The 72,089-nt window shown below is 48.5% G+C and overlaps 1 protein-coding gene across 3 annotated transcripts; it reads left to right on the top strand.

Moving 5' to 3' along the window:
* Positions 1-33,855: 33,855 nt before the first annotated feature.
* On the top strand, positions 33,856-38,232 carry LOC125512601 (high mobility group B protein 3-like). 3 transcript variants are annotated; one of them, XM_087527656.1, is made up of 5 exons: positions 33,856-36,677; positions 36,808-37,039; positions 37,170-37,218; positions 37,695-37,799; positions 38,169-38,232. In XM_087527656.1, the coding sequence occupies exons 2-5, from the start codon at positions 36,965-36,967 to the stop codon at positions 38,183-38,185; spliced, it is 246 nt and encodes an 81-aa protein (XP_087383782.1). In that variant the 5' UTR covers positions 33,856-36,677; positions 36,808-36,964; the 3' UTR covers positions 38,186-38,232. The 3 variants fall into 3 exon arrangements, with proteins under 3 accessions (XP_087383782.1, XP_087383781.1, XP_087383780.1); XM_087527655.1 differs by having other exon boundaries at positions 37,692-37,799; XM_087527654.1 differs by having other exon boundaries at positions 37,170-37,221; positions 37,692-37,799.
* Positions 38,233-72,089: the final 33,857 nt, after the last annotated feature.

Below are 72,089 nucleotides of genomic sequence, written 5' to 3'. Positions count from 1 at the left end.
TAAGTTGGGACCCCCCTGCAGGGATTGAACTTTCGAAAGCCGTGCCCGCGGTTATGGGCAGATGGGAATTTATTAATGTCCGGTTGTAGATAACTTAAACCTTAATTAATTAAAACGAATCAACTGCGTGTGTTGCCGTGATGGCCTCTTCTCGGCGGAGTCCGAGAAGTGGACACGGTGTTGGAGTTATGCTTGCGCAGGTTGTTCCTTCTAGTTTCTCGCTCACGCTTTGCCTCCTCTTCTCGCTCTCCTTTGCGAATAAGTTAGCCACCACATATGCTAGTCGCTTGCTGCAGCTCCACATATATTTGCCTTATCCATTCCTATGAGCTTAAATAGTTTTGATCGTGAGGGTGCGAGATTGCTAAGTCCCTGTGGCTCACAGATACTACAATTCCAGATGCAGGTCCAGGTGATTCCGCTCCAGGTGACGAGTACGAGCTCAAGTGGGAGTTCGACGAGGACTCTCAGCGTTATTATGTTTCCTTTCCCGACGATCAGTAGTGGTGCCTAGTTGGGGTTAACGATTCAGGGCCTTGTCGCATGTTGGGGGTCTTTTCTATTTGGCACCGTAGTCGGGCCATGAGTGATTTGTATGATGGATGTTATTTATGTACTTTGATGTGACGTGGCGAGTGTAAGCCAACTATGTACCTCCCCTTTATATTATTTATGTACATGGGATGTGTGATGATTTCCTGACTTGCGACATTGCTTTCAATGCGGTTATGCCTCTAAGTCGTGCCTCGACACGTGGGAGATATAGCCGCATCGAGGGCGTTACAAAAGGGGGCGGGACCATCCCCGTAAGAACGCCGTGACCCCTGTTGTGGCTCCTCGGGAGCGCGGTTGCAATCCTTCGGGGACTGGTGTCGTCCTCGACGGCCACAACGGCGTCTCCTCCCATGACGAGGGCCACTCTAGGCGGAGTAGCCCCTGCTCCGAGGGGAAGCGTGTTGTGGTCGCCCGGCCTCCTCGTCCATGCTTCCATTCGGTGGAGGTGCTCCCGGAGTTCGTCGTGTGGTCGTCGAGTCCGGCTAGCGCCTGCCTCCAGCTTCCACGCTCCTTTGCCGACGAGCTGCCACCCCGGGGTCTTGACGGCCTCTGGCTGCAGTCCGACGTTTGCTGTAGCAAGGCCTCGTGGGTCACGGTGGAGGTCTCTGCCGCGGGCAACGTGTCCCTAGCCCGCGGCTGGCAGACGTTTGCCCGCGCACGTGGCCTGAGCGGGCGGTGCACCCACCACTTCAATTATGATGGCGCAGCGACCCTCTTCGTGAGGGTGTTCGGGGAAGATGGTCATCATGCAGGGTGTTGCCCCGAAGACAGCGACGGCGACGCTGAGCTTGGACTGGGCGATGGCCGTGACGAGGCTGAGGGAAAGCTTGCCCTTGGCGATGCTCGCGGTTCGCCCAACAGCGGTAGCTTCTCCGCCAGCGAGAGCACAAGCAGCGGCGGCTACGACCAGCCGCCTCGCCGCCGGACCCGCTTCAAAGACGGCGGTGAGTTAGCCCGCCGCCGCGCGGCGGTGAAGCACGAGGGGGACTCAGATTGAGCCGAGTCCGGGAGGCCTTTGGAGTTGCGCCTCGTCAGCTGCCGCGGTCATGCGAGCCTCTTTTGCTCGTCCTTTCCTTTTTCCCTGTATTCCAGAAAAAACAAGCATGGGCCCCTGCAAGGGTGTGTAATGAACCGCGGTTTAATGCCGCTATGCTACATTTATTATTTCTGTGTTGTGTTATGACATTCGTGCTCCATGTAGACGGGATAACTTAGCTTGATACGCCCGGGGTAGTTTCCTGTATTTGGAGGGCACGCCTCCTGGCATCTAGTGAGGCCACCTCCTTGTTGCCGACTCGGGATCCACTGACTTCGTGAGGGGTCGCAAAGCTATAGAGTTTGTCAGGACATCTGCCAGGTGCCTTACTCCTCCTTACGCGAGCCCTCAAGCATGGGATAATCATGGCTTAGCGCACCGCGTCGCGGTACCCATGAGGCACAAACTTAGGAGGGTGCGCGAATCACGAGCTCGATCGAGGGCGCCTCACGGAGATCAAGGGAACCAAGGTTCTGGGGCAACAGGGCTTTGGCGAGGTATGTCCGTGGTTTAGGCTAGCCCAGCGCACGCACACACCTACCCAGCACCCACGCGGGGCGCGCGAGGGAGAATGTCGGGCAACTACCGTCCTCCCTAACGCAAAGCAAAGAAGCGAGCGAAGAAGCAGAGGAAAAAGGGGGGCTTAACTAAGCAATCGAGAAATGCCAGAACTCCAAATTTCACAAAAAAGTTGCAACCAGCTACAGAAAGCAAATGAATAGCCGCGTCCGGCACCTAGTCTAGTCTTCTCACAAGCGTAGAGCTAAGTGCTGCCACTAGGACATGGGAGGGAGCCCCCGAGGCCCGAGGGAGGCACTCCGGAGACTCCGGGGCATCTACAGCCCCACTCATTATTACGTGAGAGTGTCACGAGCAGAGATCTTCACAGGCACTTGGCCTTGCTTCTTGGGTAGAACTTCCGGAGGTGCTGGATGATCCAGGCGTTCTGGATGGCGATCCCGTTCGGCGTCCCTAGGCGCACAGCGCCAGGCCTGGAGACGCGGGCAATCCTAAATGGGCCCTCCCACATGGGTGAGAGCTTATGTAGCCCTTCCCTAGAGAGCACCCGCCTCAGGACGAGATCGCCCACCTCGATCGTCCTCGAGCGGTGTCGGTGGAAACGACACCTATGGAATCACTGGGATCCCTTCTACGGTTGGCGGGCACGGGGTTGTGCAAAGAGCGGGTCTAGTAGCTAGCACAAAGATTGTTTACCCAGGTTCGGGCCGCAAGGATGTATATTTGAGTGTTCTTGAGCTTCTGAACTAGCTGCGGTGCGTGCGTAGTCCAAAAGATCCGAATCCTCCTCCAGTACGCCTCGGGCCTCCTTTTATAGTCAAAAAGGGGTCGCCACAGTGGCACACGGGAGGTGGAAAGGTAAATAGTGGCTTATCGCCTGTCATTACGGGACAAAGGCGCATTAAATGCGCTCCTTAGGTGTCCCGTTGTTTTATTGGGGATGGCAATGAGGCCCGTCCCATCCGTCGTCGTTCCCCTCGCTCCGACACGCGTCTAGGCCAACGAGGCATGCAGCACCACGTAAGCTGGGAGGCTGCTAAGATGGCGTGGTGGTAGGGTCTTCACGAATATCTGCACGCCACCACGCAGGTGCTTGACTAGCTGGATTAGCATCCACGTACTACCATGTGGGTACTAGCCTCAATTGGTGGGTTGGCCGCTGAGCTGGGGCGGTGACAGGGCGGCAAGTTCTCGTCACGGTCCCGCATATATTCCTGGCAAGGGTCTTGCCAGGGTCTTGTTATTGCCCTCGATAAGAGTCTTTCCGGGGCCGTGCGAGTGTTTTCGGCAAGGAGCCTTGTCGGGGCCTTGGGGGCATCCTCGGCCAGGGGGCTTGCGGTTGTCTTGTCTTCTAGTCATCGTCTAGTCTTGTGGGCTCTTTGTCTTCACAAAGATTTGTATGTCACCATGGAGGTGCCTCCCAAGCCTTGGTTCCAATGCGGTTGATGGTGTTGGAACCCTTAGGCTCAAGGGTGGCGCGCTCTGCTGGCGTTGGGCAAGTTGCCCCAACATGGCTCTTGCCGGGGCTGTGGAGGCCGCCCCAGCAAGGGTCTTGTCAGGGGAGTCCAAATTGCCCTCTTGCTCTTGTGGTTTCTCGTCTTGGCATTGTTCTGGTTGTCTTGTGCTTTTGCTTCCTCTGCCCCGTAGGTATGGCCGCAGGCGCGGCTCTAACCGTCCGCGCACAAGTAAAGGGGTACAAAAGAGAGCCCCTACTTTTGTGCACCGATAGGATCCCCCGGGCCTGGGCCATACATAAGCACGACGTGTTGTTGGGCTAGGCCCAAAATGGTGTGCGGGCATGCGGGGCCGAGTTTCACTGCTGTAATTTTCTTGCCAGCCGCACTTCCGCACTACCCGCGTCGAATGCGCAACACGGGGGTCGTGTGTGACATGGGGGTCATGAGTGGGACAGTTGCTTCCCTCACGCGTCACATCACGGTGAATGGTAAAGAGGCGGCCCACGCCTCCCCCATAAGAAAAAGAGGAAACTGCGGGCGCGCTGCTCATTTACCCTCCGCGTCTCTCCAATTTCGGAACCACCGTCCCCCTTCTTCTTCCTCAAGTGAAAAATCTGAAACCCCCGCCTCCATCCGCCACCGCCACACCCCCATTGCCACCAATATCCCACTGCTCCAGATTCTTCACCTCTTTCCCGGCCGCCATGGCACCCAAAACCAGTAAGGGCAAGGGAGTGTCCAAGGACGCCGAGGAGGAGGAGATGTCGGAGAGCGAGTCAGCGGCGCTTCGGACACAGCTTGCCTTATTCCCCTCGACGGTTGATGCGTTCCACCTTAGGGACTACTTCAAGCCTCTCTGGGGTGAAGACAATGGGGCATCCGGCTACGCACATCATCCCCGCCGATTTTGCCAAGGCCGGCCCAAATCAGTATCCTTTCTTTGTTGACTACTTCTCTTGTGGGCTTTGCCCCCTTTCTCCGACTTTTTCAACGATGTCATGCACACCTTCGTATTCTATCTTCTTGATTTTACGCTGAATGCCGTGGCATGTATGGCCCTCTTCGCCCACCTCTACGAGGGCTTTGTCGGAATGCTTCCCAGCACGACGCTTTTCCGCCACTATTTCTTTCCCCGTATCTAGGCAGGGGTGCCATCTCCGGCTGCGTCACCTGGATCCCATGGACCCAGGAGAAAGGCACGTATCCAGAGGGTTCCCAGAAGGAGAGGTGGGAGGAGTGGTGGGTCCGGTAGCTATGGATCGAGGAGGAGGATTCGCAGGAGTTCTACCAAGTTCGTCAGAGTCGGCCAGTCCGCCGCAAGGACTGGAGCGACGCCGATGCCGATGACAAGAAGCTCGGGATTTCTACCACTACGATCCATCGCCTCACTATGGCCGGGCTCACCCTTGAGATGATTGGGGCCGAATTCATCCGCCGCCGCATTGCCCCACTGCATAACAAGGGGTGGCCGTCCTGGCTCTTCAGGAACACAACCGATGTCACGAGGCTTCGCCCCGGCTTCGCCCCAGCTTGAAGCACAACTTCACGGTGATGGGGCACGCTCGTTTTTGTTAGCGGCTTTTCCTACTCGATGTGGGTGACGACGGCAGGGCTGAGAGAGCCGGCAAGGCTGCGAAGGCCGGCTAGGTCGTTAAGGGGCCTCTGTTCGGTTTGCTGGCAGGAGTGGTCCCGCTGAGCAACAACTCTCGCCAAGCCGACATCATCGCCATGATGCCGGACTTCAACGCGCACGGCCTTAACCAAAGGTGGGCCGAGCCAGAGGAGGAGCGGGTGCAGGAGTTCTTCGACAATTATCGGAGAGGTATGTCCGCGATGAGCCACTTCTTATCAAGGACACCACCAAGCAGGAGCTAGACTACATCGCCGCCAGGGTGGCGGAGGCGGCGCCAGGGAAGTTGGCAGCATCGGTCACATGGAGAACGAGGCCGAGGTGGCCGCGGAGGAGGAGGAGCTTGCCGGATGGGAAGAGCCTTCTAGGGAGGCCAGCAGCGCCGGCACCGGGGCCCCTCTCATCGAAGATGTGGTCGACTAGTCAATCGAGGGAGAGGCCGGTGCTGACGACCCTCCTGCAACGAGGAGAAAGTGTGTCCTGTGGCGGGCCAGCTCTGGTGAGCCGGTCCGGCCTGGCAGGACCGGGCAGCGGCAAGAGGCCCAAGGGGAGTCCATGCACCTCACGAGGGCTGCGGCAGCGAGGAAGGTGGTGAAGGCCATGGTGGGGAAGAAGAAAGCGACCACCTCTTCTTCATCCAAGCGTCGCCGGACACCATCCCCTTCCCCTCCTCCTACAAACATCGACACGGAGGTTGTCTTTAATGTTGGGTCTCTAATCCCAAGGAGGAAGAGGAAAGCAGCGGAAGAGGAGGTGGAGGATGAGTAAGCATCTTGCCTTTCATCATCTCCGTTGCTTCACACCGCGCTGATTTCCTTGACTTTTTTTACTCTTGCACGGATATGGAGACGCTAGCCCAGAGGGTGGCAAAGAGGGCCAGGGCCTCGACGGGCGGCGAGCCCCCGGCGGGCACCTCGAGTACGCCGCTGGTGGTGGAGAGCAGCCCCAGGCGCAGCCCCCAGCGTGCGTTCACCACTCGCTCCTCGTCAACGTGTGTTGGGGTACGATCTCTTGGCGCTGACCTTGTCGTGGTTGCAGTAGGGGGACGACAGCACGAGGAGCCGCTGAGGGCCACCCCCAACATGCCGCCCCCATCAACCACACCGCCCCAAGGGGCATTCTCAGCAAGGGTGCCAAGCGCCGAGCCCATGCGCACGAAGGAGGAGGAGGAGGCGAACCCGGGCGCCGGTGGCTCCGTCCCGGCACCAAAAATCGGTGAGGAGGGGGCCACTTCTTCCCAGCCCGGTGCGGGTGAGTTAATTTCCCTCTGTCCCTGTTCTTGCTTTTTCTTTTCAAACCTCTATCTTGGCTTCGCCTCATTCCCCTCCTCGGTATCCAGACCGTTCCTTGGCGGACCGAGAGGACATTAACACCCTCATTGAGGAGGTCGCCAGGGACGCTGAGGCCGAGGCCACCAAGATCGCCGCCGAGGAGGCCGCCATGGGTGCTGCTAAGGATGCCGCCAAGGGGCCGGCTAGGGAGACCGGCAAGGCCGCTGGCGAGGAGGCCGCTGCGGAGGAGGGGGTGGTTGACGACCAACCTTCCTCCTCCGCTGCCTCTGGCTCGGGCAAGTACCTAAAGGTGAGCGACGACCTATTCGTCCACCTCCTAGGGACAGCGAGCACCAGGGAGCCCACCGAGGGGGAGGTGTTTGATAACGAGGTGCTCGCCGCCGACGGGCTTGAGGTTGTTGACGAACCAAGCGCCGATGGTGGCGGTTCCCAGGAAGAGCGGCTCCCCCAGGCCATGAGCGTCAACTTCCAAAAGCTCCAGGGGCTTCACCATGCCCGCCTGGACAAGGCCAAGTCTAGGATGGCGGAAGTGGACAAGGCGGAGGTGGATCTTGCGGAGCGCGTTGCCGAGACGTAGGCTTGGTTCTGCCAGGCCTATGAGGAACTGAAGTCTGCCCAAGATCTGCTGGCCGAGCGCAAGTAGGAGCTTCTCCTGAAGAAAGTTGACATCGAGAAGGCCCAGGAGGCGGCGAAAGCTCAGGCCACCAAGGACGAGGCCGCTCGACACCATCATCAGGCCGTGCTGAACTCCCAAGAGGAGGACCTTGCCGCTCATGAGGAGAAGCTTCCCGCGACACTCCGCTGCAAGGATGGGGAGGTCGAGAAGGTTGTCGTGCAGCGGACCCGGGAGCTGAAGTAGAGGCACGAGGAGACACTCAATGCTCAGGCCCAGGTCCAGGCTGGCAAGGTGAATGAGCTGGAGGTGGAGCGGGACGGGCTGAAGAAGCAGGTCCTAGAGCTGACGTAGGAGAGGGATGCGGTCAAAGGTGCCTTGGCTGACGGGCAGGCCATAGTCCTCGACAAGGTCGAGCTGCTCTCTGAGGCCAATGAGGGGACGCTTTCGGAGGTCAGGGCCCGGGAGGAGACCCTGACCAAAGATCTGGAGGCCGAGAGGCAGCTGCGGAGGAATGACGGCGCCAACCACGCGGATTTTGTGAAAGGCGAAAACCTTTGGATCAGCCGCCTCGACAATAGGATCAACACGCAGCTGGCTACCATGGGGATGCCGAACGTGAGGTACGCCCCGGAGCCAAACATGAGTCCCAATGCCAAAATGACCCTGTTCTTCGAGGGCGTTCTTGGAGCTATGGAGCAATTCCGCTCCAACAGAGCGACCTCCCTGGCCAATGAGGCCCGGAAGCTTTGCCGGGATGTCCTGACCAAGGTCCTCACCAAGGTGGCGTACTGGAACCCCTACCTCGACTTCGACGCCGCACTAGAGAGCTTGCCGGAGGGTGTGGACCTCGCGGTGCTCGAAGAGCGTATTGAGCCCATCATCAGCCGCGTCGACGGAGTTTGGAGGATAGAGGGCCAGCGTCGGGACTAGGCACCCCTTTCTCATCACCGCTGCGGGTTCATAACCAAGACAATTTTTATCTTTAGTTTGAACCAAAGCAACAATTGATGTAATATAACTCTGAAGTACCTTGAAACAATGCATGTTATTTTCCTGTTCGATCGTTCTTTGTATGTACACCCCTACGCTCAACTGGATAGGCTTGCTGGCACGCGAACCTAGGCTGCGGCGTTTTGAGGACGGATCCTCGCAACCGGCCGGGTGTGCCTGCGGCCAAGTAAACCACCTTGTCATTCTCAGCACGGCCGCTTGAACTGTTGAGTGGACTCAAAACAGAACAAGGGCGTTGCCAATAGCAGGAAGGCCACCTTGCTGTTCTCGACTCGGCCGCTTGAACTGTTGAGCGGACTCGAAATAGAACAAGGGTGTTTCCAATAGCGGAAGGCCCCCATCGCGTGCAGGTTTTTCATACCAAGAGCAGGATCTCCGAGGAAAACAACCTTATACATAAAAGAATTACTCAAAGTTTCGAATCACTTAGCTTTCCTGTAAGTGATGCCGCTCATTCGGTCGTCTTCTTCCTTGGGGTGATGACCACGACGAAACCGATGTACCAACTAGACCATATTTCCACAACCGCGGCCCCTACCTAGCGCGCCAAAGATGTCAGTGGAAACGACACCTATGGAATCACTGGGATCCCTTCTATGGTTGGCGGGCGCGGGGTTGTGCAAAGAGCGGGTCTAGTAGCCAGCACAAAGATCGTTTACCCAGGTTCGGGCCGCAAGGATGCGTAATGCCCTAGTCCTGCTTTGGTGTATATTTGAGTGTTCTTGAGCTTCCGAACTAGCTGCGATGCGTGCGTAGTCCAAAAGATCCGAATCCTCCTCCAGTACGCCTCGGGCCTCCTTTTATAGTCAAAAAGGGGTCGCCACAGTGGCACACAGGAGGTGGAAAGGTAAATAGTGTACAAGCTTATCGCCTGTCATTATAGGACAAGTTGCATTAAATGCGCCCCTCAGGTGTCTCGTTGCTTTATTGGGGATGGCATTGAGGCTCGTCCCGTCCGTTGCCGTTCCGCCTTGCTCCGACACGCGTCCAGGCCAACGAGGCATGCAGCACCACATAAGCTGGCAGGCTGCTGAGATGGCGTGGTGGTAGGGTCTTCACGAAGATCTGCATGGCACCACGCAAGTGCTTGACTAGCTGGATCAGCATCCACATACTGCCATGTGGGTACTAGCCTCAGTTGGTGGTTTGGCCGCTGAGCTGGGGCGGTGACGGGGCGGTACGATCTTGTCGCGGTCCCGCGTATATTCCTGGCAAGGGTCTTGACGGTGTCTTTTTATTACCCTCGGCAAGAGTCTTGCCAGGGCCATGCGAGTGTTTTCGGCAAGGAGCCTTGTCGGGGCCTCGGGGGCATCCTCGACAAGGGGGCTTGCGATTGTCTTGTCTTTTGGTCATCATCTAGTCTTGTGGGCTCTTTGTCTTCACAAAGATTTGTATGTGACCATGGAGGTGCCTCCTGAGCCTTGGTTCCAATGTGGTTGATGGTGTTGGAACCCTTGGGCTCAAGGGTGGCGCGTCTGCTGGCGTTGGGTAAGTTGCCCCGGCAAGGCTCTTGTCGGGGCTGCGGAGGATGCCCCGACAAGGGTCTTATCGTGGGAGTCCACCTCGCCCTCTTGCTCTTTGTGTCTCTTGTCTTGGCATTGTTCCGGCTGTCTTGTGCTTTTGCTTCCTCTTCCCCGCTAGGTATGGCCACAGGCGCGGCTCTAACTGTCCGCGCACAAGTAAAGGGTACAAAAGAGAGACCCTACTTGTGTGTACCGACAGGCAGACGCTGCGGTTGTGGTACTGTCACAGTGCCTGCTGGTAGATTGCCGCTCGAAGTGAGGCTTGTCGATGGCGTTCCTCCCCCAGCACGAGGTCCACTCCCCGCATGGCGTCCTGACGTGCATCGACAAATGCCAAGACCCACACGGAGCGATGCTTGACCTTGTGAGGGAGAACCCCTTCGGCTCCGTAGACGAGGAAGAATGGGATCTCGCCTGTTGGCTTGGTGGAAGTGGTGCGGATGGACCACATCACGGACTGGAGCTTATCATGCCAGCCCCTACCACATGCCTCGAGCTTCTTCTTGAAGGTCCTTGTCTTAAGGCCTCTCAAGACCTCCACATTGGCGCGCTCAGGTTGCCGTTGCTCCTGGGGTGTGCCACTAAGGCATAGCCTATCTTCGTTCCAAGTTTAGCACAATACGTTTTGAAGAGATTGCTAGTGAACTGCGAGCCGTTGTCGGTGATTATGCGATTAGGGACTCTGAACCAGCTCAGGAGGCCCTTGATGAATTAACTGTCGAGCCGGCTGGGATGGTGCGGACGGCTGCCACCTCTGCCCACTTGGTGAACTTGTCGATGGCGATGTAGAGGTAGCGGTAGCCCCCAGGTGCTCGAGGGAATGGTCCTAGGATATCCAGCCCCCAGACCGCAAACAGCCACGAGAGTGGGATGGTCTGGATGCCCTGGGCAGGCTGGTGGATTTGTTTGGCATGGAATTGGCAGGCCTCGCAGGATTTCACCAGCTCGGCTGCGTCATTGAGTGTTGTGGGCCAATAGAATCCGTTGCGAAATCCCTTGCCCACGAAGGTGCGTGACGACGAGTGATGCTCGTAGTCTCCGACGTGTATGTCAGCTAACAGCTCATGCCCCTGCTCCCTGTAGCATCGCAAGGAAACATCATTCGGTCGTTTTCGGTACAGCTCACCGTCCTGGATGAAGTGGGTTGTAGCCTGCCAAGCTACGCGCTTCGCGTCCTCCTCCTTCTCTGGCAAAGCCCCTTGCAACAGGTACGCCTTGAATTCTTCAGTCTAGCACCCCTCCTGGGGTTCAAGCACGAGGAGCAGGCGCGCTCCTGAGATCAGGCCGCAGGCGGGAGCTCCTGAGGTTTGTGGCGAGGGGAGCTCTTCCTGAGGCGGCATAGGCTCCGCTGCCAGAAGGGCCGCTGAAGGCCTGATGTGCCACTCCTCGAAGATGCCGGGCTCCTGGGGATGATGCCTTGACGCCCTCTTGCCGATATCATCAGCTTCCTTGTTTGTGCCGCGGGGCAAATGTTGTTGTTCTAGGCCAAAAACGCGCTTCTCCATTTTTCATACCTCCGCGTGGGATGCCACCATGCGCTCGTCCTTTGGCTCGTACACCTTGTTGGAGAAGTTGACGAGGAGCTGAGAGTCGCCCTTGATGGTGAGGCACTTTACTCCCAAAGCCGCCGTAGCCTTGAGACCGACGATCAAACCTTCATACTCCGCGATGTTGTTGGAGACCTTCTCACCCCACTGGAAGCAGAGCTGCAAGGCATAGTAGAGCTTCTCTTGGGTGGGCAAGATGAGTACAGCTCCAGCCCCCGCGCCCTGGTGCGCGGGGGCACCATCGAAGTACATGACCCAGCCGTCTGGTGCTTTCTTCCCTGGTGAGAGGGACCGATCCTCGCATGCTTCAGGCCCTGGAGCGTTAGTCCATTCCACTATGAAGTCTGCGAGCTAGGCTCCCTTGATGACCCTGGTGGTTCTGAACTCCAGCTGGAAGGCCTGCAGCTTGATGTTCCACCCAGCGACCCTCCCCGCTGTGTTTAGGCTTCGGAGTACCCTCTCCAACGGGTAAGCTGAGACGACCTTGATGGGGTGGCCTGGAAAGTAGTGGTGTAACTTGCGCGAGGCCACGAGGAGCGCGAGTACAAGCTTTTGCTGCATGGGATAGCGGACCCACGCGTCTCGCAACACCGTGCTGACGAAGTACACCGGGTGCTCAATGAGGGTGGAAGCGTTGGCGGAGTCCGTGATTTCCTGAGGCTGGGGGACCTTAGGAGTTCGGTCGCCTATCGGGGTTACCGCGGCCACAGGAGCACTGTCATGTGGTGCTCGGTCGTCTGCTGGCTCTGTTGTGGCTTCAGGGGTGCTGTCTTGGTGTTGCACCATTCTGACCGGATGCGCGACATCGGGCAGCAGGCTCTTGGCCTGGCGCTCCTCCCGGACGGCCACCAGCGCTGCGCTAGCGGAATGAGTTGTGGCGGCCAGGTAAAGTACCGGGGGCTCGAGAGGACGAGGTGCCACCATCTCTGGTGGACTAGTTAGGTATCTCTTGAGGTCTTGAAACGCCACGTCAGCCTCCGGAGTCCACTCGAACGGGCCCTTCCTCTTCATCAACTTGAAGAACGGGAGGGCGCGCTCCCCCAGCTTGGAGATGAAGCTCCCAGTGAGGTTACGCAGCCCGCGAGTTTTTGCATTTCCTTGAGAGTCTGCGGCGGGCTCATGTCTTCTATTGCTTTGACCTTCTCCGAGTTCGACTCGATCCCCCTGTGCGATATGAGGAAACCCAGCAACTTGCCGGAGGGGATGCCAAACACACATTTCTCTGGGTTGAGCCGCAGATCTACCTTGCGCAGGATCGCAAAAGTCTCCTCCAAATCCTGAATGAGGGTCCTAGCCTACCGAGATTTTAACACAATGTCGTCGACATAGGCCTCAGCATTCCTCCCGAGTTGTTGGCCTAGGGCGTGTGCATCAGCCACTAGAAGGTCGCTCTAGCGTTACGCAGCCCGAACGGCATGCAGGTGTAGCAGTATACCCCGCACAGGGTTAAGAACGCCGTCTGCTCTATGTCCTCCACCGCCATTTTAATCTGGTGGTAACCTGAGAAGGCATCTAGGAAACATAGTAGGTCACAATCGGCGGTGGACTCGACAATCTGATCGATGCGCGGAAGCGGGAACGGGTCCTGAGGGCAGGCCTTGTTGAGGTTGGTGAAGTCGATGCACATGCGTTCCTTCCTGCCCTTCTTGGGCATGACGACAGGGTTTGCCACCCACTCCAGGTACCATACTTCGCCGATAACACCCGCCACCAGTAGCTTGCGGGTTTCCTGGATGACGAAGGACTGCTTCTCTATGGACTGTCGCCGCGCCTTCTGTTTCACCGGGCGCACATTGGGGCACAGCCTCAAGTGGTGCTCAATTACTCCCCTTGGGACCCCCTCCAACTTCTTGGGCTCCCAGGCGAATACCTCCTTGTTTGCACGCAGGAATTTCACCAGTGCCTCTTATTGGTCCGGGTCGAGGCTGGCGCCTATGGTGAAGGTGGCTCCTGAGGCCCCGTCCTCATCAACTGGCACCTACTTCATCTTGGCCCGATCTTGGGAGAACATTTTCTTCTTCTTTGCCGGCGTAGCCCCCTGGGTCTCAGGTGCTTCTTTGCTCGAAGGGCGCACCGCCGCCGCGGCCCTAAAGGCGGCCATCAGGTCCTCCTTGGTGTCTCCAGCCACGGTGAGGGCGCCATTGCTCCTCGGCATCTTCATGAACTTGTATGCGGGGTGAGTTGCAACCATGAAATAAACCAGGGATGGGTACCCGAGGATGGCGTTGTACAGAAGGTTGATGCCAGCGATGTCGAATTCGATGAGCTCGGTGCGATAGTTGTCGCGGGTGCCGAAGGTGACGGGGGGGGCGGATCTGCCCTAGGGGGGCTGGTGGTACCGCCAAAAATTCTGGAGAAGGGCTTGGTGCGATGGAGCTGACCACGCGACACGTGGAGCAAGCCGAAAGCTTCCATGGAGAGCACGTTGAGGCCAGCGTCGCCGTCAATGAGGGTCTTGGTTACCGCCACGTTGCAGACGGTGGGCGTGCAGAGCATCGGGAGCATGCTCGAGCCAACGATGGTCGCCAGATGGTCCTCTGAGTCGAAGGTGAGGCCGGCCTTGGGCGTCGTCCATCCCGGGGGAGGTCCCTGCTGCACAGAGGCGGCGCCAATTCGGCGAAAGAACTGCTTGACGTGGCGATCTGAGGGCGATGCCTGCGAGCCGCCGAGGATGGCAGCAACGGCAAGTGGCGCTGGTGCCGCTAAGCGTGTGGCGAAGAGACCGTGCACCTCTTCCCAGGAGGCTACCGAAGATCCTGGAAGGCTGAGCAGCTAGGCACGCTGCACGCCGGCTAGGGCCATGGGGAACCAGTTGGCCATGACCCTATCATCTTCTCCGGCTTCCCGAACGGCCTCCTCGTATACCAACAAGAAGGTTGCTGGGTCCACCGCGCCATCATAGCGAGGCGGCATATCTGGCTTGAACTTGCATGGCCACTGCACCTGTCGTAAGGTAGGGTGAAGGCCCAGAGGCCCATGGCGCCTTGTTGCGTGCCTGTCAACCCAGCCGGTGGGGCGGCGCCTGCCATGAGGGCCGGGCGGAGAGACGAAGTGAGTGGAGGGGCGGATCGAGCAAAGAGGCGGAGCTCCTGCGCACCCCTACCTGGCGCACCAAATGCCGGATTACGGGTTCCGGCAAACCTTGTGAGGTTCCAACTCCGGGGTGCGCACAAAGAACACTCTCTTCCTTGATCGCACGCTCAATTCCACAGCCTAGCTCGACAGACCCAAAGAACAAGAGACACGAGGGTTTCTACTAGTTCAGGCAAACTTGCAGTGTAATATCCTACTCCAGTTTGTGCGTGGATTGCCTCGGGGGGCTGAGGACGAACTAATACAATGGATGAACAGCCTCAGGAGGTGAGTTCTTGGGCTCAATGAACTGGTGAGCTCGCTAGGGTGGAATGAATCCGATTCCAGATGCCTTTCTCTCTCTCTTCTAGATGAGTCGATCCCCCACTACATTGCTGGCTAGGTCCTATTTATAGTGGCCTTGGTCCTCTTCCCAAATGTTAGGCAGGAAGGGATCCCACAACGGCCATGTTTGAAGGGGGACAACTAGTACAAGCCATCCTGACAAAAGGGGTCTTTGCCTGCTAAAGGTCCTGGTGGTGATGCTGTTGTGGGCTCCGTGATGACCTTCGTCCTGCCATCCTGGTGGTCTTGGTCTTGTTGCACCGATATGGAAACCTTTGCCTAATTCCTCGATACCCCGCGCCTGCACTTGCCTCCTTAGCACCAAAGAGGAAACTGGTACACTGCACCCGCTGGCGCTTGCCTGGCCTTGGTCATCATGGCGCGCGTCCCGTGAACCTCGCGAGGTGCTCCCTGCATAGATATCTCCGCTCCTCAGGAGCCAGCCTAGTGAGGCTATCACCAGGGAGGTCTTGGCATCGTCCACCTTGCCAGGCCTGGCCCCTCGCGAGGGTCTTGAGAAGTTGCTGGTAAAGGTGGGTCGTACCAGGCCGTTGGTGGAGCCACCCTCTGGGCCACAGGCAGGCAAGTCTGGGGACCCCGTTCCTAGGACGCCAACACCCCTTCAGTTCCCCTCTCTAATCGAGTGCATGACATGTCAACTCGGATGCTGGCTCTCGCACATGTCGGCGATGTAAGAAGGAGCAAAGAATCATGCAGTATATATAGTACTAGTATATACTGCTCACGTCGGAGTGCGAAACATGGCAACCTAGTGAACTAGCAGGCGATAGGCCATAGAAAACAATGTGGTTATATGGCCGTAAAACAATGTACTACAGTCTAGTCTCTAGCATGTGTAGTACTCCTCCTCTTCCTCCTCCTTTTGTTTCAACACCATCATACTTTCCCAATTCCTATGTTTTCAGTATCCTGCGAATCAAAGAGGCCCTTAGACTGGGCTAGGTCCGGTCATTATTTTTCAATGTGTTACGTCCGAAATTTAACGAACGTGATCCGGTTTCAATGAAAATAATATGGTTTGCATGTATTAATTCATTTATTTATTAATTATTCTCCTAGGGCTTGCATGTAATTTGTTAGGTTTGAAATGTAAATTATGTCGGCATGGTTGCATATGCTCTGAGTCGTGCATGCACTATGACCGAGATGCTCTATGTCCCACATGTCGGCGAAAGGAAGCACGAGGAAATAGCCTAGAAGTACATATAGGAGGTAAAATGCGTGAAAAAATACGTACTATGGAGCATAGCTGCGGTTTGAATAGGAGACCTAAAGTGATGATAGGTATAGATCGCACACACCCAACTGGAGGTACTGGACATACGAGTACCCAGTACTCCTATTCTATCTACATGAGTCCTATCTGACAACAGCGTCGGTGCTATAGCTAGCTCTGCTCCCTCGTTTCTCTCTCTCAGCCGACGCATGGTGGGCGGGGTGGGGATTTGATGATACTAGGATTTCTGAACTACGACCCCACCTAACAGTGAAAATGCTAAGACAACCAGCGTTCCCTAGCTTGAGCGGCGTGCCAGACAAGCCGTGTGGGGGTGCGACGCAAATGCGGCAATCTTTACCTTTTTAACTTGTAGATAGAAAATGCCAAGCCAATGTGCACTGACCGATAGGCCAGAATGATAGTGTGGGGTGCGACGCGAACGACACAAGCATGCTGTACTTGTTCCACTTTCTTATTTTGAACTCGTGGCATGTACTAACACTCAGTTTTGAATATATAAGTTTGGTTGTCACGCCAATATATACTCCATGTAGGTTGGGTCTCGTACTTAAAGCTAAAATCAAAATTTGGCACAAAACACGATGGTGACCAGTCCACCTCCGTCCTGGTTTATTGGTCCCCATCATAAACTGTGCCAAATTTTGACCATAAATTTGACTAATGAAAATGTTCATGCATGTCACCAGAATTCTATGTTCAAATAGGAATCCAACGATATTATTTTGTTGACATGCACTAACATTTTGTCAGTTAAATCTTTGGTCAAAATTTAGCACAAATTACAAAAGGGACTAATAAACAAGGACATAGGTAGTAAACCAGGACGAAGACACTGATACTACATATAATTAACGCCAAATAAGAGCAAGGGATCACACATGTCATTTATGACTGCAATAAAAATGAATACACTAACACATTATGGCCACGAGGCGATGCAGTGTTGGTTACAGGAGGCAAGAAGAAAGATGTCCATTGACGACCTCCTCCTCCTCTACTCAGGGCGCCGACCCACTGAATGGCGGTTAAGTAGCAGTGGCTTTCGTGGCCAGGTGAAGGTGATCTTTAACAAAAGCGTCCGAAGATTCCAGCCGGTCGAAGAAGGCCAATGTCTTTTTGTCCTCCCTGGCCTTGTAGTGGCCTATGTAGATGATTTCCTTGTAGACGTGGATGTGTAGGTCGACGGTTTCTTTCATGGTGAGGCGTTGCACGGTGAGCGCGACCTCGAGGTGGATATTCTTCGTCATGAGTTCCGACAGCTACAGGGCCACCACTGCTCGAAAGAGTTCATCACCTTAGAGGCCGATGAGGGTGGCAGGCAACAAGGAGCCTGGGCGCTCGGGCTGGACAAGGACGGCAAGGTCGTCCGGGCGCTTCTTGACGGTGGTGAACTTGCGGATGGAGAGGACCATCATCTCGTCCATGCGAGAGGCGAAGCCGATGTCGGCGAGGCCTATGATGACGGTGGTCGCTAGCACAGTCTGGAAACGCTGCGTGGTGCAGGGCCATAGGCCAGCATCTTGGATGATCTGGCACAACCGATTGCCGCTCGCGTCTAGCGCCTCCTTGGGTGCTTTGGCTTCTGGTCAGTTGGTCTTGGGCTAGTATTGGTGTGAGCAGTGTTCCGCAGAGACTAGGAGTAGATGGATTGGAGTGGTGGGGCACCTTTTTATGAGAGTACAAACTATGTTGCATTCACATCGTGCTGGCTCCATTCTACTTCTCCCATTATTTCCCTCTGCATGCTAATTGAATGAGGACGCATCATTGGCCATTCAACAATTTGGGAACCACTACTCTCTCTCCCTCGCTGGTGTTCAACATTGTGCATCGCGACTAAGGCAGAGATGAAAATGAGAGAACTTAATGACATTGCATGCAATGAACTAACCGCTGCATGCCATGCTAGGTACGTCTCAAGGCATTAAAAACATTCATGGCCCACATCTCTTATTGGTTGATTCCTATTCATCTCTAGAAATAAGAAAGGTGGTTGGGTTTGTTTTGGGATTATTTGATTTTTGTAAGATAACTATAACTATCAATCACCACAGTAACCGTAAGATCTGCATCCGACGGTGGCACCTATTAGACACAAATAGAAGTAGAAAAGAATTACCAAAAAACTGCCCCTCCCCTACACATAAGACTGCCACGCGAGCGTTCACAATTGCCACGTTCTGGTTACGCTTGGCTCTTCGCCTCTTTGGGAAGTGAAACAATGATTTTACTACTTCTACAGTACCCAATCAACTACTGTATGTCCACCGTGTTGGGGAGGGAGAGCTTGTTGTAAGCAAAAGCTTCTCCTCGTTTATGAGCCACCGTGCGGATGGGTGAGGGAGAGGGCGTACTAGTAATGAAGCTTCTCCTTGTTGTATGAGTTGACATGATACACCATAGCATGATTTTCTCAAAAAGTTGTGTTTACATATGCATTAATTACAATGCATGCACACCACAAGAAATATGTCAACTTGTGACCTTCTGTTATTGATCATGGAAGAATTGGTCGTAAATCTATGGCCATTTGAGACCAATTGGTCAAAAGTTGTTCGAGGGGCTATAAACCCTAAACCATAACGACCATTTTGGTTAGAAAGGTCGCAATTTTCTTACACGAAATGGTCATAAAGCAGACGACATTGATCCGCTGCCTTAGTTTTAGCTGATCACGACCAATATAGATGGTCATAACCTTGTAAGTTGTGGTGGATTTCTATGACTAGGCGCCACCTCATCAGTTTTGCCTATGTGTCATGTCCATGTCTCAATTTTTGCCCTAGGTTGTGAAGCAACCCATATTTCTGTTAGTCCCATATTTCCTATTCTGTTTAGAACAACACTTTGTGAAGGAAGAACTATTTTTATATTCTTGATTGCCCTCAAATTTTTTGGTCACTCTCTCCTATCCGAATCATTGCCTCATAAGAAAATTCAGCTCCATTTTCCTAGTAAATGTTCCTCGGCAAATTTCCAAAGTTTTTGTTTAGCTAGAAGCTTTGTGAAGGAAGTACCATTTTTATATATCCAAATGACATGAAATTTATACAGTTCCTTCATATGCCCAGATTATCACCCTCCTCCAAATTACAGCTTAGTCAAATCATCTATGTGAGCCCCGGTTCAATTTATATTTTATGGCCAGATTGGCACATTGCAAAGCAAGTGTTATCTAGACCCCTCCTATTACATTCAAACTTTTTGGGCACGCTTCCATACACAAATCATTGCCACATGATAATATTCAGCTCCATTTTCTCGGTAAATCTTTCTCAGGAAATTTTCAAAGTTTCTATCTCGAGAGAAGCTTTGTGAAGTAAGTACTAGCTAGGCTTACCCAAATCATCTGAAAATTTACCACGGCATGACCATACCTATGTAACTTACCTACAAAAAATTTGAGCTCATTTTATTTATCCAATTTCTCTCACTAATTTTCCCAAGTTTCTGTCTAGAGAAGAGCATTGTGAAGGAAGTACCACTTTGGCATGTCCAAATGGTATAAATTTTCTACTGTGCTTTCCTATGCCCAAATAACCGTCCTCCACCAAGTTTCAGCTCAATACATTCATTATTTTGAGCCCAGCTTCAACATTCATATTTTTGTCTAGTGTGGTACTTTGCAAAGCAAGTACCACCTAGGATCCTCCTTTTGATCTGAAAATTCATGAAGACATTCTTCTTAGTAGATGATAATCCTCAGCCAGAACTCACGCCCATTGTCCATGTGCATTTCTTGTACCGCTAATCAAACACTTGGTTGCTAATTCAGCTATGAGCATTGAGGGAGTCCTGGATTAGGGGGTCTCCGGACAGCCGGACTATATCCTTTGGTCGGACTGTTAGACTATGAAGATACAAGATTGAAGACTTCGTCCCGTGTCTGGATGGGACTCTACTTGGCGTGGAAGGCAAGCTAGGCAATACAGATATGTATATCTCCTCCTTTGTAACCGACCTTGTGTGACCCTAGCCCTTTCCGGTGTCTATATAAACCGGAGGGTTTTAGTCCATAGGACAACATACAATCATACCATAGACTAGCTTCTAGGGTTTAGCCTCTCCGATCTCGTGGTAGATCAACTCTTGTAATACTCATATCATCAAGAATAAATCAAGCAGGACGTGGGGTTTTACCTCCATCAAGAGGGCCCGAACCTGGGTAAAGCATCATGTTCCCTGCCTCCTGTTACCATCCGCCTTAGACGCACAGTTCGGGACCCCCTACCCGAGATCCGCCGGTTTTGACACCGACATTGGTGCTTTCATCGAGAGTTCCTTTGTGTCGTCGCCGTTAGGCTTGATGGCTCCTACGATCATCGATAGCGATGCAGTCCAGGGTGAGACTTTTCTCCCTGGACAGATCTTTGTGTTCGGCGGCTTCGCACTGCGGGCCAACTCGCTTGGCCATCTGGAGCAGATCGAAAGTTACGCCCCTGGCCACCAGGTCAGGTTTGGAAGCCCCTACCCGAGATCCGCCGGTTTTGACACCGACATTGGTGCTTTCATCGAGAGTTCCTTTGTGTCGTCGCCGTTAGGCTTGATGGCTCCTACGATCATCGATAGCGATGCAGTCCAGGGTGAGACTTTTCTCCCTGGACAGATCTTTGTGTTCGGCGGCTTCGCACTGCGGGCCAACTCGCTTGGCCATCTGGAGCAGATCGAAAGTTACGCCCCTGGCCACCAGGTCAGGTTTGGAAGCCTAAACTACACGGCCGATATCTGCGGAGACTTGATCTTCGACGGATTCGAGCCTCTGCCTTGTGCGTCACGCGGTCACGATGAGTACGATTTAGCTCTACCATCAGACAGTGTTCAGGAGATCGCACCGGCAGCCGCTCCGACCCTCAATTCGGAGCCAGTTGCGCCGTCCATGGATGGGTGGATGGACCCCGCCACGGAGGCCTTACCCTCAGCGGCGATCGAGCCGAACATCGACCTTACCCTGCACGAGAGCCGTGTTGTCAGACTGCCGGATCCTTCTCTGGCCACGGACTCCGAACCGCCTACGCCCGTTCCTAGCGAATCCGATTGGGCGCCGATCATGTAGTTTACCTCCTCGGATATTTTTCAGCACTCGCCCTTTGGCGACATACTGAACTCATTAAGGTCTCTCTCCTTGTCAGGAGGATCCTGGCCGAACTATGTCTGGCAGGATTGGGATGCGGATGACGAAGAAACTCGCTGCCCACCCACCACCCACTTAGTAGCCACTGTTGACGACTTAACCAACATGCTCGACTTCAACTCCGAAGACATCGACGGTATGGACGACGATGCGGGAGATGAAGAGGAACCACTGCCCACAGGGCACTGGACAGCCACCTCATCATACGATATATACATGGTGGACACACCCAAAGAAGGCAATGGCGACGAGACAACGGAGGATGACCCCTCCAAGAAGCAACCCAAGCGCTGACGTTAGTGGCGCCGCTCTAAGTCCCGCCAAAGCAAAAGTGGTGATATCGGCACAGAAGATAATAACACTCCGGATAGTGCCGAAGATGGCAACAATCCCCTCCAGCACGATCTAGGACAGGAGGATGGAGAGGCCAGCCCTCCAGAGAGAGCGGCAGATGGAGAGGCGGAGGATAATAATTACATGCCCCCCTCCGAAGACGAGGCAAGCCTCGACGATGACGAATTCGTCGTGCCAGAGGATCCCGTCGAACAAGAGCGCTTCAACCGCCGGCTTATAGCCACGGCAAATAGCCTTAAGAAAAAGCAGCAACAACTTCAAGTTGATCAAGATCTGCTAGCTGACAGATGGACTGAAGTCCTCGCGGCCGAGGAATATAAACTCGAACGCCCCTCCAAGAGTTACCCAAAATGCAGGTTGCTGCCCCGACTGGAGGATGAAGCGTATGACGCGGCTGATCGGCCACCTCGTGGCCGCGATAGAGAGGCATTCCAGCCAAAAGCTCAGCCTGCACCCCGACACCATTCAAATAAAAAGGCATGGGGAAACACGCCAGACCTGCGAGACGTATTGGAGGACAAAGCAAAACATGCAAGATCGATCTACGGATCATGAGGGCACGCCACTATGCGAGATGATAAACATCATGCAGATACAGTAAAAGTAAATCTGGCCGGGCCGCACACAGCGGACAAGACTCATTGGAGTTGCGTCACGATATAGCCCAGTACAGAGGTGCCGCACACCCCTTATTCTTCACAGATGAAGTAATGGATCATCAAATCCCAGAGGGTTTCAAACCCGTAAACATAGAATCATACGACGGCACGACAGATCCTGCGGTATGGATCGAGGATTTCCTCCTGCACATCCACATGGCCCGCGGTGATGACCTACATGCAATCAAATACTTCCCACTCAAACTTAAAGGACCAGCTCGGCATTGGCTCAACAGCTTGCCAGCAGAGTCCATTGGCTATTGGGAAGATCTGGAAGCCGCATTCCTCGACAACTTTCAGGGCACTTATGTGCGACCACCAGACGCCGATGACCTGAGACATATAATTCAGCAGCCAGAGGAATCAGCCAGGCAATTCTGGACACGGTTCCTAACAAAGAAAAATCAAATCGTCGACTATCCGGATGCAGAGGCCCTAGCAGCTTTTAAACACAACATTCGTGACGAGTGGCTAGCCCGGCACCTTGGTCAGGAAAAGCCGAAATCTATGGCAGCCCTCACGACACTCATGACCCTCTTTTGTGCGGGAGAAGACAGCTGGCTGGCTCGCAGTAATAACATATCAAAGAACCGTGGTACTTCGGATACCAAGGACGGCAATGGCAGATCACGTCGCAACAAACATAAGCGCCGCATTAACAGCGACAATACCGAGGATACGGCAGTCAATGCCGGATTCAAAGGCTCTAAACCCGGTCAGCGGAAAAAGGCATTTAAAAGAAGCACTCCGGGCTCGTCCAGTTTGGACCGCATACTCAATCACTCGTGTCAAATACACGGCACCCCCGACAAGCCAGCCAACCACACCAATAGGGATTGTTAGGAATTCAAGCAGGCTAGCAGGTTAAATACCGAAAACAAAGATAAGGGGCCACATAGCGATGACGAGGAAGAGCCCTGGCAGCCGAACACCGGAGGACAGAAGAGGTCCCCCCCACAAGTGCGGACGGTGAACATGATATACGCAACCCACATCCCCAAGAGGGAGCGGAAGCGTGCGCTCAGGGACGTATATGCGTTGGAGCCAGTCGCCCCAAAGATCAACCCATGGTCCTCCTGTCCGATCACCTTCGATCACAGGGACCACCCCACTAGTATCCATCTTGGCGGATTTGCTGCACTGGTCCTAGACCCAATCATTGACGGATTTCACCTCACTCGAGTCCTTATGGATGGCGGCAGCAGCCTGAACCTGCTTTACCAGGACACAGTGCGCAAAATGGGTATAGACCCCTCAAGGATCAAACCCACAAAAACGACCTTTAAAGGCGTCATACCAGGTGTAGAGGCCCATTGCATAGGCTCAGTCACACTGGAAGTGGTCTTCGGATCCCCGGATAACTTCCGAAGCAAAGAGTTAATCTTCGAAATAGTCCCGTTCCGCAGTGGTTATCATGCACTGCTCGGGCGAACCACATTTTGCGAGATTCAATGCGGTACCGCATTATGCATACCTCAAGCTCAAGATGCCAGGACCTCAGGGGGTCATTACAGTTAACGGAAACACAGAGCTCTCTCTCCGAACGGAGGAGCACACTGTGGCCCTCGCAGCGGAAGCGCAAAGCAGCCTCTTAAGGCAATCCACTAGTTTGGTGTTTAAGGACCCAAACACCTTCAAGCGCGACCGGAGTAATCAGCAACAGGACCGCCTGGCATGTTCCGAGCTTGCATAGCAATGCGGCCCCCACCCCAGCCCAAGCCAAACGATGAAATTCGTGCCATGCGCATAATTACGCATTAAAAATACCATGGGCACAGGCGGGGAGGGGGGCATGACTACGTCACGCCCCAAGACGCGGCTTAAACCGCACTAGGGGCTTCCCGTTTTGTTATTTTTTTCTTTTCAGGACTTTAACCTCTGGAAACCCGGTCTGGTAACATGATTGCCGAACACATGATGCAGCAACCAAGGAGGCAGAAAGCTACATCACACCACGGAACTTCCAGGTGGATTACGATAACGAGTGAAATACTTGCTTTAATATTATTCCTCAGCTTGCCCTTGGAGGGGACATAGTCCTACTTTTTGCTTATCGCACTACCTGTATCATTCTGCTCTAACACACGTTTTTTAATAAACAATGTATTGCATTAAGGCTTTATTGCATTCTTCTTTATATATATATATATATATATATATGTTCATTCATGACATCCAGCACCCGTACAGTTTGGTATGGCCAATACGCTAGGGGCTTGAGCATACCCCAGGGCGTGAGAAGTCCGGACACTTTCAATAGTGCGGCACCCCGAACTTATAGCACTATATGCATCAGCTCCGAATCATATCTTGGGTCAATAGTTGGGTTTGCCCAGCTCCCATGTTTTGGTACCTTACGTTCCGCTATATGGGCTAAGGTAGCACTGGGAGAACTACTGCAATTGTGCCCCGGTTCTGCTGGGCTAAGCACCACAGTAGAGAAAGCTAAAACTAACTGTCATGATAAGGCGAGAGACTGGTCGCTGTTCGAGAGGTTTTCGAGTCCTTAAAGACTTATGCCACTTAGAGCGAGGAGTCTGCCCTGTCCGGCTTAAGGCGTGTATCACGCCCCAGATTCGGCCTTCCGAATACTAGGGGCTTCGCCGAAATTTAAAATTATAGAATTCTATGGCTAAGTGAGAGTGATAACGCATTATAGTCCGATTGCCTTGTTCATTGTGCTGAGCACCTTCCTCGAAGGACCCAACAATGGGAACAAGAGTGCTCAGGTTTATCCCGAACACCCCGGCACTCGTGGCGTGGGGGCAGAAGCCGACGACTAGCCATCTCTCAGATTTGATAAACAGTCGAACAGAAGGTAATATTTTAAATTCAAACAAGCGTTGCATAGCGCATATGAACAAGTTTTCATAACTACAGGTTTACACGAGCGGGTTTACTCAAATATTATATCTTTGGTACACTCGTCCGCTACGAGACAAGCACCCTTCAGGACACCCTCATAGTACATCTCGGGGTGGCGATGCTCCTTGCCCTCCAGAGGCCCTTCCTTGATCAGCTTCACGGCGTCTAGCTTGGCCCATTGCACCTTCACACGGGCGAAAGCTGGGCGTGCACCTTCGATGCAGACGGACCGCTTGACGACTTCCAGCCATGGGCAGGCATCCACAAGCCGCCTCACCGGGCCGAAGTAGCTGTTCGGAAGGGCGTCACTAGGCCACAGCCGGACTATAAAGCCCTTCATGGCCTGTTCGGCCGTCTTGTGTAGCTCGACCAGCTGCTTTAGCTGGTCGCTCATAGGCACCGGGTGTTCGGTCCTAGTATATTGAGCCCAGAACAACTTCTCCATTGAGCTTCCCTCCTCGGCCTGGTAAAATGTTGCGGCATCCAACACACTGCGGGGCAAATCTGCGAATGCTCCTGGAGAGCTCCGGATTCGGGTAAGTAACAAGTAATTTACTTTCACATGCTTGCTTTGCATATAGAATGCCTTACCCACTGTTGGGTAACGTAGTAATTTCAAAAAAATTCCTACGCACACGCAAGATCATGGTGATGCATAGCAACGAGAGGGGAGAGTGTGATCTACATACCTTGTAGATCGACAACGGAAGCGTTTGGTTGATGTAGTCGTACGTCTTCACGGCCCGACCGATCAAGCACCGAAACTACGGCACCTCCGAGTTTTAGCACACGTTCAGCTCGATGACGATCCCCGGACTCCGATCCAGCAAAGTGTCGGGGAAGAGTTCCGTCAGCACGACGGCGTAGTGACGATCTTGATGTACTACTGCTGCAGGGCTTCGCCTAAGCACCGCTACAATATTATCGAGGACTATCGTGGCTGGGGCGCCGCACACGGCTAAGGAATAGATCACGTGGATCAACTTGTGTGTCTCTAGGGTGCCTCTGCCTCAGTATATAAAGGACCAAAGGGGGGAGGCTGGCCGGCCACATAGGGCGCGCCAGGAGAGTCCTACTCCCTCTGGGAGTAGGATTCCCCCCCCCCCAATCCTAGTTGGAATAGGACTCGTGGAGGGGGGAAAAGAGAGAGAGGGGCCGCTCCCCTCTCCTTGTCCAATTCGGACCAAGGGAGGGGAGGGGCGCGCGGCCCACTATGGGCTGCCTCTTCTCTTTTCCACCAAGGCCCATTAAGGCCCATTTAGCTCCCCGGGGGGTTCCGGTAACCTCCCGGTACTCTCGTAAAATCCCGATTTCACCCGGAACACTTCCGATATCCAAACATAGGCTTCCAATATATCAATCTTTATGTCTCAACCATTTCGAGACTCCTCGTCATGTCCGTGATCATATCCGGGACTCCGAACAACCTTCGGTACATCAAAATGCATAAACTCATAATATAACTGTCATCGTAACCTTAAGCGTGCGGACCCTACGGGTTCGAGAACAATGTAGACATGACCGAGACACGTCTCTGGTCAATAACCAATAGCGGGACCTGGATGCCCATATTGGCTCCTACATATTCTACGAAGATCTTTATCGGTCAGACCGCATAACAACATACGTTGTTCCCTTTGTCATCGGTATGTTACTTGCCCGAGATTCGATCGTCGGTATTCCAATACCTAGTTCAATCTCGTTACCGGCAAGTCTCTTTACTCGTTCTGTAATACATCATCCCGCAACTAACTCATTAGTTGCAATGCTTGCAAGGCTTTAAGTGATGTGCATTACCGAGAGGGCCCAGAGATACCTCTCCGACAATCAGAGTGACAAATCCTAATCTCAAAATACGCCAACCCAACATTTACCTTTGGAGACACCTGTAGAGCTCCTTTATAATCACCCAGTTACGGTGTGACGTTTGGTAGCACACAAAGTGTTCCTCCGGCAAACGGGAGTTGCATAATCTCATAGTCATAGGAACATGTATAAGTCATGAAGAAAGCAATAGCAACATACTTAACGATCGGGTGCTAAGCTAATGGAATGGGTCATGTCAATCAGATCATTCACTTAATGATGTGATCCCGTTAATCAAATAACAACTCATTGTTCATGGTTTGGAAACATAACCATCTTTGATTAATGAGCTAGTCAAGTAGAGGCATACTAGTGACACTCTGTTTGTCTATGTATTCACACATGTATTATGTTTCCGGTTAATACAATTCTAGCATGAATAATAAACATTTATCATGATATAAGGAAATAAATAATAACTTTATTATTGCCTCTAGGGCATATTTCCTTCACCCACCCCTATCTTCTTCATCGCATCAATCTCCTGGAGGGCCTTTTGGGCTTCGGCCTTGTCACTCTTTGCGCTCTCGAGGGTCGTGGCAAGCTCAGACTCTCGCGTCTTCAAGTCAAGCTCCAACGCCTCGTGCTTCGTCACGAGAGCGTGGAGCTCTTGCTGCACCTCGCCCACCCGTGCCTCATGCCTTTTCCGCTCGGTGCGCTCCTTGGCTGCTTTGTTTTCGGCCTCGGATAGCGCTTGCTTCAGGATCGCCACCTCGGTCGTGGCCCCTGGCAAATTTATGATGATCCTGTCATTTTGCAATCGCATTCTTTTTATACATATCCATAGACTAGGTACTACTTACCTTTGTTCTCCTCGAGCTGCCTCTTGGCAAGGCCGAGCTCGTCCTTGGACCCTTTAAGGTCCTGCTTCAGTGCGGCGACCTCCGCAGTCAGTGCGGCAGAGGCCAGCAGCGAAGCCTGCATACGCATATAGACATACTTATATTAGACTCCTGCGATATTGTTTGATCCTCTGTTCGGCTTTTCTTTGTGAACACCGAACAAACCATCGGGGGCTACTGTCTATGCGGTAATATTTCTCCTATATTTCAAAAACTTACCTCAAAGCCTATTAGAAGGCTGACACAGGCTTCAGTCAGTCCGCTCCTGGCGGACTGAACCTTCTGGACCACCGCACTAATAATAGTGTGGTGCTCTTCGTCAATGGAAGCATTGCGAAGTGCTCCCAGCAGATTGTCCGGTGCCTCTGGATGGGCAGAGGTCACCGGCATAGGCGTCTTGACCCTCTTGGAAGGAGGCCGCCTGCCCGAGTCCGGAACCACTGGAGGTTCCGGTGCGGTGTTCGGCTGAGGGCCGAACTTGGAGCCCTCGGGGGCTTTGCTCCCCCTGCTCCCGGAGTCCGGAAGGTCGCTTTGAGGAACCTCCGGGACTGTCTCCCCTCGACCCAGTGCCTCTTGAGACAACACCTCGGCATTGTCCGTAGGGCAAGGGGAGGTGGCGGTCGGAAGTGGATCGCTATCCATATCCGACGAGCCCAGGGAGCCGTCCGACGAGCATACGTAGATACGGTTTCGGGGCGGTCTACACAATCATAATTCGGCGTTAGGAGAAGCAGTGCGACAAAGGAATACTATGAGTTACTCTGGTATCCGAATACTTACGACTTCGCCAGGGGCTTGGCCCTGAGCAGCCACTCGTCTTCGCCTTCGACGGCGGTGGTGGAGTAGTCCGGAAGGAGAGTCCTTCCCTTCTTGGACCCTTTGCCCCCCCAGTAGGGGCGGCCTTCCTTTTCTCGTCTCCACCGACTGGAGGGGGAACATTTTCATCTTCCTCCTCGTCTTCGGGGGAGGAGTGCGTCGCGGAGTTATCGGACGATGAGCCAGATAACACCTGGCACCGGGAGCTCTTTCGGGTTCCCTTGGCCTTCTTGGTCTTCTCCGGCACCTTGTAAGGAGCCGGAGTCAACATCTCCATCAGGAGAGCGTCCGCAGTGTCTTCGGGCAGAGGGGTCGGACAGTTAATCTGCCCAGACGTCTCCACCCAGTCCTGTCAAAGGCATGGAGATCAGACCCAGCACATGGTTAAGCTAGGGGAAATAAATATCCTACCGGATGTATAGAACTCACCGAATGCGCTCGACGCTTCACGCTTAGCCCACGGTCCTCGGTGAGAGAGGGAGGAACCTCGGCGCCCTTGAACAACACCTTCCAGACGTCCTTGTGCGTCGTGTCAAAGAGCTCGCTCAAAGTCTGGTGCTGGGCCGGGTCAAACTTCCACAAGTTGAAGTCCCGTTGTTGGCACAGGAGGATCCGGTGGATGAGCATGACCTGGTCTATGTTGACAAGTTTGAGCTTCTTGCTTGTCATGTTCAAGATACATTTCTGGAGTCCGTCCAGCTCCACCGATGAACCCCACGACAGGCCCTTCTCTTTCCAGGAAGTGAGCCGTGTAGGGAATCCAGATCGAAACTTGGGGGCAGCCACCCATTTGGTGTCGCGTGGCTCGGTGATGTAGAACCACGCCGATTGCCACCCCTTTATGGTCTCCACGAAGGAGCCTTCAAGCCATATAACGTTGGGCATCTTGCCCACCATGGCCCCGCCGCATTCTACTTGTTGGCCTCCCACCACCTTCGGCTTGATATTGAAGGTCTTTAGCCATAGGCCGAAGTGGGGGCGAATGCAGAGAAAAGCCTCACAGACGACGATGAACGCCGAAATTTTGAGGATGAAGTTCGGGGCCAGATCATGGAAGTCCAGCCCGTAGTAGAACATGAGACCGCAGACGAATGGATGAAGGGGAAACCCAGTCCGCGGAGGAAGTGGTGGAGGAAAACTACCCTCTCATGGGGTTCTGGGGTAGGGACGATCTGCCCTGCCGTGAGCAGCCGATGCGCGATATTCGTGGCTAAGTATCCGGCTCCGCGCAGCTTTTTGATGTGTTCCTCCATAACGGAGGAATCCATCCACTTGCCTCCCGCTCCGGACATGTTTGGAGGAGGTTGAGGAGAAAGATGTGGACTTGGGCGTTGGGGCTCGAGTGCGCAAGAATGGATGGGCAAAGAGGAAGAAGGCGTGGATAGAGAAAGGTTAAACCTTATCCCTTTATAAGGGCGGCCAAAACTATGCGTCCCCACTAGCCTGGTAAAACTCGCTTATCCCCCAAGCGCCGTAATCGATTGCGCGGTTGGGTTACCCACGCCCGTATTGATGAGAATCCCGTAATAAGGGGGACACAATCTCTACTTTGACAAGACGTGTCAAGAAACTGCCTTGCGTTATGTGCGGAGCTAGTTAAAGGAAACGGTTCGAATAATCACTGGGCCATGGCATAATGTCGTGTTGCCAAAACAAGTCAGCAAATTAGATTTGTGGAAATGTCATTCTCTCTATGGTGGTATGTGGAACTTATTTTGCAGGGTCGGACACTATCCTTGTATTCAAATTCTTCCGTGGTGTATTCGGAGGAGGAACCCGCCTTGCAATGCCGAAGACAATACTGCGCGCCGGACTCATCGTCATTGAAGCATGGTCCAGGGGCTACTGAGGGAGTCCTGGATTAGGGGGTCTCCAGACAGCCGGACTATATCCTTTGGCCGGACTGTTAGACTATGAAGATACAAGATTGAAGACTTCGTCTCGTGTCCGGATGGGACTCTACTTGGCGTGGAAGGCAAGCTAGGCAATACGGATATGTATATCTCCTCCTTTGTAACCGACCTTGTGTGACCCTAGCCCTTTCCGGTGTCTATATAAACCGGAGGGTTTTAGTCCGTAGGACAACATACAATCATACCATAGGCTAGCTTCTAGGGTTTAGCCTCTCCGATCTCGTGGTAGATCAACTCTTGTAATACTCATATCATCAAGAATAAATCAAGCAGAACGTAGGGTTTTACCTCCATCAAGAGGGCTCGAACCTGGGTAAAACATCGTGTTCCTTGCCTCCTGTTACCATCCGCCTTAGACGCACAGTTCGGGACTGCCTACCCGAGATCCGCCGGTTTTGACACCGACAAGCATAGTTCGGTCTCCTCGTGAGATTCATCTGTTGTAATTTTCTTCCTAGCACCTACTTGGGGAGTACCCAACCCACTAGACATGCCTAGCCCTCCCAAAACGCATGTCAACGCCAAGGTCATGCGGTGACCACGCGGCGGGCATGCGAGTTTACGCGCTTTGGAGTTGGTGCCCTGTGCCACCGTCCAAAACTCGACGTATCGCCACCAAACCATGTATTTATACTTAAATAGGTACTTATGTAACTAGAAATGATTATTGGAAAAATAAAGAGCAAACAATAAGGTAGCTGCAGTTCAAATTTGACCCGCTTCCTATAGAATCGGCGGAAATTTGTCTTTTTCACCAAAGGTGGATAAAACTTTTGAAACCCAACCATTTTGTCAATTGTGCATTAAATATGGCCTAGTATTTTATAAAATTGATTAGGTCCAATTTTGCAACAAATATATGGTAGGTCCTTCACAAAAAAACTCATTTCAGGCAAGTAAAAAATGGAAAATAAATTTTCCGTGCAAAGAAAATGAAAACTCCCTTAGGAAACATTGTTTGGAATTCCAAGATTCACCCTTGTGCACAATATGAGATCATTTGAACAAACTATGCCATGAATGTGGCCATAAGATTGATCATTTGGCTTGAAAACCATGAATCTTCACGCATGATAGCTCGTTTCTGAGAACACTTTTTTTAAATAATTTCCGTATTACAAGTTTATTACTTTTCCTGGAAACTTGGTCACATATAGTGACACAATGCGAAGGTTTTCCAATTTTTTCATTTTTTTTGAATTTTCTATGCCTGTTTCAAAATGCGATCAAAATGGCGGGCTTGACCGTTCCTAGCTAGTGGTTGAATATTGGGAAACTTTTGATGTTTCTCTGATTAAATAGATACTTATGTACCTATAAATGATTTTTGGAAAAAATAAAGAGCAAACAATATGGTAGTTGCAGTTCAAATTTGACCTTCTTCCTACTTAACCGGCGAAAATTTGTCTTTTTCACGAGAGGTGGATCAAAACTTTTGACACCCAACCATTTGGTCAATTGTGAATGAAATATGGCCTAGTATCTCATAAAATTGATTAGGTCCAATTTTGCAACAAATATATGGTAGGTCCTTCACAAAAAAACTCATTTCGGGCATTTAAAAAAAGGAAAAGGAATTTTCCGTGCAAAGAAAATGAAAACGCCCTTAGGCAACATTGTTTGGAATTCCAAGATGCACCCTTGTGCACAATATGAGATCATTTGAACAAACTATGCCATGAATGTGGCCATTAGATTGATCATTTGGCTTGAAAGCCATGAATCTTCACGCATGATAGCTCGTTTCTGAGAACACTTTTTTTAAATAATTCCCTTATTACAAGTTTATTATTTTTTCTGGAAACTTGGTCACATATAATGACACAACGCAAAGGTTTTCCAATTTTTTGAATTCTTTTGAATTTTTTATGCCTGTTTCAAAATGCGGTCAAAATGGCGGGCTTGACCGTTCCTAGCTAGTGGTTGAATATTGGAAAAAAATATGTTTCTCTTATTAAATAGATATTTATGTACCTAGAAATGATTTTTGGAAAAAATAAAGAGCAAACAATAAGAGAGCTGCAGTTCAAACTTGACCCGCTTTCAACTGGATCAACGGAAATTTGTCTTTTTCATCAGAGGTGGATCGAAACTTTCGACACCCAATCATTTGGTCAATTGTGAATTAAATATATCCCAGTATTTTATAAAATTGATTAGTCCATTTTTGCAACAAATATATAGTAGGTCCTTAAAAAAAACTCATTTTGGGCACTCAAAAAATGGGAAATAAATTTTCCGTGCAAAGAAAATGAAAACTCCGTTAGGCAACATCGTTTGGAATTCCAAGATTCACCCTTCTGCACAATATGAGATCATTTGAATAAACTATGCCATGAATGTGGCTATACGATTGATCATTTGGCTTGAAAGCCATGAATCTTCACGCATGATGGCTCGTTTTTGAGAACATTTTTTTAAAATAATTTCCGTATTACAAGTTTATTATTTTCCCTGAAAACTTGGTCACATATAATGACACAATGGGAAGGTTTTCCAATTTTTTTTTTATGCCCGTTTCAAAATGCAGTCAAAAACGGCGGGCTTGACCGTTCCTAGCTAGTGGTTGAATATTGGAAAAAATTTGATATTTCTCTTATTAAATAGATACTTATGTACCTAGAAATGATTTTTGGAAGAAATAAAGAGCAAACTATAAGAGAGCTGCAGTTCAAACTTGACCCGCTTCCAACTAGATCGGTGAAAATTTGTCTTTTTCACCAGAGGTGGGTCGAAACTTTCGACACCCAACTATTTGGTCAATTGTGTATTAAATATGGCCTAATATTTTATAAAATTAATTTGGTCCAATTTTGCGACAAATATATAGGTAGATCCTTCACAAAAAAACTCATTTTGGGCATTCAGAAAATGGAAAATGTATTTTTCGTCCAAAGAAAATGAAAACTCCCGTAGGCAACATTGTTTGCCATTCCAAGATGCACCCTTCTGCACAATATGAGACCTTTTGAAAAAATTTAACCCACTTCCAACTGAATCTTCAGAATTTTGTCAATTTGACGAGAGGTGGATAGACAGCTATTGAGACACAAGCATTTGGTCAATTGCACCTAAAATATGGTCTAATATTATTGAAAAATAGAGTTGTGCTATTTTGCAACAAATATTGGTAGGTGCTTCAAAAAATATATACCATTATTGACACTCCAAAGATAGAAAATGTTTTTTTGCAAAATAAACTAATTTTTTAGAACAATTTTTAAAGATATTTGTATTATTCCAGGTTTGTTATTTTTCTGAAAAACAAGTCTCACTTGTGACACGATGCGAAGATTTTCTATTGTTCTTACTTTTTTCTAATTCTATGATGTTATAAAATAGCTGACATGATTTAGCATATTATTTAATCGATTACGACCAATTTTGATGGTTATAAAATCGTCAGAGTGCGTACTACATTATGATTGGTCCATTGGCATTTCACGTGGATCGTGCACAAACCACCGTTGGATGGTCCGGGATCCAACGGCAGCCCACACCCCTGACCCTCTCACCCACGTACACCTGACACAGCCCGCACGGTGTCTCAAAAAAATCCTGACACAGCCCACACTTCTCCTCTCGTCCCACAGCCGCGACCCCCAACCCTCTCGCTCCTCCTCCGTCTCAATCTCTCGATCCCCGACCACCACCGCCGCCGTCCTTCGTCCTCTCCCCCAACCTCGTCCGCCGGCGACCCCTCCCCTCCCCTTCTCTCCCACGGCCGCGGTCGGATCCGCGCTCCCTTCTCGCTCGTGACCTAGACCTAGCCGCATGGCACGACCATGGCCATGGCGGCGGCCAGATCCGCCCCCTCCCCTGCTCCGTTCCCTCGACGCCGGCGGTCATTCTCCCTTAGGCCACCCGCCCCCCTTCCTCCTCCCGCAGCAGCTCACCCGCAGCCTTCCCCGTGGCTCTAGGGTTTTGGGGGCGGCGGCGCCTCCATTGCCGGCATGGCTCCGGTGACTCTACAGCCCCCCCCCCCCCCCCCCCCCCCCCCCCCCCCCGACATCTACCAATCTGAAACAGCTGCGTCTCCGACTTGTCGCTTCCCCAATGGCTGCTGCTGGACCGGATCCCTCCTCTTTGCCTGGATGCTTCCTCGACGGCCGCCGTCGGACACCTTCTTCCCCGACAGCGCCGGCCGCAGATCCACTCCTCCATTTTCTTCTCACGGTTATCCGCAGCATATATGACTCAGATCTAACCTTTTTGTTGTGTGTCTGGTTTTTCAGGATGTGGGTGGTGCAGTGGCCGCAAGAACACGATCGGCAGCGTCTAGGTCGGGTCGACTAGGGCGGCTGACAGCGGTGGCTACTTCCTTACAAGGACTACAAGCTCGCCCACGACTACACGACCCTCCAGGTCCCATCTGCATGCTCGCTCCCTCCTCCCTGCCTCCTGCATGTACCTGTTTAGGCCGCAAGCGGACTTGACATGCTTATGAGTTCAACATATGAGCTCTCTGACATTTACCATGCGCTGTGTTATGTTCAGCATCTTATGTGTCATGGAAATGTCCTTGTGTTGCATAGTAGGCCCTGAATTATTCATGTTGTTGGCGATGAGATGTCCCTGTTTTGCTCTGTACTATGCACTGCTATATTTATAGTTTGAAAGCGTGAGTTTAAAAGATGTCCCTGTTTTGCTTCTTATAGTTTGAAAGCTATACTGGTCAGTAATTTGGGGCATCTCTTCTAAGTGATGTTTAATGTCTCCTATAGTTGTTTTGTGTCAATTCGACCAAGGATTTTGTTATCTGGAACTGTAACTGTTGGCATAGAGACTGACTGTTGTGGCATAGTGCGACGTCTCACAAGGTGGATTCAGATTTGGTTGTCACGATGCACAAGTGGTGGGTGTAGTACCGTTGTGTTGTCCTTGTATATAAACATCCACCAAAAGGGATTGGCATCTAACGTTAAGAAATTATGTCAAAACGTAGCTGGCAGGCTTTCTATTTCAGGCCCCCATTGTATAACTGTTTAGGCTTTAAGCTGGATGCATCTCTGTGAAGTGTGGATATTGGGGCAGAGTTGGATTATCATTAGCCATGGACTTTGTAAAGAGTATATGTCCATTTTGCCAAGACAAGAACTAATTTTTTTTTCTACTTTAACTTGTTGAATCATCAGTATTTGTTTCCACTCTTTATATTGAAATCCACACATATTAGAAAGGAACATCATGTTATGTGTAGAAGAGAGTCCTGGTTTTGAGAGGAAATGTCGTGCGACTCAAGTACCGTGTTTAGATGATTGATTTCTTTTTAAACTTGCATTGTATGCATCGCATTGGGCTTGCAGTCCAAATGAGTGATGATGTCATAATGAGATTTTGTCACTCACTTTGGGATCATCTAATCTTTTTTATTAGTGTTTGATGATGGCAGTTTCTTGTGTGTTGTCATTGCACCCAAGTGCTGTTTCTTGGCTCTGAGCCGTTAGTTGATTGTATTCCTGGTATGAGAATCAAGGAATTTCGAGGCGCATTAGAATAAAAAAAGCGGAAGGAAACAATAGTGAATTGATGTGATGATGAGTCCATTTTAGCCGAAATAATGTTGTCGATAGTGACCACAGCGGGATTTTAACATAGTCCATTTCAGGTTCCCTCTGTTTCAAAGTGTAAATGTATTTCTATCAGTTAAAGACAAGCAAGTTATAAGTAATTATTACGCTGCTGAAATTGAAATTGAAACTTGAAATTGAATTGAACTAGATTATTACATCAAGCAATGTACTCCAGAATACTATTAATAACTGGAGTCAAAGATGACTGCATCTGATTGACCTAGACTATAGCTTATTCCTTCAGCGTACTATCGCTTTCTCAAGTCAACTCAAGCAACAATTCATGGGGCTCACTCAATCGGGTGGGCGGCGCTATCCAATTCTATTCTGATTTCCTACTGAACTATGTTGTTGTAGACTATAAAAGAAGAAGCTGCAGTTGGTCATGGATTTAGATTTGGCATGTGTTTATCTTGACTGCTCAGGGTGGACGAATTGTAGTTTTATGCATGTAACTCAGTCTGCTTGGACAACACTAGCATGTTACTATGTACTACTACTGTTCAAGAAGTTTCATGAGTTGCTAGTGCCGCACTTCTCTAGTTTCATTGATGGTGTTTAACAGTACTTGCCCTTGTATCCTTTATTCAATCTCGGATTTCATCATAAATCATAATGGACTACTCTTCTGTTGAATGTTGATTGGCGCACTATTCTGTTGTTGCCAAGTAGAGGAATAAGAGGATATATGAAGTTTACTAATGATGTTTCATGCAAGTGGGGTTACCCAATGTTGGCAAATCAACTTTCTTTAACATAGTAACAAAGGCGGGCTCCCGCGCTGGCAACTCTAGGTCAGTGCCCCGACCCCTCCCTCCCTCGTCTCCCCGTCTTGTTTTTGTTTCCCGTGGTGGCTGCTGCTATTTCACATCGGGTTCTGACTCGGTTTGGTTTGCTGTTGTTATTTCCGTTGTGGTGGCGCAGGCTTGCGATGAAGAAGATCAAGGCTGAGAAGGACCCCAACAAGCCCACGCGTCCCCGAGCGCTTTTTTCATCTTCATCTGAGTCCCAGTCTCGGTTCCTGGTTCGATTCATGTTGCTTCTGTGGTGTGGTGTCGCGTACTGACCGAGGATTTGGTGCATGTTTCATCTTTGCAGGGACAACTTCAGGAAGGAGTACAAGGAGAATCACCCCGACATCAAGAAGGTCTCCGTGGTAAGCGTCTCGGTTCCGCTTCGTCCCCCATCCGCCTCTGTCTCGTTGTTCGTTCAAACTGGTGGCGCTGCGAGATGAGTTTCCTCGTTAATTCCGTGTCCTGATATGGTTTAGCTTGGTTGAATTACAGATCGGCAAGGCCGGTGGTGAGAAGTGGAAGTCCATGAGTGATGCTATAAGTTGCACGTCTCCCCTCCCCTCTCTGTTACCGCTCAATTGGGTGTCGGTTTACTCGTTTCTATCTTAGTTTGCCTAGTGTTCGAACCAGTTGGTCAGTTAGATTTTGAATGGTAGTAGCAGCAAACTGATTTTTATCAAATATATCTCTATTACCGCTCAATTCGGTGCCGGTTTTCCAATGGCAGTAGCAGCACACTGATTTTTATCAATTATATCTTATGCGAAGTTTAGGCGTAATGTGTTGCAGTGAAGTATTTTGCATGACTTGCACTTGTGCAATTAATATTCATATTGTGTCTATGTTTTCTTGTATGAATGAGTATCTCATTTTGACTAGCTGGAGAACGAAAAGCATGGTACTAGCTGAATTTCTGTTGTCATTTTAAATGACTGTCCTTTTTTGAAACCCTTCCTAATTTGTTTGCAGCCCTTCCTAATTTTTTGTTCTTGTTCTATTTGGAAATGGATGCAGCAGGTGCTCTTCTCTTGCACACGTCTGGCACCGACTCCGGCGCGGTGGGGCTTCTTGAGGTGACTGGCATGATGGCGGTTATGTACGGCGGCGACCACAAGCCCTCCGGTGAGTCGGCTCCATCTTCTAGCCCTAGCTCCTGCTTTTCTGCTCCTGTAGCATGCTCTGTTGGTTTAGAACACTAGCAGCAGTAGCCTACCATGTATGCGTACTAAACAGCAGGAGTTCAATCACCTTGTGTACACTAGCAGCTTGCTTACACAGATTTCACTTTTGCTTGTGGTAGCCATTATGTCGTTGAATCATGTCTGTGTGTACTAATCATCAGTTAATAGTATTTGGCTTCTACGTGATGGTCTGGGACTAATTTATGGTGATGTGGATATACTTTGTGATTTAAAGTTACTAATCTATGGTCTGCTGTCATATTATGGTCTAATATTTTTTGTTTTGACTCTTTCTCCGGTGCGAGGAAAGCTGTGAGTAGACGTTGATGATGCCAACTGGCTTGGCTGCTACCGTGATGCATGCGCCGGTCAAGCAAGACACATGCATATACGTACATGTCAGCATAGTAGCAGATATTCCCTCTGTTCCTGCTATATTCATGTGTAAATGTATTTCTGAGATGATTTTGTTGTGTTATGTAAACCTGGGAGATGTCTTATGTGATGTGATATGATGCATAATTTCAATTCGACATGGAGTTTTCCTGATTTGAATATGAAACAAGGTCGGATGCATGTGTATAACTAGATTAAAGAGGTCTTGTGCCCAAACAATTTTCTCCAAACATTTTTTTCAAAATCTAAGAATTAATATTGGACAAATAATTGGGCTAGAAAAGGCCACAACCCAACAAGCATTGGAGTGTTTAAAAAACGAAACAAAAAACCCTTAGAAAATAAAAAAAGAAATATACTGCAAAAAAGGCCGAGCCCCCCTAGTATGGAAGAACATAACAAAAAGGCCGAATTGTTGGGTATGGTCCATGCTGAAATTAATAGGGAACAATATAAAAGGCTGAATTGTTGGGCTCGGCCCATGTAAAACACCGAATCGGACCGGGCTGAATCTTGTCAACGACCTTTACAATTGGTCGCAATTTTGCCACGTTAGTTCCGACTTGGCGTGGGCAGACAGCTAGTGACCAAAACAGAAGGTCATAGTATCAACGACCTTTTGTTTTGTTTTGGTCATGGAATTCCATGACCTTCTTACAGAGAAGGTCGTTAATTTCAGTTTACGACCGCCAGCTTTTGACCTTCTATTTTTGGTCATAAAAAGGTCGCAAATGAAAAACAATGATCTTTCAGCGACCAATAGTGATGGTCGCAAGTTGACATATTTCTTGTCGTGGCATGCCGTAAGTTTAATGTTGATCCTTGCATCTGTTGATTTATTGCACCTTGAAGTATGAACATGTGATAGTAAACTTATCACAGTGGAGAGCACCTCGAGTGTTTGGAGGCACCACTGCCTCTAACATGGGCCCCACATGCCTGCCTCTAAACTTGGCAAAAGACCCGCGGTGTACAATATTGGCTGCAACCTCTAACATTTATCCCACCACAAATTAAAATATATGTTCCTCTCTTAGCCAGATCAGCATGCAAACTTCAATCATCAGGATGATAGGTAGGGACAGAAGATTATCATAATCAAAAAAATGCTTCGAGGCAGCCTCTTAGCATGGAGGCGACTCCAACGATTTTAAGCTTAGAGGCATTGAAAGTGCAACTAATTCCCGGGTGAATTTCGTAATTCATAATGACATATAGCTCATTGAACTAATATCCACTCAAGAGGAATATTTCAGGAAGTTCAACTAATGGACCCCTCAAAATGCTAAGGACATATATTGGCAAAAGCTCAAGACTCTATAGCAAAGCCAATACTATTAAATGGGGATGAGTGTTGCTTAATGGATTACTTGCTCAAATGCTTAGTGATATTGCTGCTAAACCCTCAACCACTTTCTTCATCCAAATATGTCAAAACCCTAAACTCCAACTCGGCCCCACCCATTCTTTCTATCCGGTGCCTCCGAATTCATATGACATAGCCACAGCCACAAACCATAACAGTTTGGTCACACGTATACGGATATCCGTCTCACCGAGATGGCCTTGCCAACTCCCTGTTATCAGTTGCATTTATTTTGGTCTCACAGAAATTGCAATCGGCTTCACTGAGATGGCTTGAAAAATTCTCTGTTGCCCTATTGCTTCACTTCGATCTCAGCAAGTTGATGCAATTGGCGCCACCGAGATGAGGTTTGCCCTAAGACCTAGCACATCGGTCCCACTGAGTTGTTGTAGCCAGTCCGACCAAGATTCCTCACATTCAAATTTTGAGCTAATTAGTCCCACCGAGTTTAACTATTCGGTCTCACCAAGATGGGTCAAATGTGTGTAGCGGTTGGATTTTGTGTGGAGGCTATATATACCCCTCCACCCCTTCTCCATATTTGAGAGAGCCATCAGAACGTGTGCCTACACTTCCACCATACATTTTTGAGAGAGAACCACCTACTCACGTGTTGAGATTAAGATATTCCAATCCTACCACAAGAATCTTGATTTCTAGCCTTCTCCGAGTTGCTTTCCACTCAAATCATCTTTCCACCATATCCAAATCTATGACAGGTTTTTGAGTGTTGGGGAGACTATCATTTGAAGCACAAGAGCAAGGAGTTCATCATCAACACACCATGTATTACCTTTTGGAGAGTGGTGTCTCCTAGATTGGTTAGGTGTCACTTGGGAGCCTCTGTCAAGTTGTGGAGTTGAACCAAGAATTTGTAAGAGCAAGGAGATCGCGTACTTTGTGAAGATCTACCCAAGTGAGGCAAGTCCTTCGTGGGCGATGGGCATGGTGTCAGGGTACACAAACAGGAGTGTATGTTCCCCCTGACTTGTGCACGGATAGCAGGCCTCCTCCACGGCAGCGCCAAGTTTCCAAGACAGGCCAAGCAGAAAAGATAGTTGTTTGAGAAATTAAAGGGCGGATCAAGAAGAACAAGACAAGCCAAAGGAGCAAGCTATCACTAAGGAAAAACCTCCCTTGCCGGGGCGAGCCCGGTCAGGTGGAGGCCACACCAAAGACAAGTCTCAAGACTTCCCCGGCAAGCTTGCCGAGGACGCCGAGGGCGGATCACCCCACCAAGGCTCCACCGCTCCACCTCACAGCAACGCAAGTCACCTATCAGTGCGGTGTCAAGTCCCCGGGTGATTAAGTGGCACTCATTTGGCATGTGACAACCATTTGTAAGGAAGATCACCTCTAAATGATGCCCGTCCAGAGGCGTGTCACGCAGGCAGGCGATAAGGTGGTTGAATAGCACTTCAAGGCTTGCCGGGCTACGCCCATGACGTGACACTAAGTGGTGAATTTAATGTGCCTTGTCCTGTCAACAGAGTTAGGTATGATAGCACTATTTTCTATCTATCAGTGCATAGTGACTAGTTTTCCACTTTGGTAACCCCTTGACCTATAAAAGGAGGGACGAGGCAACCTTAGAAAGGATTCAGACCTTTGTACACGCATATGTGCAAAGCTGCTCTCGTCCTAAGGCGACCTTGCTGGGCTTGAGCACCGCGTGTTCATCACGGTCCCCCCATCAATCTAGCAAAGCAGGAGTAGGGTTTTACGCCTCGCGGCAGCCTGAACCTGGGTAAAAACCACTGCGTCACCATTGTCGTGCTGCCTTACGGTCTCCTCTCTTTGTGCAACGCGCGCTTCCCCATTGCCGAACCACAAGGGGCCGATGGCCCCATAGGTGGCCATGTTGAACCACAACACATGGTGGGATAGACAAGGTTGCTTCTTCGTGGACCCTTCATGGGTGGAGCCCTCCATGGACTCGCACAACCCTTACCCTTTGTGGGTTGAAGTCTCCATCAATGTGGATGTACGATAGCACCACCTATCAGAACCACGCCAATAATCTTCATGTATCCATAGCGTTTTCCTTCTCCAAACCCTTCCCTTTACCTTCATATGCAATGTTTTACTTTTTTCTTCTACACTCTTAGAATTGCATGTGTAGGTTGATTGCTTCACTTGTGATAGTTGCTAAAATCTGCTCACAACTAAAATTGGGAAAAGGTTAGATTTTCATTTGGTCAAGTAGTCTAATCACCCCCCTCTAGACATACTTTCGATCCTACAAGTGGTATCAGAGGTTTGGTCTCCTTTTACCTTGATTTTCATTGATTTGATGATCATAGCCTCAGTTTCACAACCTAGGAGAGTATGGAGTCTAGTGATGGAAATTACCACCGTAGAGGTCCTTACTTTGATGGTACTAATTTTGTTAGTTGGAAGCATAAGATGAAATTCATGTTCTTGGTCATAACCCCGCCGTTTGGGCTGTTGTGCGTATTGGCTTGCAAGGTGATTTCTTCGAGGATGGAAAAGAACCGGATCATGAAGCGACAGCGGAAGAAATGAAGATGTTGCAATACAATGCTCAAGCTTGCGATATTCTCTTCAATGGATTGTGCCCCAAGAATTTAACAAAATCAGCCATCTTGGGAATGCAAAGGAAATTTGGGATACCTTGGTTGATATGCACGAAGGTACCAAGTCCGTCAAGGAATCCAAGTTGGATGTGCTTCAAAGTCAACTAGACAAGTTCAAGATGAAGGATGGTGAAGGAGTCACCGAAATGTACTCTAGTCTTGCTCTCATCACAAATGAGATTGCCACCTTAGGAAGTGAAGAGATGAACGACAAATTCATCATCAAGAAGATTCTAAGAGCCTTGGATAGAAAATATGATGCCGTGTGCACCTTGATCCAAATGATGGCCAATTACAAAGATCTCAAGTCCACGGAAGTCATTGGTAGAATTGTTGCTCATGAGATGTCACTCAAGGATAAGGAAGAGCTCCACAACAAGTCAAGTGGTGCTTACAAAGCTTCAAGTGATGCTCCTACAACATCAAGCGGGAAGCGAGTATCCAATGAAGAATTGAGCTTAATGGTGAAGAACTTCAACAAGGTATACAAGAATAGAAGTAAAGAGAGAAGATCGAAGTCAAGGTCCTACAATGACAAAAGATCTTCTAGTCGTGATCGTAATTGCTAAAATTGTGGAAGACCCAGACAATACTCCAATGAGTGTACAACTCCCTACAAGAGAAGGGAAGATTCACCAAAAATGAGGATTAAAAGAGATGAATCACCTCCAAGAGAGAGAAGGAGTAGAGATGATTGTTATGAACAAATACCCTCTCGTAGAAGCAAAGATTCGAAAAAGAAGGACAAGTCATCAAAGGGCGACACAAGACAAAGGCATCAAGCTCAAGTTGGTGAATGGGTGGTTCCGACTCTGACAACTACATCGAGAGAAGCTATTACTCTAACTCCGACAACTACATCAAGCTCAAGGTGTTGCCGGTCTTGTACTTGTGTCATCCAACTCCTATGAAATATTTGACTCACCAAATGAAGGAATTGGAAGATGCTTCATGGCTAAAAGCCCTAAGGTATCACACCCCGAGTATGTTTATTTCAATAGTGATGAAGATGATTTTCTAGGTGATGATGATTTACTTGTTGAAAACACTAGTGATGAAAATTATGATGAACTTGCTAGTAATCATGCTAATCAAGATGAAACTAATGACAATGATATGAAGGAGATTGAGCATCTAACTAAAGAACTAAGCACTCTTAAGTTAGCTCATGAAACAACTCTAGAGGATCATAGAGAGATCCTAAGGACTCCTGAGTAGCTACAATTCGAGAAGCAAAATTTAGAGCAAGAGCATGAGTTCCTAAAAGCTATCAATGATGATCTTCTTATATGCCACAAGTAAATTCTAACAATTAAAGCAAGAAATATTCTTACTTTAGTAGTAAAAATAATCATGTTAAATCCAACATTGTTGCTTCTAGTAGCTCTCTTGATTCTACTAATGATTCTCTTAGCCAAGTTACACTTGAGCAAGAAAATAGCTTATTCAAGGGAATTATAGATAAAGGTGTTTACAAGAGCCTTGCCACAAGTAAGCAATTTGAGAAAATTGTACTCAAACAAGGAAGGCACCGGAAGAATCAAGGTATTGGTTTTGAACGAAAGTTCAATGCCAATGGAGTTGAGTGGGAAGAAGATCAATACCCCAAAACGAAGTTTGTTACTCAACAAGAGAAGTATGACCCCACTTATTTCAAGGGAACACCAGCTCAAGACGATCTTCCACCACAAGACCACAAGCTAAAAGGCAAGGACAAGCTTCAAGAAGAGATTTACTCATTTGAAGAAGCTCATAAGGACATGGTCAGGTGGGTTTCCAGGACTACGTCGAGCTCTATTTCATTAAGTATGCCTACAACTCCAACGATTCCCATCAAGTTGATGTGTATCTGGAAGAAGAAGAACTAGAGTGTTCTTGAGGGTTAGTCCGCCAACATACTTCACTCATATTCATTTTGGCAAGGACTTGTACAATCAAATTTCATATCTAGCACTAGTTCATGGAGTCACAAACCATCTTGTTGGTAAGACAAGGGACAAGATAACTAATAACCCACAAGTATAGGGTATCAATCATAGTCCTTTCTATAAGTAAGAGTGTCAAACCCAACAACGAGCAGAAGGAAATGACAAGTGGTTTTCAGCAAGGTACTTTCTGCAAGCACTGAAATGGTCGGTAACATGTAGTTTGATAGCAAGATAATTTGTAACGGACAAGTAATGGTCACGATAAATAAAGTGCAGCAAGGTATCCCAATCCTTTTGTGGCAAAGGATAGGCCAAAACAGCATCTTATGATAAGCGAAGAGTTCTTGAGGGTACATGGGAATTTCACCATGTCACTTTCATCATGTTGGTTTGATTCGTGTCCGCTACTTTGATAATTTGATATGTGGGTGGATCAGTGCTGAGGTGCTATTCTTACTTGAACAAACCTCCTACTTATGATTAGCCCCCTTTCAAGCATCCGCAACTACGAGAAAAGTATTAAGATAAAATCTAACCATAGCATTAAACTTTTGGATCCAAATCGGTCCCTTACGAAGTAGCGCATAAACTAGGGTTTAAGCTTCTATCACTCTAGAAACCCCTCATCTAATAACTACTCCACAATGCATTCCTTTCGTCCCAAATATGCTGAAGTGCCATGTAGTCGATGTTCACATGACACCACTAAGGGAATCACAACATACATATCATCAAAATATCGAACACATATCAAGTTCACATGATTACTTGCAGCATGACTTCTCCTGTGACCTCAAGAACAAAAGTAGCTACTCAGAAATGATAATCATGATCAAGATTAGAGGGGTATTAAATAACATAATGGATCTGAACATATAGTCTTCCACCAAATGAATCATATAGTAATAAACTACAAGATGTAACCAACACTACTAGTCACCCACAAGTACCAATCTGAGGTTCCGGTACAAAGATTGAACACAAGAAATGAACTAGGGTTTGAGAGGAGATGGTGTTGTTGAAGATGTTGATGGAGATTTCCCTTCCAAAGATGAGAGGGTTGTTCGCGATGACGATGGCTTCGGTTTCCCCCTCTGGGAGGGAAGTTCCCCTGGCGGAATCGCTCCGCCGGAGGACAAAAGTGCTCCCGCCGAAGTTCCACCTCGAGACGGTGGAACTTTGTCCCAAAAATCCTCCCCTGATTTTTTCTAGGTCAAATTGACCTATATACCAGAAGATGGGCACCAGAGGTGGTCTGGGCTAAGCACAACCCACCAGGGAATGCCTAGGGGACCTGGTACACCCTGGTGTCTTGTGCTCACCAGGTGGTCCCTGTCTGGTAGTTATTTTCTCTAGTATTTTTATATAATCCAAAATAATTATCCGTAAATTTTCATCTCATTTGTAGAAGTGCAAAATAGGTGACTCTGACATAGCTTTTTCAGTTCCAAAATTCCAGCTGTCGGTATTCTCCCTCTTTGTGTAAACCTTGCATATTATGAGAGAAAAGGCATTATAATTACTCCATAAAGCATTATTATGCATAGGAACATTATAAATAAGAATATGAAATCATATGCAAAATGGACGTATCAACTCCCCCATGCTTAGACCTCGCTTGTCCTCAAGCGAAAAACTGATATGGAAGAACATGCCCACATGCTTAGAGAGAGAGAGAGGTATCGATAAAAAAATATACGGACATAGAAGCATCATGCTTATTATTATAACCTTAAAGAAATTTAACATAAAACTTTATGACACAACTTTTATCATATAAATTCTCATGAACAAGTAACAATTCATCATGACATTTAAGTACAAAGCATAAACTCTACTGGAAACCAACAAACTATGTTCTTAGTCAACTTTGCAACTACAAATCATCATATTTTCGGGGTTACGTATCGGAGCCTTTAGGCAAGTACATATACTCAACCATCATTTAACCTTCTATGATTGCTAACACTAACAACATACCGATGAGAAAAAAGTTTCGATCAGACACAAAGAAAGATAGGGGCTTATAGTTTCACCTCCCAACGTATTTACCTCAAGGGCGATGTCAACTAAAATAACTCATGATCACTCATATCCAACTGGATGAATGTGCCTATATCTTTCCTCACCACGTGATGCTTGCATAAATAGAAAATAAATAGGAATAGGGAAGAATACTTTGACTCTTGCATAAAAGTAAAGACATAAAAGTAAAAGATAGGCCCTTCGCAGAGGGAAGCAGAGGTTGCCATGCGCTTTTTGTTTGTATGTCAAATCCCTTAATGCAAAAGAACGTCACGTTATATTGCCCCTCATGATAGCAACCTTTATTATGCAGTCTGTTGCTTTTATTACTTTGCCATCACAAGTTTGTAGAACGCTCAATTTTCTCTTACACTAAATGATCCAACACATTTAGAAGCAATTTTTATTGCCTTATTGGACCGATGATAACTTACTTGAAGGATCTTACTCAATCCATATGTAGGTATGGTGGACTCTCAAAATAAGATTTTGGGTTTAAGAATTTTTTTGGATGCACAAGTAGTATCTCTACTTACTGCGGAGTTTTTGGCTAGCCAATTTATTGAGCAAGCACCACATATTGAAGGATCTAAGACAATATAAGTTCTATGTGAATATGAACAAACATAAATCATTACATTCTCTTCCTTGTCTAACGTCAACAATTTTGACATCTAATATTTAATGGGGGCTCACAATAATATAAAAGATGTCCAAGATAGTGTATTTGCATGTGAATATTCTCTTCCCTTATTAATTCTTTCATGAATTGCATTTGACTAATGCTATGTTTATCAATCTCCAATAAGTTTTACCACTTATACTTTCCTTATGTGATGTCATTACTTACCATAAGATTAGAATATGATCTTTTTCATTTATTTTCCTTTCTTTTTATAGAAACAAAAGAGTAAAGAAACAAACTCAAACTACTCTTTATTATATATCTCGCACACGATTACATGGATAGATAGATCACTAAGCAAGCACTCAAAAATATATTGAACTTAAGTTTTATTCAACTAGATCATAGGATAACTAAAGATCGAATTAAAAATAGATAAAGGCAAAGAAGGTGATGGTGATACGATACCGGGGCACCTACCCCAAGCTTGGCACGCGCCAAGGGGAGTGCCCATACCATGTAATCAAGTCTCCTTTTGTGGGGAAGATGATGATGGTGGTGGTGATGAGCTAGTGTCACACTTCTCCTCATTTTATGCTTGAGGATGGAATTTTCCTCCCTCAAGTCATCAATCTCCTGCTCCAGCGTTGATATCTTTTTACATAATTCTTGCTTTTTTCCCGCAGAAGACGAAAAGGGATAAAATGGATCTTAGGTTTCCTTGCTTTAATGGGGACACTTGACTTCCTGAATTCCATGTGCATGTCCCCAGGTTGGGGTAGTGGAACTTCATCTTCATCTGAGCTTGTCTCTTCTTTGCCTTTCAGATCATAGTCTCCTTCTTTCTCTGTGGTCCAACCATAATGTTACACATCTCCGTAAACCTTGGGGTTTGCAATATAATGAGAAACATAGCTCTCGCCCTCCGAGTCCTAAGATGACATATTTTCAGATCTTCCAGAAAAACAGCAAGAAAGAAGAACATGAGATTTCTCCGTGATACGGTGATCAATACGTTCGGGGGGTATATAAAGACTTTTTATCTTGGGAAACAAGCAAATGAGAGGAAAATGGAGTCGGGATGGTTCCCGAGGTGGGCACAACCCACCTAGGTGCGCCAGGCTAGGCAGGTGCGCCCTGGTGTCTTATGCCCTCCTCGGTTGCCTTCTTGGTTGTTTCTTATTTTCCTAATTTTTGTAATATTTGAAAACTGACAAAAAATATTTTTGCGGATTTTTTGGAGTCCGTTTACCTACCATATGAAGTACCCACTCTTTTTCAGGATTCTAGAGTGTTCCGGAAGCTTTATTTTATGTGTTCCTCTGGTGTCATGGTTTGAATAATATTGCTTTCAACATTAATAGGCGTACATGAGATTTAGTGCTTAATTCTTTACCCATTGACCACCTTCGGGATAGTACATTCGGCATTATTAATCTTGATAGATCCAGAGCGATAAACCTCCTTGATAATATATGGTCCTTCCCATTTACATAGAAGTTTTCTTGCAAAGAATCTAAAACGAGAGTTGTACAAAAGAACATATTCTCCAACTTTGAATTCCTGCTTTTGGATTCTTTTGTCATGCCATCTTTTAACTTTTTCTTCAAATAATTCATTTTCGTAAGCTTGGGCTCTCCGGTCATCTAATGAGCGAATATCAAATAACCTCTTTTCACCGAAAAGTTTGAAATCATAGTAGAGTTCTTTAATTGCCTAATATGCTTTATGTTCTAACTCAAGAGGCAAATGACAAGCTTTTCCATAAACCATTTTATAGGGAGACATACCCATAGGATTTTTATATGTTGTTCTGTAGGCCCAAAGGGCATCATCCAATTCCATAGACCAATTCTTTCGGGACCTATTATTAGTTGTTTGTAATATTAGTTTTATTTCTCTATTGCTAGGTTCAACTTGACCACTAGATTGAGGATGTTAGGGTGATGCAATTCTATGGTTAACATCATATTTAGCAATCATTTAACGGAAAACACCATGAATAAAGTGTGAACCACCATCAGTCATTAAATATCTAGGGACTCGAAACCTTGAGAAAATAAATTATTTAAGCATTTTAATGGAACTGTTATGATTAGCACTACTAGTATGAATAGCTTCTACCCACTTAGTAACATAATCAACAACAACCAAAATATGTGTATACCCATTAGAGGTGTCGTCATTTTGTTAGGGCAAGATGTCCTAGTGTGAGGACTTAGTCGTGAGGCCAACACATCTAAGTGGTAGCTTGAACGGGGTTAAGCAGGACAAGAGACACGAGATTTTATCCAGGTTCGGCCCCTCATGGTGGAGGTAAAAGCTTAGATCCTGCTTGACTCAAATTGATGATGATGATGATCTCGGTTACAAGGGCGATCTTTCGCTACCACTATCGAGAGCATCTACTTTGATGTTGACTAAGACTTGTCAGCCTAAGCCCTTAAACCTGTCTATGGAGACCTCTAGAAAACTTGAGCCTCCCGGGGTGCCCTACCCCTCCTTATATAATTTAAAGGGACGGGTTACATGTAGAGTCCAAGTCATATTAAGACTTAACCTATTCTTACTTCATATCACGGGCTTCTTAACGCCTAGGCTTCTCACCGTGGGCTTCTTAACGCCTTGGGCTTCTTAACTCCAGGCGACTCATCTCCGTGACCCCATGCATCTGCCGGGTCATAATCTGTCTGTTGGGTTATAACTGTCTGCCGGGTCATGTCGGTGCAACAAACCTTCACGTATGTTACCCGGGCTGTACACAGGCACGATGGCAAGGATACAACTTCACCAAGCATCAATGTCAAGACCAAGCCAGAGAAGCAGCTCTTTGAGAGATCAAAGGGCGGATCAAGAAGACCAAGACAAGCCAAGGCAACAAGATATCACTTTGGGAAAGCCTCCCTTGCCGGGCAGGAGAGCATATTCAGGTCAAGGCCACCCCGAAGACAAGTTCAAGGTTCCCCCGGCAGGCTTGCCGGGGCCGCCAAGGGAAAATCTCCCTGCCAAGTCTCCACCGCTCCACCGCACCACGATGTCAATCACCTGTCAATGCGGTGTCGAGCCCCCGAGATGATTACGTGGCTTCTGCTAAACACGTGGCAGCCATTTGGAAGGCATATTACCTCTATATGACACCCGTATAGAGGCATGTCAAGTAGATAAGCAGAAGATGATTAAGCAGCAAGGCAGGCTTGCCGGGCTTCATCCTCAGCATGACACCTAGTAGTGATTTAATTCACTTTTTCCTAACTGCTAGAGTTAGGTATGATAGCACTGTTAGCTATCTAATCACTAGATAATGACTGTTTTGCCACTAGCCTATAAAAGGAGGGCCATGGAAAACTAGAGAGGGATTCGGACCATAGCACACTTGGACGCGCGTAGTTGCTCTCCCTGAGGCACCCTTGCCAGGCTTGAGCGATGTGTGTTGGTTGTATTCTTCCATTCAATCCACCAAAGCAGGAGTAGGCTTTGAAGGAAATATGCCCTAGAGACAATAATAAAGTTGTTATTTTGTATTTCCTTATATCATGCTAGAATTGTATTGACCGAAAACCTTAATCCATGTGTGAATACATAGACAAAACACTGAGTGCCTAGTGAGCCTCTACTTGACTAGCTCATTCATTAAAGATGGTTAAGGTTTCCTAACCATGGACATGAGTTATCAGTTGATAATGGGATCACATCATTAGGAGAATGATGTGATGGACATGACCCATCTGTTAGCTTAGCATATTGATCGTTCAGTTTTATTGCTACTGCTTTCTTCATGTCAAATACATATTCCTTCGACTATGAGATTATGCAACTCCTGGATACGAGGAATGTCTTATATGATATCAAAGGTCACAACATAACTGGGTGATTATACAGATGCTCTACAGGTATCTCCGAAGGTCTTTGTTGGGTTGGCATAGATCGAGATTAGGATCTGTCACTTCGAGTATCAAAGAGGTATCTCTGGGTCGTCTCGGGAATACACATCATAAGAAGCCTTGCAAGAAAAGTGACTAATGAGTTAGTTGCGGGATGATGTATTACGAAATGAGTAAAGAGACATGCTGGTAACGAGATTGAACTAGGTATGAAGATACCGACGATTGAATCTCGGGCAAGTAACATACCGATGACAAAGGGAATAACGTATGTTGTCATTACGGTTCGACTGATAAAGATCTTCATAGAATATGTAGGAGCCAATATGAGCATCCAGGTTCCGCTATTGGTTATTGACAAAAGAGGTGTCTCGGACATGTCTACATAGTTCTCGAACCCGTAGGATCTGCAGGCTTAATGTTCGATGACGATTTAGTATTATATGAGTTATGTGATTTGGTGACCAAATGTTGTTCCGAGTCCCGGATGAGATCATGGACAAGAAAAGGAGTCTTGAAACATTCGAGAGGTAAAGATTGATATATAGTATGATGGTATTCGGACATCGGAAATGTTCTGGAGGGTATCAGGTACTTATCGGGTCAACGAAAGGTGTTTTGGGTACCCCCGGCAATCCTATGGGCCATATGGGCCTTGTGAAGGAACACACCAGCCCACGAGGGACTGCTGCGCCCTATAAGGCTATAGGAGGAGAAGAAGGAAAGGGAGGAAGGTCAAGGAAAGTGTGGATTAGGATTCCCACTTATTTCCCTCACCCCCGTCTTTCCTTCCCCTTCATGCATACATGGAAAGGGGGAGGCCGAATTGGGAGGACGCCAAGTAGGATTCCTCCTACTTGGGGTGCACCCTTGGCGGCCCCTCCTCACCTCCAACCTACATATATGTGGGGGGGGCACCGCTAGAATACAGACCAACAATTGTTAGCCGTGTGCAGCGCCCCCTCCACAGTTTACGCCTCCGGTCATATCTTCGTAGTACTTACGCGAAGCCTTGCACGGACCAGTTCACCATCACCATCACCACGCCGTTGTGCTGACGGAACTCATCTACTTCCTCGACACTTTGCTGGATCAAGAGTTCGAGGGACGTCATCGAGCTGAACGTGTGCAGAACTTGGAGGTGCCGTACGTACGGTGCTTGATCGGCCAGAACGAGAAGAAGTTCGACTACATCAACAGCGTTGTCAAACGCTTCCGCTTTTGGTCTATGAGGGTACGTGGACGCACTCTCCCCCTCTTGTTGCTATGCATCTCCTAGATAGATCTTGCGTGAGCGTAGGATTTTTTTTTGAAACTGCATGCTACGTGTAACACCCTCGATGCGACTATAGCTCCCACGTGTCGAGGCACGACTTAGAGACATAATCGCATTGAAGGCATATGTCGCAAGTTAGGTAATCTTCACAACATCCCATGTAATATAAATAATAAAGGGGAGAGAACATAGTTGGCTTACACTCGCCACGTCAATCAAGTACATAAATAACATTACATCATCCAAACACTCATGGCCCGACTACGGTGCCAAAATAAAGAGAACCCAACATGTGACACGGTCCCAATCACCCCCAACTGGGCACCACTACTGATCATCGGGAAAGGAAACATAGTATCATTGAGAGTCTTCGTCGAACTCCCACTTGAGCTCATACGCGTCTCCTGGAGCGGAATCATCAGGCCCTGCATCTGGTGTGATAGTAATCTGTGAGCCATAGGGACTCAGCAATCTCGCACCCTCGCGATCAAGACTATTTAAGCTTATAGGTATGGCAAGGTACATATATGGAGCTGCAGCAAGCGACTAGCAAGTATGGTGGCTAACTTATTCGCAAAAGAGAGCGAGAAGAGGAGGCAAAGCACGAGCGAGAAACTAGAGAGCAACCTGCGCAAACGTTACTCCAACACCGTGTCCACTTCCCGGACTCCGCCGAGAAGAGGCCATCACGGTAACACACTCAGTTGATTCATTTCGATTAAGTTAAGGTTCAAGTTATCTACAACCGGACATTAACAAATTCCCATCTGCCCATAACCGCGGGCATGGCTTTCGAAAGTTCAATCCCTGCAGGGGAGTCCCAACTTAGCCCATGACAAGCTCTCACGGTCAACGAAGGAATAGACCTCCTCCCAAGACGTTCCGATCAGACTCGGTATCTCGGTTACTCAAGACACTTCGACAGGTTAAAACAAATCCAGCAACACCGCCCGAATGTGCCGACAAAACCCGATAGGAGCTGCACATATCTCTTTCTCAGGGCACACTCAGATGAACACTACGTACAACTAAAACCAACCCTCAAGTTGCCCCGAGGTGGCGCTGCAAGTGGCTCTATTTGGACCAACACTCAGAGGAGCACTGGCCCGGGGGGGGGGGTTTAAAATAAGATGACCCTCGGGCTCCGGTAACCCAAGGGAAAAAGAGGCTAGGTGGCGAATGGTAAAACCAAGGTTGGGCATTGCTGGAAAAGCTTTAATCAAGGCGAACTATCAAGGGGTTCCCATTATAACCCAACCGCGTAAGGAACGCAAAATCCGGAAACATAACACCGATATGACGGAAACTAGGGCGGCAAGAGTGGAACAAAACACTAGGCGAGAGGCCGAGCCTTCCACCCTTTACCAAGTATATAGATGCATTAAGATAACAAGGCAATATAATGATATCCCAACAAGTAAATAAAAGATGTTCCAACAAGGAACAACCTCCAATCTTCACCTGCAACTAGCAACGCTATAAGAGGGGCTGAGCAAAGCGGTAACATAGCCAATCAACGGTTTGCTAGGACAATGGTGGGTTAGAGGTTTGACATGGCAATTTGGGAGGCTTGCAAGCAAGTGGTAGGCATCGTAGCAATGGCGTAGCAAAAGAGCGAGCAAACTAGCATAACAAAGATAGTAGTGATCTCGAGGGTATGATCATCTTGCCTGCACAGTTGTCAGAGTTGACTGGATCCTCAAAAGCAAACTCAACGGGCTCCTCGTTAGCGAACTCGTCTCCCGGCTCTACCCAAACAAGACAAACAAGCAACAAGGATACAATCAACCACGTGCAAACTCAAACAACACGATGCAAAGATGATATGCTATGCGGGATGCGATGCGGGATGCAAAATGCAAGATATGACAGGAAATGCATGAACCTGGCCTCAACTTGGAAAACCAAGTGTGCCACTGGAAAGATGAGATGAAATCGCTTGAAAACGATATAAAGAACGCCGGAATCGTAGTTACGGTTTGGAAATGGCAAGCGATTCAAAAACGACACCGGTCTGCGATTTACAGCAAGTAGGCATCTAAATGCAATGAAATGAACATGCTACAGCCACCAAACATGACAAAAAAATACATGGCAGGGAAGCATTCAAGATTCTTAACAAAAGTCTAGCACTGAGCTACGGCCAAATCATCCATTAACAGGTTCAAACAAGCATGACAAAAACGCAAATGGTAAAACAGATCTCAGACTTAGTGAAATTAACACTTGTCTGGAATTTCAGATCATATAGCCCTCTTCGAAGCAACAAAACAACATGCTACAGGACCTGAACATGACAAAGAAAGCCATGGCATGGAGCTACTCAACAATCTTAACAAATGTACCTTAGTGATCTTGAGCCAAAAGGGATCACAAAATATACTAACAAGCACACGAACATGGCAAAAACATAATCAGTTTTCAGACTTAGTGAAAACTGGGACATGCTGAAACATAACTCACGAAGGCATGTTTACGAGCTCGATGCACTCACTACGGTGCAAGTCATGGCGATACAAGCATACATCCCTTAAGAAGGCACAAAATGCAAGCTCTACATGGCAAGAACAATGGCATAGCATGCACGGATCAACTACAATAACATCGGCAAAATCGCAAACAAGTTGACGATCTGCCCAGATTCGCAACGAAGCAAAAGTAGAGCTCGATTGACTCAAGCTAGGGTGCTCCATAATTGCAAACAAAGATATGGATGGATAGAGCACTACAATATTAACAAAACTCCCTTACTGATCATCCTCAAAAGAGGCACGGATCACTAGGAAACAACATGAACATATGGCATCATGAGATAAACAATCCCAGGACTTGGTGAAATCACCAAGTCCCTGAAAACAGAATTAGCAAGTGCACCACTTTGCAAGCTTGCACAAGGCACCACACACATCCTAAAAATACATGGGTTGCACCTCTGGAAAGATGACAAAACCCTTAACAAAACACATGTACAACTCACGGGCATAGCATGCACACATTAATCATGGCAAAAATGACAAAAGTGCTAAATGGAGTAGCAGATCTGACAATTAACTCAAGTAGCCCTCTTCTAACAGAATTTCGGGCATCAATATGAGCTCAAATGAAAATGATGCAATGGAACAAAATGATGTACTCTCTGAGATGAACATTTTGATATGCTATATGCATGAATCGGAGCTACAGATGCAAAGTTACAGAGCCGCGAACATGGGCATATGAACTAAAAATTCTGGGGACTTGGGAAAAATTCAACCTCCGGATCTGGATCTAGGGTTTACTGTTCATGGCACGAAATCCGAGGACAGCGGCGCGGCTCGCCGGAGAAGTCGAGGACGGCGGCGTCCGGGGTTGGGGGCACCGGATCCGGCGAGGGCGAGGTCGCCGGTGGCCGGGCCGGAGCTGGGGCCGGCCGGGGCGAGGCGGCGCGGCGTCCTGGCCGCGGCGGAGCGGGCGGCGGGGCCGGCAGGCTCGGCGAGGCGGCGGGAGGCGGCGGCCGGTGGAGGAGGCAGGCGGTGAGGCGCCGTGGCGGCGACGGGCGGTCGCGGGCGGGGCGGCGCCCGCGGTTGGTGGCGGCGCGGTCTGGCCCGGTTCGGCCCCGCGCGGGCCGGATCTGGGCCGACGGGCTTCAGCGGCGGGGAGGAGAGAGGAGGTACGGCATGCTGACGTGGTAGGCGGGGATTGGTCCGGCGCGGCGCGCGGACATGTCCGACGGCGAGGAAGATTTGTCCGGGCGCGAGGAGGACGAAGCTAGGGTTTCATCCGCGAAAATTTCGGGGGAGGCCACATATTTATAGGCAGAGGGAGCTAGGAGAGTCCAAATGAGGTGCGGTTTTCGGCCACGCGATCGTGATCGAACGCTCTAGATGATGGAGCAAAGTTAGGTGGGTTTTGGGCCAAATTGGAGGGGTGTTGGGCTGCAACACACATGAGGCCTTTTCGGTCCCTCGGTTAACCGTTGGAGTATCAAACGAAGTCCAAATGGTACGAAACTTGACAGGCGGTCTACCCGTAGTAAACCAAGGACGCTTGGCAAGTCTCAGTCCAATCCGGAAATGTTTTATCCCCACACACGAAAGAAAGCTAGAAATGACCACCGGAGAAGAACGAAGCGCCGGAATGCAAAACGGACAACGGGGAAAATGCTCGAATGCATGAGACGAACACGTATGCAAATGCAATGCACATGATGACATGATATGAGATGCATGACAACGACAACAACACACGGAGACAAAGCCCGAACCCGAGAAAATAAAATAACTTAACGCCGGAAACGGCAAGAGTTGGAGTACAAATAGGGAAAGTTACATCCGGGGTGTTACAACACTCCACCACTACGAAAGGATCTCGTCCCGAGATCTAGGACTGAAAGAACGTCGGGTACTCAGAACGGAGGTGATCCTCGCGTTCCCAGGTAGCTTCACGGTTGGAATGGTGTGACCACTTGACTTTGAGAAATTTGATTGACTTGTTGCGAGTCTTGCGTTCAGTCTCTTCAAGAATAGCAACTGGGTGCTCACGATAAGAGAGATCTTCTTGGAGCTCAATGTCCTCGAAGTTGACGGTGCGGTCGGGAGTCTTGAAGCACTTTCGAAGCTGAGAGACATGGAACACGTCATGAACATTTGCAAATTTTGAAGGAAGCTCGAGTTGATAGGCGAGGTCGCCTCTCTTGCTGACAATCTTGAAAGGTCCCACGTATCTAGGGGCAAGCTTCCCTTTGATACCGAAGCGACGAGTACCTTTCATAGGAGAGACACGGAGGTAAACATGATCTCCGATCTCGAAAGCCAAATCACGGTGCTTACTATCATAGTAGCTCTTCTGGTGGGATTGGGCTGCTTTGAGGTTATCACGAATGTCTTTGCACATTTCTTCTGCTTCTGTGATTAAGTCATTACCCAAAAGCTGACGTTCACCGGTTTCAGACCAGTTGAGAGGGGTACGGCACTTCCTGCCATACAGAATTTCAAAAGGGGCCTTGCCCGAACTTGCTTGAAAACTGTTGTTGTAGGAGAATTCAGCATAAGGAAGACAATCCTCCCACTTCATGCCGAAGGAGATCACACAAGCCCTGAGCATATCTTCAAGAATCTGGTTGACACGCTCGACTTGACCGCTTGTTTGAGGATGGAAAGCTGTGCAGAAGCGGATGTTAGTGCCCATGGCCTTCTAGAAAGAATCCCAAAACTTCGAGGTAAAGATGCTGCCACGGTCTGAAGAGATCACTTGAGGAATACCGTGCAGAGAGACAATGCGAGAGGTATAGAGTTCCGCCAATTGAGCTGCAGTGATCGACTCTTTGATAGGAAGAAAGTGAGCCACTTTGGTGAGTTTGTCGATGACAACAAATATAGCATCATTGCCATGCTTGGACTTTGGAAACCCAGTCACGAAGTCCATTTCAATGTGGTCAAACTTCCATTCTGGAATGGCAAGAGGTTGGAGGAGACCTGCTGGCCTTTGGTGTTCTACCTTCACTCTTCTGCAGACATCACATTCATTCATGAATTGAGTGATCTCGCGCTTCATTCGAGTCCACCAATAAGCTTGCTTAAGGTCCTGATACATCTTCGTGCTCACAGGGTGGATGGAGAGGAGAGAATTGTGAGCCTCGTTCATGATCACTTTACGAAGGTCACCTTTGGGCACAACAATTCGATCCTCGAAGAAGAGAGTGTCCTTGTCATCAAGGCGGTAGCACTTGTACTTGTACTGACTCTTGGCAATCCTAATCTTCACCTTTTTCACCATAGCATCAAGAAGCTGGGCTTAGCGAATCTGGTCTTCTAAGGTAGGAGAGACTTGAAGGTTGGAAAGGAAACCTTGCGGAACAACTTGCAGATTAAGTTTGCGGAAAGTTTCACAAAGCTCGGGTTGATAAGGCTTGAGAATCAGACTGTTGCAGTATGCCTTTCTGCTCAATGCGTCAGCAATCACATTGGCCTTGCCTGAAGTATACTCGATACTCGGATTATACTCTTGAATCATTTCGACCCATCGAGTTTGCCTGAGGTTGAGATTAGGCCGAGTGAAGATGTACTTGAGACTCTTGTGATCAGTGAAAATGTCCACTTTTCTTCCCAATAGAAGATGTCTCCAAGTCAAAAGAGCATGCACAACTGCCGCCAACTCGAGATCATGAGTGGGGTAGTTCTTCTCATTAGGCTTCAACTGGCGAGATGTATAAGCAACTACTTTCTTCTCTTGCATCAATACTGCGCCAAGACCTTGGAGAGAGGCATCACAAAAGACCTCGTACGGCTTGGATTCATCAGGCGGAGTCAGAACTGGAGCAGTGATCAATTTCTCTTTCAAAGTGTTGAAAGCAATATCACACTCCGGAGACCAAACGTACTTGACGTGCTTCTGAAGAAGATTAGAGAGAGGCTTCGCGATCTTAGAAAAGTTTTCAACGAATCTTCGGCAATAGCTTGCGAGACCGAGGAAGCTACGGAGTTGCTTCATGTTCTGAGGAGGTTCCCAATTCACAATTGCAGACACCTTCTCAGGATTCACGGCAATGCCCTTGGCAGAGATGATATGACCAAGATAAAGAACCTCATCGAGCCAAAACTCACACTTGGAGAACTTGGCGTAGAACTGATGTTCTCTGAGCTTATCAAGAACCAAACGCAAGTTCTTGGCATGATCTTCCTTATTCTTGGAGAAAACCAGAATGTCGTCGAGATAGACCAAAACGAAGTCATTGGTGTAGGCGTTAAAGATGAAGTTCATCATGCGAGAGAACGTCGGAGGAGCGTTGGCGAGGCCAAAAGACATGACAGTGTATTCATATGAACCAAAGCTTGTTCTGAATGCTGTCTTGGGAATATCTTCTTCACGAATGCGAATCTGGTGATAACCCATACGGAGATCAAGCTTGGAGAATACTTGGGCACCTTTGAGTTGTTCGAATATCTCATTGATGTTGGGAAGTGGGTATTTGTTCTTGATGGTCTTCTTGTTCACTGGACGGTAATCAACACAAAGTCGGTCCGTTCCATCCTTCTTCTTCACAAAAAGAACACCACAACCCCACGGAGAAGAACTAGGCCGGACGAGACCCATTTTCTCTTGCATATCGAGTTGCTTCTTCAGCTCCTTCAACTCTTCAGGTCCGAGCTTGTAAGGACGCTTGCACACAGGTTCCGTGCCAGGCTCAAGATCAATAACGAATTCAACTGGCCGGTGCAGAGGCATTCCTGGGAGCTCTTCTGGAAAGACGTCTTGATATTCACAAACGACTGGAATTTGAGAGATAGCATCCAATTCACCCTTCTCATTGAGAGAAAACAGACGGATAGTATCATCACGAGCGGCAAAGACAATTACATCCTCAGACGAATGAGTCAATTGAATCTGCCTGGCTGCACAATCAAGATGTGCCTTGTGCTTAGAAAGCCAATCTATTCTGAGAATAAGATCAATATCCGAGTTACCAAGAACCACCGGAGAAGAGAGAAACTTGTAATCGCCCAACGTGATAGAGACATCCGGGACGCAATTGTTAGAAGTCATTTGCTTGCCCGGAGACACAATCTTCAATGGAACAGGAATCCTTTCGGTCACAAAATCATGCTTGGCCACAAATGGAGTTGAAATAAAAGAAAGCGATGCACCAGTGTTAAAAAGAACTTTTGCAGGAACATCGTTAACAGGAAGGTTACCCATGATCACATCTGGTGAGTCCTCTGCCTGAGCTGCATTCAGCAAATTGACCTTGGCGTGCTTGGGGTTATGCTTGACCACAGCTGTACTTGTCGATCTGACAGGAGGAGGAGGAAGACGCCTCTGGTTGAGACACTTGTTGGCATAGTGGCCCTTCTGTTGGCACTTGTTGCACGTGACCTTTGAAAGCGGACGGTGATACGGAGCACTCGATCTTGGAGGTTGAGACGAAGTCTTGTTCTGAAAGCCAGGGTTGGGTGGGTGGGAAGAACCACTGCCACCTTTGCTCTTCTGCTGATATGGCTGACGGAACGGAGGAGGAGGAAGCCAAAGCTTCTGCTGCTTGGCCACTTGAGTAGAGGAAGAAGGAGTAACATCTCTGACTCGCTTCTTGGAAGCATCACACCTCAACTGAGCAGCCTCTTGCTTCAGTGCCATGTTGTAGAACTCATCGTACCTCAAGGGCTCAAAGAGAACAAGAGCGAGCTGGATATCTTCTCTGAGACCACCCCTGAACTGATATATCATGCTCTTCTCATCAGGGACGTCCTGCTTGGCAAAGCAGGCAAGCTTCTGAAACAACTTGTTGTAGTCATAGACAGACAAAGAGCCTTGCTTCAGATTGCGGAATTCCTCACGCTTGCTTTCAACCACGCTCTGTGGAATATGATGAGCTTGGAAATCTTGACGGAAATCATCCCAAGTGATAACACGTCCACCTCTGGAGTCCTTGTACTGCTGGAACCATTCTGCAGCTTGATCTTTGAGTTGGAAGGAAGCGAACTTGACAAAGTCCTCAGGCCTGACATTACTGCACTCGAAATGCTTGCACAGATCCACAAGCCAATCGTCAGCATCGGTTGCCTCAACACAATTGCTGAAAGTCTTTGGCCCGTTAGCAAGGAACTGGTTGAGTGTAGCAAAGTGACTCTGATTGCTGCCTTGATTCCCTTGACTGCCTTGATTGCGCTCTTGAAGAATTTGCATGATCAGCTGTGTGTTTGCATTGGTTGCGGCCATCACAGCTTGCCATGCCTCTGGAGGAGGTGGAGGTGGTGGCGGATCAGGATTCGGAGTCGTGCGCGTTGGAGGAGCCATCCTGAAGAGGTTGACCACCATTAGCACATTGACAGATAAATATTGAAGCTGAATCCAACGGAATGAAAATTGCAACATATAGTCTTCACATCCGAACAAAATGAACGAATGCATTCCTCTTGAAATGGTCACATATCCATAAATTGAGAAGCCACGTAGAATTAAGGTAGAGAAATAAATCAACAAGGTACGGATCAAGAACGAATAATAGGTAATAAATCCCAATCTCAAACCAATATCCGTGGAAGAAAAAACTAGAGCTACTAGAATTCCCACCTATGAAACTCCTGAACCTTTCCGGTTATGCAATTAGGTGTTGGGGATACAGGGGAAGCATAATATCTCACCCAAACTAGCAAATCCTACATCCAGCTGTATCCATCCTTCAACACATAACCAAGAAACCTTCGGAAACCATCTACCTCAACCTTCGAAAAGCATCCGTTATACAAGTTATGGCGATACTCCCGAACTCCCACCCCGGTACTGGGTGGCGTCGAGGTTATCTCACCAACGAACTGCATAAAAGAGATTTTCGATGTCGGCGTAAAAAACTCAGGTATTCCAGAACTGCAACAATAAGATTATGATGACAACACCTCAGAGCTCAACTCCCCGGGACACTTCCACTAAACCCCTAACAGGAGGCACCAAGACAATGTTCTCATCATAAAACCATCGGAACGATTCCAAGATACCCGCATGATCCTAAAATTTTTTTAGTGAAATTTGAGAAGAGAAGAGTCAAAACTCTACGTCAGGATGCCTTACCAGAGCGATGAGGAGACTGGGAAGTAAAAAGAATTCCTAAACTCTCCGATATATAATTCCTAAATGACTCAAAACATTTTTCTAGACACAACTCGGCCGCTAAAAACGATCAAGCAATGGGGCTCCTAAGGTCGGGGAAGGCTCTGATTACCAACTTGTAACACCCTCGATGCGACTATAGCTCCCACGTGTCGAGGCACGACTTAGAGACATAATCGCATTGAAGGCATATGTCGCAAGTTAGGTAATCTTCACAACATCTCATGTAATATAAATAATAAAGGGGAGAGAACATAGTTGGCTTACACTCGCCACGTCAATCAAGTACATAAATAACATTACATCATCCAAACACTCATGGCCCGACTACGGCACCAAAATAAAGAGAACCCAACATGCGACACGGTCCCAATCACCCCCAACTGGGCACCACTACTGATCATCGGGAAAGGAAACATAGTATCGTTGAGAGTCTTCGTCGAACTCCCACTTGAGCTCATACGCGTCTCCTGGAGCGGAATCATCAGGCCCTGCATCTGGTGTGATAGTAATCTGTGAGCCACAGGGACTCAGAAATCTCGCACCCTCGCGATCAAGACTATTTAAGCTTATAGGTATGGCAAGGTAAATATATGGAGCTGCAGCAAGTGACTAGCAAGTATGGTGACTAACTTATTCGCAAAAGAGAGCGAGAAGAGGAGGCAAAGCACGAGCGAGAAACTAGAGAGCAACCTACGCAAACGTTACTCCAACACCGTGTCCACTTCCCGGACTCCGCCGAGAAGAGGCCATCACGGTAACACACTCAGTTGATTCATTTTAATGAAGTTAAGGTTCAAGTTATCTACAACCGGACATTAACAAATTCCCATCTGCCCATAACCGCGGGCACGGCTTTCAAAAGTTCAATCCCTGCAGGGGAGTCCCAACTTAGCCCATGACAAGCTCTCACGGTCAAAGAAGGAATAGACCTCCTCCCAGTACGTTCCGACCAGACTCGGTATCTCGGTTACTCAAGACACTTCGACAGGTTAAAACAAATCCAGCAACACCGCCCGAATGTGCCGACAAAACCCGATAGGAGCTGCACATATCTCTTTCTCAGGGCACACTCAGATGAACACTACGTACAACTAAAACCAACCCTCAAGTTGCCCCGAGGTGGCGCTGCAAGTGGCTCTATTTGGACCAACACTCAGAGGAGCACTGGCTCGGGGGGGTTTAAAATAAGATGACCCTCGGGCTCCGGTAACCCAAGGGAAAAAGAGGCTAGGTGGAGAATGGTAAAACCAAGGTTGGGCATTGCTAGAAAAGCTTTAATCAAGGCGAACTATCAAGGGGTTCCCATTATAACCCAACCGCGTAAGGAACTCAAAATCCGGGAACATAACACCGATATGACGGAAACTAGGGCTGCAAGAGTGGAACAAAACACTAGGCGAGAGGCCGAGCCTTCCACCCTTTACCAAGTATATAGATGCATTAAGATAACAAGGCAATATAATGATATCCCAACAAGTAAATAAAAGATGTTCCAACAAGGAACGGCCTCCAATCTTCACCTGCAACTAGCAACGCTATAAGAGGGGCTGAGCAAAGCGGTAACATAGCCAATCAACGGTTTGCTAGGACAATGGTGGGTTAGAGGTTTGACATGGCAATTTGGGAGGCTTTCAAGCAAGTGGTAGGCATCGTAGCAATGGCGTAGCAAAAGAGCGAGCAAACTAGCATAACAAAGATAGTAGTGATTTCGAGGGTATGATCATCTTGCCTGCACAGTTGTCAGAGTTGACTGGATCCTCAAAAGAAAACTCAACGGGCTCCTCGTTAGCGAACTCGTCGGCTCTACCCAAACAAGACAAACAATCAACAAGGATACAATCAACCACATGCAAACTCAAACAACACGATGCAAAGATGATATGCTATGCGGGATGCGATGCGGGATGCAAAATGCAATATATGATAGGAAATGCATGAACCTGGCCTCAACTTGGAAAACCAAGTGTGCCACTGGAAAGATGAGATGAAATCACTTGAAAACGATATAAAGAACGCCGGAATCGGAGTTACGGTTTGGAAATGGCAAGCGATTCAAAAACGACACCGGTCTGCGATTTACAGCAAGTAGGCATCTAAATGCAACAAAATGAACATGCTACAGCCACCAAACATGACAAAAAAATACATGGCAGGGAAGCATTCAAGATGCTTAACAAAAGTCTAGCACTGAGCTATGGCCAAATCATCCATTAACAGGTTCAAACAAGCATGGCAAAAACGCAAATGGTAAAACAGATCTCAGACTTAGTGAAATTAACACTTGTCTGGAATTTCAGATCATATAGCCCTCTTCGGAGCAACAAAACAACATGCTACAGGACCTGAACATGACAAAGAAAGACATGGCATGGAGCTACTCAACAAGCTTAACAAAATTCCCTTAGTGACCTTGAGCCAAAAGGGATCACAAAATATACTAACAACCACACGAACATGGCAAAAACATAATCAGTTTTCAGACTTTGTGAAAACTGGGACATGCTGAAACATAACTCACGAAGGCATGTTTACGAGCTCGATGCACTCACTACGGTGCATTTCATGGCAAGACAAGCATACATTCCTTAAGAAGGCACAAAATGCAAGCTATACATGGCAAGAACAATGGCATATCATGCACGGATCAACTACAATAACATCGGCAAAATCGCAAACAAGTTGACGATCTGCCCAGATTCGCAACGAAGCAAAAGTAGAGCTCGATTGACTCAAGCTAGGGTGCTCCATAATTGCAAAGAAATACATGGATGGATAGAGCACTACAATATTAACAAAACTCCCTTACTGATCATCCTCAAAAGTGGCACGGATCACTAGGAAACAACATGAACATATGGCATCATGAGATAAACAATCCCAGGACAGTGAAATCACTAAGTCCCTGAAAACAGAATTAGCAAGTGCACTACTTTGCAAGCTTGCACAAGTCAACACACACATCCTAAAAATACATGGGTTGCACCTCTGGAAAGATGACAAAACCCTTAACAAAACACATATAGAACTCACGGGCATAGCATGCACACATTAATCATGGCAAAAATGACAAAAGTGCTAAATGGAGTAGCAGATCTGACAATTAACTCAAGTAGCCCTCTTCTAACAGCATTTCGGGCATCAATATGAGCTCAAATGAAAATGATGCAATGGAACGAAATGATGTACTCTCTGAGATGAACATTTTGATATGCTATATGCATGAATTGGAGCTACAGATGCAAAGTTACGGAGCCACGAACATGGGCATATGAACTAAAAATTCTGGGGAGTTAGGAAAAATTCAACCTCCGGATCTGGATCTAGGGTTTACTGTTCACGGCACGGAATCCGAAGACAGCGGCGCGGCTCACCGAAGAAGTCGAGGACGGCGGCAGCCGGGGTTGGGGGCGCCGGATCCGGCGAGGGCGAGGTCGCCGGTGGCCGGGCCGGAGGTGGGGCTGGCCGGGGCGAGGCGGCGCGGCGTCCCGGCCGCGGCGGAGCGGGCGGCGGGGCCGGCAGGCTCGGCAAGGCGGCGGAGTGCGGCAGGCAGCGGGAGGCGGCGGCCGGTGGAGGAGGCAGGTGGCAAGGCGCCGTGGCGGCGACGGGCGGTCGCGGACGGGACGGCGCCCGCGGTTGGCGGCGGCGGGGTCTGGCCTGGTTCGGCCCCGCGCGGGCCGGATCTGGGCCGGCGGGCTTCAGCTGCGGGGAGGAGAGAGGAGGTCCGGCGTGCTGACATGGCAGGCGGGGATTGGTCCGGCGCGGCGCGCGGACATGTCCGACGGCGAGGAAGATTTGTCCGGGCGCGAGGAGGACGAAGCTAGGGTTTCATCCGCGAAAATTTCGGGGGAGGCCACATATTTATAGGCAGAGGGAGCTAGGAGAGTCCAAATGAGGTGCGGTTTTCGGCCACGCGATCGTGATCGAACGCTCTAGATGATGGAGCAAAGTTAGGTGGGTTTTGGGCCAAATTGGAGGGGTGTTGGGCTGCAACACACATGAGGCCTTTTCGGTCCCTCGGTTAACCGTTGGAGTATCAAACGAAGTCCAAATGGTACGAAACTTGACAGGCGGTCTACCCGTAGTAAACCAAGGCCGCTTGGCAAGTCTCGGTCCAATCCGGAAATGTTTAATCCCCACACACGAAAGAAAGCTAGAAATGACCACCGGAGGAGAACGAAGCGCCGGAATGCAAAACGGACAACGGGGAAAATGCTCGAATGCATGAGACGAACACGTATGCAAATGCAATGCACATGATGACACGATATGAGATGCATGACAACGACAACAACACACGGAGACAAAGCCCAAACCCGAGAAAATAAAATAACTTAACGCTGGAAACGGCAAGAGTTGGAGTACAAATAGGGAAAGTTACATCCGGGGTGTTACACTACGTTCGCCAACAGTGGCATCCGAGCCAAGTCTATGCGTAGATGATATGCACGAATATAACACAAAGAGTTGTGGATGGTGATCGTCATACTGCTTACCACCAACATCTTATTTTGATTTGACGGTATTGTTGGATGAAGCGGCCTGGACCAATCTTACATGACCACGTTTGTTTGTTTGTCCAACTTTAGTTTTGCATAAAGGCGGCTCGCGAGTGTCTGTTTGTCCAACTTTAGTTGAATCGAAATTGACTGAGGCCGGTCCTTGTTCTAGGTTAAAACAGCAAACTTAATAAATCACCAATCTGGTTTTGATTTGTAGGTAAGAATGGTTCTTGCTTGAAGCCCGTAGCAGCCTCGTAGAACTTGCAACAACAAAGTAGAGGACGTCTAACTTGTTTTTGTAGGGAATGTTGTGATGAGATATGGTCAAGACATGATGTGATATACGTTATTGTATAAGATGATCATGTTTTTTAAAAGTTACTGGCAACCGGCAGGAGCCTTATGGTTGTCTCTTTATTGTATGAAATGCAAATGCCATGTAATTGCTTTACTTTAACACTATGCGTTAGCGATGGATTGTGACGCCAAGAGACCGACGTTCCAGATGCCTTCCTTATTTTTTGTTGTCGCCGTGTTTTTTATTTGTTTGTTGCATTTCATCATGTCATCATCTACACCTTATGTTTTCAAAACTTGCATCCGTCCGGGTCTTCCAGTTCTCTCCATTGTCCATTCTGAGCTCAGACACACTCGCACGCACCTGCGGCACCTCCAAAATATGATTTTATAAGTGGCTGGAAAATGTTCTCGGAATGGGATGAAAGTTGGCGTCCGGTGTTGTTGTGTTGTTGGTAGACCGCCTACCAAGTTTCATCGCATTCAAGGTCCGTTTGATCCCCAACGGACAACTATAGCGGCACCGCTGCGGTCTAACATCGGACGTTTTCGGTCTCCAAAAACTGCTGTCGGGCCTCTCTCTCTCTTCTCTCCTCTCAGCCCGAGGCCTTCTGCACAACCCACAAGTGCCTACCTACCACCTTGTGTGCGCGTCTGAAGCTGTCCCCAACCCAAACCGGGCTGTCGTTACCGATGGGTCCGGATCATCCCCAAACATCCCTAAAACATTTTCATTTTGTTCATTGGACTCCCTAGCCTATTTTCTTTCCGTCCATCTGATTACAATCAGAGGGGCTAATAGCCCCTACCCAATTCTTACCTACTATATATAGCAGATAAACTCCTAACCCTAAATTTTAGGGACAATGTCCCATCCATCTCCTCACCGCCGCCACCCTCTGCCTTGGGATCCTGCCATATCCCCGTCGCTCCAATCTGCAGCACAGACCACCTCCCTCGTTTTCAGCATCCACCAACCACATCCTTTCAAGCTCCTCCCGCTTGCTCCTCCATCCATGGCGCCGTCACCGCCGCAACTCCAGCAGGACCCTGCGTCCCTGCTCCACCGCTCCAATTTCCCTATTCATCTCGTTGCTCCCTCCCATCTCAAATCTCTCCCTTTTCTCTCTTTCTACAGGAACATGAGGAGGCCATGGGAGCTACCCTTCTGCACCTCGTCGCCATCCCCTGCCCGCCGGAGCCATGCCTTCCTGTGACCCGCGGCCACGACAATGGTCTTCTTCCACGCCGCGCCCGCCTTGTCCCGTTCATCATCCTCATCGGTAGCTCCAAGCCGCCCCAAGCTCTGCTCCATTCCATCTCCTTCGTGCCAATTTCCCTTGATCGGACCCGCAAGACTCTCTCGTTCCCTCGCAGCAGAGTCGGCCATGGATGGCCCCAAGGATCCTGTCGTCGCTCTGTTCAGACGGGAACCGGCCTCCTCAACCAGCGCCCTGCCTGCGCCTCCCGAGGAGCTCATCATCGCCCCGTTCCCTGCTTCCTAGAGTTCTTCACCCCAAGGCCTTCTTCGAGCCATGTCGCGCCAAGCTTCAAGTTCCCCCGCCACTTCTTTCGTCGGAACCGGACGAGACCGACCAAATCTGCTCTTCCCCGCCTCGATCCGCCGCTTCCTTGCCGGAGTTCGCGCGAAGTCTGGCCACCGCCCAGCCTCTGCATCATGCACTGCCTCCCTTGTTTCTGCACGTGAACGAGGACGAAGACGCGCCCCTCCTGCCTGCGTTGACCGAGGCCGTACCAAGCCAAATCTTGCCAGCGTCCTCGCGCCCGTGGGCCACTCTAAGGCCTAGCCGCGGCCTGGCAGCTCCTCCTCCAACCGGCCCACGTGGCCTGGTGAGCACCCAGGTCCAGTGGCCTCTCCTGTACACCGTTGGGCCAGCCAGATTCGGCCCGAGTAACGTTTTTTCACGGAACATTTTTCTAATTTAACCAGTGCACTGCATATTTATAGATTGGACCCTGAGCTTCATGCATTTAATAACTCACAAACCGGGCATCGGATTAAAATGATCTTTATATGTGAAATACTTAGAATTTCATGTAGTTTCACAATATCCAACTTACATCTATGCCGAAATTGTTTAAATTGATGTTTGCTTTTAATATGCATAATGGCATGCTAAAATGATTTAATTCATAACTAATTAACGTAGCTCGGTTCTAAATAAACCTTATATGCAAATGGGGTAGAAAATGCCTAGTTTAACATGGTGCACTCATCTTGCATGTTTAACAACTCTAAAATATGGTTTGGGGCAGAACAGTACTGAATTTGAATATTGCATAAGAGGATTTTCCAGAATTGTTGTTTGTTGCTCTGGACTCATTTAAACTTGCCTGGATAAGTAGTTTTATTATGCTTCACGTCTTGCCATGTTTAACAACATTTAATATTGTTGGGTACATAAACGAGAGCAAACTAAATATTTCTAATGTGGTGTTTCCTCAATATGCAACTCCGTTGCATATTGAGCTCCACTTAATTTTTAGTATTGTTTGTTGCACTTTGCCATGCTTTGCCATGATTTTAAACCGTACATCCATCATACTTGTTTGTGCATCATGCGATGTTTATGCTTGTGTGTTTTCCATGTTGATTGTTTCTTTCCGGTTTGCTTCTCTCGTTAGCTTCGATTTCGTTCCGGAGTTGTGAGTATTCGTTTGACTACGTCCGTTTGTCTTCTTCATGGACTCGTTCTTCTTCCTTGTGGGATCTTAGGCAAGATGACCATTACCCTCGATATCACTTCTATCTTTGCTTGCTAGTTGTTTGTTCTATCACTATGTCGCGCTACCTACCACTTGTTATATCATGCCTCCCATATTTCCATGTCAAGCCTCTAACCCACCTTCCTCACAAACTGTTGTTTGGCTATGTTATCGCTTTTGCTTAGCCCCTCTTATAGTGTTGCTAGTTGCAGGTGTTTTGCAGGTTGTTCCATGTTGGAACATGGATATGTTGGGATATCACATTATGTCTTAATTAATTAATGCATCTATATACTTGGCAAAGGGTGGAAGGCTCGGCCTTATGCCTGGTATTTTGCTCCACTCTTGCCGCCTTAGTTTCCGTCATACCGGTGTTATGTTCCTTGATTTTGCGTTCCTTACGCGGTTGGGGTTATGGGACCCCCTTGACAGTTCGACTTGAATAAAACTCCTCCAGCAAGGCCCAACCTTGGTTTTACATTTGCCTAACAACATATAACTTTCCCTTGGGGTTGCACACCCGAGGGTCATCTTTATTTTAACCCCCCTGGGCCAATGCTCCTCCGAGTGTTGGTCCGAACTGGGCAGCCTGCAAGGCCACCTCAGGGAAACTTGAGGGTTGGTTTTACTCATAGCTTGACCTATCCGGTGTGCCCTGAGAGTGAGATATGTGTAGCTCCTATCACGATTTGTTGGCACATTAGGGCTATCTTGCTGATCTTATTTTACCATTGTCGAAATGTCTTGTAACCGGGATCCGAGACTGATCGGGTCTTCCCGGGAGAAGGAATATCCTTTGTTGATCGTGAGAGCTTGTGCTCGGCTAAGTTGGGACACCTCTGTAGGGTATAAACTTTCGAGAGCTCTTCCTGCGGTTATGTGGCAGATGGGAATTTGTTAATATCCAGTTGTAGAGAACTCGACACTTGACTTAATTAAAATGCATCAACCATGTGTGTAGCCATGATGGTCTCTTTTCGGTGGAGTCCGGAAAGTGAACACGGTCTTGGGTTATGTTTGAATGTAAGTAGTTTCGGGATCACTTCGTGATCACTTCTAGCTTCACGACCATTGCGTAGCTTCTCATCTTACTCTTATTTGCATATGTTAGCCACCATATTTTGCTCAGCGCTTGCTGCAACTCGACCTCATTACCTTATCCTACCCATAAGCTTAAATAGTCTTGATCTCGCGGGTTTTGAGATTGCTCAGTCCTCATGACTCACAGATACTACCAAAACAATTGTAGGTACTGATGATACCAGTGCAGGTGATGCTTCTGAACTCAAGTGGGACTTCGACGAGTAATTTGTCTTTACTATGTTTCGTTTCCCAATGATCAGTAGTGGAGCCCAGTTGTGACGATCGAGGATCTTGCAGTTGGGTTATCTTCTTTTCATTTGGTTGTCCGTAGCTGGACTATGTGTGTATTTTGGATGATGTATGAATTATTTAAGTATTGTATGAAGTGGCGATTGTAAGCCAACTCTCTTTATCCATTTCTTCTTCATTACATGGGATTGTGTGAAGATGACCCTTCTTGTGACAAAACCACAATGCGGTTATGCCTCTAAGTCGTGCCTCAACTAGTGACGGCAAGCAATATGTATATACCCACGCCCACAACTCCTTTGTGTTCTACTCGTGCATATAACATCTACGCATAAACCTGGCTCGAATGCCACTGTTGGGTAACGTAGTAATTTCAAAAAAATTCCTACGCACACATGATACGTCTCCGTCGTATCTACTTTTCCAAAAACTTTTGCCCTTGTTTTCGACTCTAACTTGCATGATTTGAATGGAACTAACCCGGACTGACGCTGTTTTCAGCAGAATTGCCATGGTGTTATTTATGTGCAGAAACAAAAGTTCTCGGAATGACCGGAAACTTCACGGAACATCTTTTCGGAAATAATAGAAAATCCTCGCAAAAGATGAAGACCAGGGGCCCACCACCTGTCCACGAGGGTGGGGGGCGCGCCTGCCCCCCTAGGGCGCGCCCACTACCTCATGGCCCCCCTGGAGCTCCTCTGACCTCAACCCCAACTCTATATATTTGTTTTCGGGGAGAAAAAAACAAAGAGAAGGATTCATCGCGTTTTATGATACGGAGCCGCCGCCAAGCCCTAAAACCTCTCGGGAGGGCTGATCTGGAGTCCGTTCGGGGCTCCGGAGATGGGAATCCGTCGCCATCGTCATCATCAACCATCCTCCATCACCAATTTCATGATGCTCACTGCCATGCGTGAGTAATTCCATCGTAGGCTTGCTGGACGGTGATGGGTTGGATGGGATCTATCTGTTGACACCAGATTTTGGCATGGTTAAGAATCCGGGTTCGTATGCAAAAGTTAGAGGCAACACTTCGCGGGCTGGCCCTGAGTGGGAAAGAAAACTCTTGCCGGGGTGGAAACCTTGTCAGAGAGGAACCCTGGCCGGAGTACAAACCTTGCCGGAGTAAAACCCTTGCCGGAGTACAAACCTTGCCGGAGTGAAACCTTGTCAGAGAGGAACCCTGGCCGGAGTACAAACCTCGCCGGAGTACAAACCTTGCCGGAGTGAAACCCTTGCCGGAGTGAAACCCTTGCCGGAGTACAAACCTTGCCGGAGTGAAACCTTGCCGGTGTGAAAGCTTGCCGGATAGAAACATTGTCGGTGTGGAAAGCTTACTCGGATGGAAAACTTGCCGGGTTGGAGGCTGTGATAGTCAATCGGATGAGAAGTTGAAGATGGGCTCAAAAGGTTATTCAGATGATCTCGGATGGAAAAACGTTCAACATGAAAGTTGTTCGTCTCGTCGAAACGATCGATTTTGATATAAAGATCGTCCCAATCCGAATTCGTATGCAAAAGTTATAGCCGCTACAAGATGCTGCTACAGTAGATGGCCGGACACTCCGAAGGCAACCCTCCGGATTCCATATTTTTCTGCTATAGGCCGGACACTCCGGGCATGTCCGTCCGGGGTTTGGATTTTTCTGCTGCAGACTTCGGAAAACAGCCAAAAACTCTCTCAAGATGGCCTCTAA

The sequence above is a fragment of the Triticum urartu genome, chromosome 6A (genome assembly GCF_056163025.1).
Source record: "Triticum urartu cultivar PI428250 chromosome 6A, HENAU_Tu73, whole genome shotgun sequence".
Classification (NCBI taxonomy): Eukaryota; Viridiplantae; Streptophyta; class Magnoliopsida; order Poales; family Poaceae; genus Triticum; species Triticum urartu.
This window is presented reverse-complemented; position numbering and strand designations above follow the sequence as displayed.

Bases quoted from the DNA above. Each gene is read 5' to 3' on its own strand.
- LOC125512601 (XM_087527654.1), top strand. From the start codon at position 36,965: ATGTTTCATCTTTGCAGGGACAACTTCAGGAAGGAGTACAAGGAGAAT. The intron at 37,040-37,169 runs GTAAGCGTCTCG...GTTGAATTACAG, and splicing joins ACATCAAGAAGGTCTCCGTG to ATCGGCAAGGCCGGTGGTGA. The intron at 37,222-37,691 runs GCACGTCTCCCC...AAATGGATGCAG, and splicing joins CATGAGTGATGCTATAAGTT to CAGGTGCTCTTCTCTTGCAC.